Source organism: Arvicanthis niloticus, chromosome X, assembly GCF_011762505.2.
Source record: "Arvicanthis niloticus isolate mArvNil1 chromosome X, mArvNil1.pat.X, whole genome shotgun sequence".
NCBI lineage: Eukaryota > Metazoa > Chordata > Mammalia > Rodentia > Muridae > Arvicanthis > Arvicanthis niloticus.
The window spans coordinates 124294485-124366573 of record NC_047679.1 but is presented as its reverse complement, the minus strand read 5'-3'; positions in this window follow the sequence as shown (position 1 = coordinate 124366573).

Genomic DNA, 72089 nt, shown 5'->3' with positions numbered 1-72089 from the left:
AGGATTGGTAATGATCTTTTCCAAATCTGTTGGTTGCCGTTTTTGTCTTGTTGACAGTGTCCTTTGCCTTACAGAAGCTTTGCAATTTGATGAGGTCCCATTTGTCAATTCTTGATCTTAGAGCATAAGCCATTGGTGTTCTGTTCAGGAACTTTTCCCCTGTGCCTAGGTATTCGAGGGTCTTCCCCACCTTCTCTTCTATTAGTTTCAGTGTATCTGGCTTTATGTGAAGGTCCTTTATCCACTTGGAGTTGAGCTTTGTATAAGGGGATAAGAATGGATTAATTTGCATTCTTCTACATGTTGACCTCCAGTTGAGCCAGCACCACTTGTTGAAAATGCTGTCCTTTTTCCACTGGATGGTTTTAGAACACACATGGTATTTACTCACTGATAAGTGGAGATTAGCCCAAAAGCTTGAAACAACAAAGATTCAACTACCAGATGACATGAAGCTCATGAAGAAGAAAGAACAAGTGAGGATGCCTAGGTCTTTCTTAGAAGGAGTAACTAAATACCCAAGGGAGCAAATATGGAGACAAAGTGTGGGACAGAATTTGAAGGAGAGGTTGTATGGAGACCATTCCACTTGGGTATTCATTCCATGTGCAGTCACCAAAAATAGATGCTGATATGGATGTCCGGAAGGGAAAGCTGACAGCAGCCTGATAAGGCTGTCTCCTTAGAGGTCCCCCAGAGTCTGACATACCCAGAGGCAGATACTCGCAGCTAACCATTAATCTGATCAAAGGTTCCCAATGGAGAAGTTAGAGAGTAAACCGAAGGATCCAAAAGGGTTGGTGGCCCCATGAGGAGAGCAACAATACCAACCAGCCAGAGCTCCCCAGGGTCTAAACCACCAGCCTAGGAGCACATATGGGGAGACACATGACTCCAGCTGTATATGTAGGGGAGGATGGCCTTGTTGGGCATAGGTGGGAGATGAGGTCTTTGGTACCTTGAAGGCTGAGCACTGAGTGGGGGGGGGAATCTGAGGGTGGGGAGAAGGATTGGGGGGTAGGTGGGTAAACACCCTCATAGAAGCAGGAGGAGGGGGGATGGTATAAGGGGTTCCTGGGTGGTGGGGGGAATGCAGTAAGGGGATAAAATTTGAAATGTAAATATTATATCCAATAAAAGAGGGGAAAAAAAAAAAAGAAAATCGGTTAGAACCAACATCCTTAATAAAATGTCAGCCCTCTTTAAAAAAAACCATCTTGATACTAAAATTTGTTTTGAGAATTGTATATTGCAGAATGATCAGCCTTGGTGTATTTACCCAACAAGCAAGCTGGGCAGACCTGCTCAAACCTCTGAGGTCCGAGAATTCTATCTGGAGGCAGTGAAGAAACAGCATCAGAGGCTTATCAATTTGCTCTTCCCCTGATTCCTCTTCTAATATCTCAACGCCCATAATCAGCTTGAAGAAACTAATGAAGTGTCAGCGCCCCTATTTCCTGGGCTTGGGGACTAAGGTGGTAAATGTTGGACTGTCTTTCTAGGGAAAAGTAGTGGTTTTGTGGGAATAGAGAGGATTAGCTAGGGTTTATTGCATAGCCATAACCTATTAGTAGAAATCTGTATAATTATTATCAAGATGAAGATATAAATTCTTAAACGGCACCAATTTACTTTGATTATAAATTTTAAGGTTTTCATTGGTATGAGCTTCTTATTGATATAAAAGTGAGATGAATATTGTTACTCTCATAGGCATTGTACCAGTATAACACATTTAGGAATACAAGGCTTAGACCCAGTCCTTCTTTAACTTTTTTTTAACTGATTGGAGATGGTCAGCCTGTGAGTTAAGGGACTATAGAAAATTCATGGCTTGGAGTTTATTGTTAGGGTGTTTTCTATGTTTTATTTATAAATAACTGAGTGGAGTTAACAGACAACAGTCCAGATTACCTTACATGGATAGTTGGTTTTCAAAACATCAGAAATCCACAGAATTGACATGACAAACATTTCTGTATTTCTGACGGGGTTGAAAACTTACAGTCTCATAGCCAATCCTGGCTATTTACCTTGAGAGAAAAGATTTGAGTGGATGGTTTTCAGCTGACATTCATTCTAAAGCCAAGAAAAAAGCCAGGTTCAGAACTAAGTGTTTTAGTTAGGAGAGATGACAGAGGTTCTGGTTAGTCAACAAAATGATGGACTGGGTATGAGGACTATCTTGTACCTCACGGGTACAAATTGGCATAATTATACTCTAATTGTATTTTGAGAGAAAAGTTTCATTTTAACAGGAAGGGTGATATGTAGGAGGAGCTAAGGTGGGAGGAGTACTGAGAGGAAGAGAAGGAGTAAGAAGAGGAGGAGAAGAAGGAGAGGAGAAGCTAGGTGATGAAAGAGAGAAAGAGGGGAGAGACAGGGAGGCAGATGTTCATGCATCTCCACCAGTCAAAGATCGTTGGTATATCTTGGTTGGGTAGTGGGTTACACCTCTGATCGAGCAATACCAAACTTATAAAGCCTTTGATTAACATTTTAAAAAAATGTATAAGTGCACAAAGGAAAAGGGGGCATGGGATAGGGGTTTTTCTAAGGGGGGAATGGGGCAAGGGGATGGCATCTGAAGTGTAAATAAAATATCCAATAAAATTGGAAAAAAAAAAGAAGACACTATCTCTATCAGATATGCCACCTATTATACTAACCTGGGATTATGTGGAGTCGAAACTGAGAGTTGAAATCAGAATTCCATATACGAATTACCATAACTATACCCTACAAAATTCTTAGCTACCTTACCTGACACTGGGATCCAGGATCACATAGAGCCCAGTTCTCTACTAGTTAGAGATTTCTGTAATCCAGTCCCTTCCCCACCTACTGGTTATACAACCTACCATAAAAGCCAGATACAATGAGGAGGTCTACATGGAACTGCAATGTAGTTCTAAGACTGTAAAAACAAACATCCTTCATCTGGTCCACTACCTGACATGTTAGGGTAACAGCAAAGATCCAAAAACACAACAAAGGTGAGACCATATATCCACACCAAGAAATGCCACAAACGACATAGTTCCTTACAGATCTTGGAAGAAAAATTCTCAACTTCCTATGGAAAAACAAAAGACCCAGGATAGCTAAAACAATCCTGCATAATAAAAGATCTGGTAGATGTATCACCATCTCTAATTTCAATCTGTACTACAGAACTATAGTAATAAAAAACTGCATGGCATTGGTATAAAAACATACAGATATAATAATCAATGGAATTGAATTGAAGACCAAAACATAAAGTCACTCAACTATGCATACCTGATTTCTGATAAAGAAGCCAGAAGTACACACTGAGAAAACAACAACAATGTCTTCAACAAAGAGTGCTGGTCCAACTATATGCTGGTATACAGAAGAATCCAAATAGACCCATGATTATCACTCTGCACAAAACTGAAGTCCCAGTAGATGAAAGACTTCAAGATAAAATCAGATATACTGAACCTGATAGAAGAGAGAAATGGGGAATAACTTTAAACTCATTGGCACAGGAGACAACTACCTGAATAGAACACCAATAGTGCAGGCACTAAGGTAAACAATTAATTAAATGGGACCTCATGTAGCTCTCTTTGGTTTCATTGTGGGTTCTTTGTCCTTCCATCCTTCTCCAACTTTTTTTCTCACTTTTTGCTGTTTTATTCTTTTTTTCATTTTTTATTGGATATTTTATTTACACTTCAGATGCCATCCCCTTTCCCCTTCTCCAACTTTTTTATTCTGCCCTTCCAACCCTCTAACACTAGGTAGGAGAGAAAAATGATAGAAGGGAGAGGAGAGAAATATCTGAAAAAGTCAAGGGTCCTAAAGTGGGCAACATTATTGGTAGACTATATCCTGCTTATTAGGGGCATTGAGTTCCTTGCAGTAAGTTTAATTTTCACCTTCAATATATCTTATTTCTTCTTGTTTCTTCTTTGCCAATGAATACCTACCAAACTGTGACCAACAAAAGTCAACAACAGCCAACAACAGCCAACAACAGCCAACAACAGCCAACAACAGCCAACAACAGCCAACAACAGCCAACAACAGCCAACAACAGCCAACAACAGCCAACAACAGCCAACAACAGCCAACAACAACCACAACAACCAACAATCCACCATGAAAAATCAACAACTCATCCCATGTCTTAAGATCTTGGCATTTATATAGCCTCTGAGAAGTCCCAAGAAGTCCAAATGTCACACAATTGCAGAAACAATCTACAGCTGGCAAAATCATGCCTCAGCTAGAGCATGAAGCAAATCATTGTCAGCTGCTATGGACAATCTGAAGCAGCCCACTGCCCCACACTTGAGATTAAAATGAAAATCTATTCTTATAATATTTCTTTGTTTTTAAGGAAGTCAAAACTCCAAAATTGTTACTGCAACCTGAGGAAACTGAAAAGCTTCTGTAAGGCAAAGGACATATAGTCACTTGATCTTTGACAAAGGAGCTAAAACTGTCCAGTGGAAAAAGGACAGCATTTTCAACAAATGGTGCTGGTTCAACTGGATGTCAGCATGTAGAAGAATGCAAATCAATCCATTCTTATGTCCTTATACAAAACTCAAGTCCAAGTGGATAAAGGACCTTCACATAAAACCAGATACACAGAATCTAATAGAAGAGAAGGTGAGGAAGACCCTCAAATACCTAGGCACAGGGGAAAAGTTCCTGAACAAAACACAAATGGCTTATGCTCTAAGATCAAGAATTGACAAATGGTACCTCATAAAATTGCAAAGCTTCTGTAAGGCAAAGGATAGTGTCAATAAGACAAAATGGCAACCAACAGATTAGGAAAAGATCTTTACCAATTCTACATCCGATAGAGGGCTAATATCCAATATATGCAAAGACCTCAAGAAATTATATGCCAGACAACCAAATAACCCTATTATAAATGGGGTACAGAACTAAACAAAGAATTCTCAACTGAGGAAACTTGAATGGCCAAGAAGCACCTAAAGAAATATTCAATATCCCTAGTCATCAGGGAAATGCAAATCAATACAATGCTGAGATTCCACCTTACACCAGTCAGAATCAAAAACTAAGATCAAAAACTCAGATGATAGCAGATGCTGGCAAGGATGTGACAAAGAGGAACACTCTTCCATTGTTGGTAGGATTGCAAGCTGGTACAACCACTCTGGAAATCAGTATGGCAGTTCCTCAGAAAATTGGTCATAGTATATTAACTGAGGACCCAGTTATACCACTTCTGGGCATATACCCAGAAATTGCTCCAACATATAACAAGGACATCATATGCTCCACTATGTTCATAGCAGCCTTATTTATAATAGCCATAAGCTGGAAAGAACCCAGATGTCCTTCAACAGAGGAATGGATATAGAAAACGTGCTACATTTACACAATGGAGTATTACTCAGCTATTAAAAACAATGACTTCATGAAATTCTTAGGCAAATGGATGGAACTAGAAAATATCCTGAGTGAGGTTACTCGATCACAAAAGAACACACATGGTATGCACTCACTGATAACTGGATGTTAGCCCAAAAGCTTGAAATAGCCAAGATTCAACTCACAGGCCACATGAAGCTCATGAAGAAAGAAGATCAAAGTGTGGGTGCTTTGGCCTTTCTTAGAAGGAGTAACAAAATATTCATAGGAGCAAATATGGAGACAAAGAGTGGGATAGAAACTGAAGGAGGGGCCATCCAGAGACTGCTCCACCTGGGTATCCATCCCATGTGTAGTCACCAAAGGTAGACACTGATGTGGATGCCAGGAAGTACATGCTGACAGAAGCCTGATATGGCTGTCTCCTTAGAGGTCTGCCAGAGCCTGAAATATACAGAGTCGGATGCTCACAGCTAACCATTGAACTGATCATGGGGTTGCCAATGGAGAAGTGAGAGAGAAGACTGAAGAAGCTGAAAGGGTTTGCAGCCCCATGGTGAGAGCAACAATACCAACCAACCAGAGCTCCCAGGGTCTAAACCACCAGCCTAGGAGCATATAGGGAGGGACCCATGGCCCCAACTGTATATGTAGGGGATGACGACATTGTTGGGCATAGATTGGTGAGGAAGTTCTTGGTCCATTGAAGTCTGGATGGCCCAGTATGGGGGAAATCGTGGGTGGGGAGGTGGGAGTAAGAGGTTGGGTGGGGGCATATCCTAATAGAAGCATGAGGAGGGGCAATCGGATAGGAGGTTCCTGGGTTGGGGGGAAATGGGGAAAGTGGAGTACATCTAAAATGTAAATAAAATATCCAATAATTTTTTTTTAAAAAGCAGCAGCCTACAAAATGGAAAAGGATCCACATCTAATAAAAGACTAATATCCAACATAAATACAGAACTCAATAAACTAGATACCCCCAAAATGACTAATACAATTTTTAAAATGGGATATCAATATAAACAAAAAAATTCTCAGTAGAGGAATCTCAAATGGCTGAGAAACATTGAAATAAATGTTTTCCATCCTTAGCCATCATAGAACTGTGAATTAAATGACTTTGAGATTCCATTTTATATCTGTCAGAATAACTAAAATTAATAAATAATAATAAAGGTGAGAGTTCATGTTGGTGAGGTGGCGGATCAAGAACACTTCTCAATTCCTGCTGGGAATGCAAACTTGTACAGCCACAACTGAATTCAATACAGTGGTTTCTCAAAACAGTGGGTATTCATCTTCCTCAAGACCCAGCTATACCACTCTTGGGCATATAACCAAAGGGTACTCCATCCTACCACAAAGACACTTACTCAATTATGTTCATAATGGCTTTATTCATAATAGCCAGAAAATGAAAACAATGTAGATGTCCTCCTACTGAAAAACAGATAAACAAGATGTGGAGCATTTATTATTCTGCTTTTCAAAAAAAAAAAAAAAAACCAAAAAGACATAATAAAAATTGCAGGCAAATTGATGAGACTAGAAAAACTCATCCTGACTGAAGTAACTCAGACTTATAAAGACAAATATGACATGTATTTACTTATAAGTGGGTATTAGCCACTAAGTAAATGATAATTAACAATCCATAGACCCATAGAGATTACATAAATGGAGATGCATTAATGAAAAGGAGAAATAAAATAGAATTTGTTGGTAGACTAGGGATATGTGGGGTTAGAAGCAAGAGGGATATGGGGGAGATGGGGCAGAGGAAGACACAGGGAGAGACAGCTTGAATTAGGGGGAATTTAGGAAGTGGTGTAGAAACCTAGCCCAGTGGAAAGTTTCTGGAATCTATGGTGGTGACCCTAGGTAGGATACTTATTAATGAAGGATATGGAATCTGAATTGTTGCCAGGCAAAGCTTACAGTGGCAGGGCTAGGTTCCCTGTTGAGTTGTTTACTGAAGGGGTCCCATGGGGATCCCTAAACAAGCTAGGCTGGTGCTAGGACAAAGGGTTGTTCTCTCCAAATGGACAGCAGAGCCCAATGCCTAGAACAACATCCATACAATCATTGAACATTGAGAAGTTAAGCTAGGGTCTACATGAAGCTTTCACCCCATATTCTAGTCTCTTCTTTGTGGGAAGGTTAAAATTAGAGAAATATGGACAATAACCCAACCCCAAAACCTTTGACCTACACTCTGTTCTGCTTGCAAAATATGCTAGGCCAATGGTGGAACAGAACTTGGGGAAGTAGCCAATCAATTTCTAATTTTACTTAAGGCCTACTTAATGAGAAGGAATCCATACCAGACACTACTTAGGTAACTAAGAACCAGAAACTTGATAGTCAGAGACCTAGGATAAAACCAAACACAACTGCTTTTTAAAAAAATATCAATAAAATTATCTCTAATGATATTCTGCTATACTCAAAGATCAGTGAGTTACCGAGTCATCATCAGAGAGCTTCTCCTAGCATCAGTTATGAACAGACGCAGATACCAACAACCAGACGATATATACTATAGGTAAACTAGAGGTCTCCATGAAATCCCTCCACTCAGAGATCAGATAATCCTGAAGAAAAGGAGGTAGAAAGATTGTAAGAATCAGAGGGGATGGAGGACACCAGAAAAACAAGGACCTCTGAATCAACTAAAAACAGCATATGTGAACTGACAAAGACTGAAGCAGCAAGAACGGGGCTTACATAGTTCTATACCAGGTCCTCAGCATATATAACTGTTGGCATAGTAATTTTAGGTCACCTTACAGTAAGAATAAATGAGTGTCTGACTATTATGCCTGCTCTTGGGACTCTTTTCCTTCTGTTCAGTTGCTTTGTTCAACTTTGATATATTTGTTGTTTTTATTTTGTTATATTTTATTTAGTTATGTTTTGTTGCTATCTCTTAGAAGACTGTTCTTTTATAATAAGAGGATGCAGATGGGAGGGGAGGTGGGGAGTAATTGGAAGAAGAAAGAGGAGGGGATATTATAATCAGAATATATGTTATGAGAAAAAGACTCTATTTTCAATTTAAATAAAAACATAAAAAACTTCCCCAATGGACTATCAGTAGGGATTCTACAGTTGCTAGTAAGTGGTCTAATTTCTTTATGTAGGCACTTAGTGCTATGAACTTTTCTTTTAGCACTACTTTCATTTTGTCCTGTAAATTTAGGTATTTTGTACCTTCATTTTCATTGAATTCTAAAAGTCTTTATTTTCCCTATTTCTTCCCTGACCAAGTGATCGTGGAGTAGAGAGTTGTTCACTTTCCATGAGTATGTGATATTTCCAGTGTTTTTGTTGTTGTTGAAGTCCAGCTTTAATCTGTGGAGTTCTAATAAGATACAAGGCTTCATTCCAATTTTCTCATATTAGTTGATGTTTGCTTTGTGACTGATTATATGGTCAATTTGAGAGAAGGATCCATGAGGTGCTGAAAAAGAAGGTATATTCTTTTGTGTTTGGGTGAAATGTTCTGTAGAGACCTGTTAGGCACATTTGACTCATAACTTCTGTTAGTTTCTTTATTTCTTTGTTTAGTTTCTATCTCGATAACCTGTCTAACAGTGAGAGTGGGGTGTTAAAGTCTCCTACTATTAATGTGTGGAATTCAATATGTGGATAAGCTTTAGTAATGATTCTTTTATGATTGTGTGTGCACTTGTGTTTGGGGGCATAAATGTTTCCCAAGCAAAAGTAGTCCAGGGCTAGATGATTTTAGGGCAGAATTCTACCAGACTTTCAAAGAAGAGCTAATACCAATACTACTCAAACTATTCTACAATACAGAAACAAAAGGAACAGTGCCAAACTTCTATGGAGCCATAGTTACTCTGAAAGTTAAACCACACAAATAGCCAATAAAGAAAGAAAATTTCAAAAAAAAGTAAAAAGCAAAAAGAAGAGAAAAAAATAGAATTTTAGACCAATTTCTCTTATGAACATTGATGCAAAAATACTCAATAAAATACTCACAAACTGAATCCAAAAATATGTTAAAAGCATTATCTGCCATGATTAAATACGCTTCATCCCAGAGATGCAAGAATAATTCAATATATGAAAATCCATCAACATACTCAACATATAAATAAACTGAAAAAAAAAAAAACCCACACGATCATCGCATTAGATACTAAAAAGGCCTTTGACAAATCCAAAACCCCCTTCATGTTAAAAGTCTTAGAGAGATCGGAGATTCAAAGTACATACCTAAGCACAACAAAGGCAATAAACAGCAAGCCAATAGGCAATATCAAATTAAATGGAGAGAAAATTAATGCAATTCTGTTGGTCCCTTGTTCTGGAGGGTGTCCCACGACGATCTCCCAGCTGTCTCTCAGTGCTGAGCCAGTCCAGGACCCAAGCTGGGCTGATAAGAAGCCGGCTAGCTGGCAAGGAGGCAGCTTGGTGTCCCAGGCAGGTTCCTTTTTGTGACAGAAACTCTTGGACACCGGGATGATTCTTGAGCAATTTACTTCCCCTAAATATAACCCTTATATAGAGTTTTGTGGTGAGTTAGGGTCTGGCAGCAGATAATGCCTATTGGCTTGGTCTGAGAGCTTGGAGATACCTTATCTGCATGTGGGAGAGCCTGAGGCACTGTCCCTCGTGACTGATGGCCATAGACCTCTCTGTGGGAGTGGTTGTTGGAAGGCTGAAGCTAAATGAAAAGAACCAGGGCCCGGGAGCAATGCTGAACACCTGTCTTCCAATTAAGGTTGCAGGGTTCGAAACTCATGCTCAACCAAGCACCCAGCTGCTTCTCACAGCCCACCACCCCACACAATTCCACTAAAGTCAGGAACAAAACAAGGCTGTTTGTTCACTCTCTCCCTATCTATTCAACATAGTACTTGAAGTTCTAGCTAGAGCAATAAGATAACAGAAGGAGATCAAGGGGGATACAAATGGAATAGAAGTCAAAGTATAGCTATTTGGATATGATACAATAGTATACATAAGTGACCTCCAAAATTCTACTAGAGAACTCCTACATCTGACAAGAAAAGAAATGTAGAAAAAAGGAAAAATGATGAAAAATGCTACTATAGATATAAGAAAAAAGGAACAACCATTTCCTGCTGGCAGAATTGTAAACAGTTGCAGCCACAATAGGAACAAGTATGGAACTTTCTCAAAAATTTGAAAGTAGATGTACTTCAAGATCTACTATCCAGCTGTAGTACTCTTAGGCATACACCCACAGGAATGTGTCTTTTCACAGTGATACTTGATCCTGCATGTTCATTGCTGCTCTACTCACAACAGCCAGGAAATGGAAATCACCAAGATGTCCATCAACTTGTAAATGATAAGGAAAATATGGTACATTTGCAAAACTGAATATTATTCAGCCATTAAGAAGCACTAAATTATAACATTTGGAGATAAATGGATGTACCTGGAAAAACCCACCCTGAGTGAGGTAACCCAAACTCAGGAAGACATACATCATGTTTTCTCTCATGTGTGGATATTAGATCAGAAGCTTGAGATATATGAGCTTAATTTAAAATACCCATAGAAGTTAGAAAACTAGTAAGATACCATGGGGTATAAAGGTATTTTTCAAAGAAGGGGAAGTAGACTTTAGTTCTACAAAGAGCATAAGGAGAAAATGGAACAGCAACATTAAATGAAGTAAGGGATGGGACGGCAGAGTACAGTAGGGACTAAGAAGAGGGACAACTAACACTAAAGACTAATTGGAAAAGCCATATGGAAACCTATGACTGTAGAAGCAACCTAAATTTACACACACACACACACACACAAAGGTTTTAAATGAAGTTAGCCCATAGTGGTGAGACAATATTCCATCCAATCAAAATACATTACACACTAAAGTTCCCAGTACCACAAATGGGTTACCTTTTATTGATTTCTTGGTAATTGAGGTCTGATAACCCCCAAAACAATATAAGCTGCTGCTCATGCTATTGGCTACCATATATATATATATATATATATATATATATATATATATATATATATATAATAGATATCATATATATCATATATTATATATAATTATATATATTGAAGAATACATATGAAGATAGATAGATATATATATATGAAGATAGATATATATGAAGAGAGAGAGAGAGAGAGAGAGAGAGAGAGAGAGAGAGAGAAAGGAAGAACACAAATACCAAGTTGAATGGTGGATAGATGGTAGAAAATATCTTAAAAGATTGGGAGAGTAGTATAAATTTGATTAAAATATGGTGTTTAGAAGTCTCAAAGAATTAATAAAAGCATATAAAAAGAAGGTACCTCAATCCTACCTTTTCTTTTAAATGAAACAGAGATGGTCACAAAGGTGTCGCGTTTTATTCATACAACCCCCTGAAATTCACACGTGTTCAGAGTTGTAAGGGCATGGCATATTATTCCTTTAAATCACCTAATACATGATAGCTTTTGTACATAAAGATTGATGAAGGATTTTCCTTTTTAGCATAATCATTAAATCAGCAGCTTATCCAATCATCTGATGCAGAATGTAACAAGTTCCTGATATTGTGTTCCCTTTGAGAAAAAAGAGTTTTTTCTTCACTCTCTTAGTCACCTTATTTGACTGCATCAAAGATTTTACTGCATCAGTCTTCTTAAATATCTTGCTAGTATGTAGGAAATTGAAACAATAAACCACAACTTGTTTGTAGTGGTGTTAACATTATTAAGTACTCAACTAGCTGACAAGAGTCCCATTTTCCCATTAAACTGCAATCACAGCTTCATGCATATTTAGCTCTTTGGCACTTTTCTTATTTTTCTCCCTGATGACTAGTTTGAAAAGTTGACCTCAAATTCACTACAATTCACTTCACTTTGCACACAATCAAAGTTATGACATATCAGCTTAGCAAATTGCCATTGTCTTTTTATTACTAGTGTTTAAATACAACTCAACTGCCCGTTCTCTGTAAGGACATACATAGCAATTTTTCCTCTATATTACCAGTTAATGGAACTGGACCTTGAAATTGTTCTACTGAATTATAAAAGATGGAGTTTTATGGCTAGACATTTATAAATTCTATATTATTATTATTATTATTATTAAAGAGATGTGAGTCAGCTGTATTTTCATTTGATTGAGTAGTTTGTCTCACTGAGTGGTTTGAATGACTCCCAGAATTCAGGTTTTGAAAACTTAATTCGCTGGGCGGTGGTGGTGCATGCCTTTAATCCCAGCACTTGGGAGGCAGAGGCAGGTGGATTTCTGAGTTCGAGGCTAGCCTGGTCTACAGAGTGAGTTCCAGGACAGCCAGGGCTACACAGAGAAACCCTGTCTCAAAAAAAAAGAAAACTTAATTCTATTACAATAGTGTTGTTTAAATAGGCCCAAATGAGACGTGTTTAGATAATAAAAGTAGAAAAGTTATAGATTAATGCTTATATAAAAAGTGCTCATGTAAATGGGTTTACCCTATTAATTTTGCTCTTCCATTTTGTGCCTTCTGTTAGCAAAGCAAAGAAGGACAGACAAGATGTTTATTTCTTGATATTGGACATTCTAGCCTCCAAAATTGTGAGCTAATCAATTTCTATGTTACTAAATTTGATCACAATAACATAGAAATTCTAAGAGAATCCACATATAAAATTGTTCTATCTTGAAAGTAAAGTTATCTTTCTGCCTACTGTTATGTTTACAGAAAATACTATGGATTTTATGTTAGGACACTTCTGCAATGGACAGTTTGGGTATGACTGCCATTTTGTATAATAGAAGGCAAAAACAATTGCCTATAACTTCTGTGTCTAGTATACTGGATTAATTAAAAAACCTCAAGACTTGTCAGTTGTATTTTAAAATCCCATTTCATAATCTTTCTCTAAAACATAAATTTCCTAGTAGACTCCTCATTTCTTCTAACAGAGCTACTGTGTTATTCTGTTATGCTTTTAATTGTTGTTTCCTGTATTTTCAAGTCCCCAAAACCTATGTAAGGTATCTTTTTCTCTGTAATAATTTCTTTACTGTAGTTCCAGTATACCCAAGAGAGCCCTGATCTTCATTACTTTATTTAAAAGCAGCTATACTGTTTTCCCAGGTTCTAGTTTGTCATATTAACAACAGTCAGAGTTAGTTTCTTAAGACACTGTTGTAGTCTAAGCTAGCTGAGAACTGAGTTAATTTAAGCTGGCAGTGACAAGGAATGGAGGGGCAGACTCTTGTTTTATTGAGCTTATATTGTATAGCAGAGAATCTAACTACATGTATACATCACTTCTCAAAGTTAATATTGCCTACACTAGCTAGTATAGGATACTATAAGAACTTTTCATGTGGTAGTACTTTTCATTTTGTAGCCCTAAATTACCTCTTTCTTTTCTTCTACCATCTCATAAGAAGTCTGTGTATTAGCATTATTCATTTAATAACTAAACATATAAATGCTCCTTGTCATTAAGCCACATTCAGAGCATAGAACCATTGATATTCAGAAATTATCATGAAAATAGCTTACATGGCTCAGTGGGTAAAAGTGCTTGCCTCAGACTATTGATAACCTGAGCTCAATTCTCAAAAATCTATGGAGAAAGACATAACTCACTCCTGAAACTTTCCTCTGACCTCCACACATGTTCTGTGCTATATTCTCATGCTTATGCACACAAAACATGCACAATAATGATAAATATAATGATAAGTACATTTAAACAAACAAAAATAATTCAGTCTAAAATTTTTCAGTGATAAAATCTAAATTGAAATGGTCTCATCAAGAGTGCTTTCTACATTCCATTGTATAGTTTAAATGAACCTTTTCTATGATGTAGTTTGTTTCTGTACTCATTATAATGTGCAATAATTATATGTAGTATCGAGTAGACTACTATTAGCACCTAGGAACCAAAGTATCTTTCTGTTCTTGCTTCCCAGAAGCTAGCACAGTGTCTAAAACATAAGAGCTTCTCAATTACTGAGTGACTGAGTTGAAAGAAGAATATTGAAACAATTTTCTCCAGGCAAAATTAAAGCTCTCTCCAGAATGATGGAGTTTAAATCAAATAATGAAAACTATCCACTTACATGAAAGTTAAAACAGCTTCATCAGACACTTAGTTGGTACTGAAGTATCAGATATTATGTGACTAGTCAAGTGAAGTTTTGTTGGTAAGACAGTGTAATAGTGGACTAGGACTTGAAAATGATCATCCTCTTATAGAAATGTCAATATGAATACTTCATCCATGCATAATAAAAATATCTTTACTAGATAAAGAAACCAAGGGAAAGATTATAGTACCTGGTTATATAATAATAATAATAATAATAATAATAATAATAATAATAATAATAATAATTCATTATATACATTTTGATTTAATGAATAATAATAATCATTTTTAATATTATTATATAATAGATGCTTAACAACCCACATGTCCCATGACAGAAGAATGGATACAGAAAATGTGGTTCATATACACAATGTAATATACTCAACTATTAAGAATGACAACATCCTGAGTTTTGCAGGCAAATTGAAGGTACTAGAAAATATCATACTGAGTGAGAGAACTCAGACCTAAAATACATGCATGGTATGTACTCACTAATAAGTAGATATTAGCCAAAAAATAATACAAAATCCCCAATATACAGTCCACAGAACTCAAAAAAGTCAACAAGCAGAAGGGCCCAAGTGAGGACACCTCAGTCCCAATTGGGAGGGAGAAGAGAGCAATCACAAGTGGGAAGGGAGAGAGAGACCTGGGATGGAAAGTGAACTGTGGGTCGGGGTAGGGGCGAGGAGGATAACCTGATCTGATATTGGATGAGGGAAAAGGACTGAAGCCCTGAAGACCAGCAGAAAGAATGGAAACAAGCAACCTTGGAAGGTAGAAGGTTGGAGGGACCCTCCAGAATGCACCAGAGACCTGGGAGGTGAGAGACTCTCAGGACTCAAAGGGAGGGACCTTAGATGAAATGCCTGACAGTAGGGAGAGGGTGTAGAGCCCACCTCCAGCAGAAAGACAGGGCATCAAGTAAAGGATGAGGCTGACACCCAACAGTCAAAACTCTGACCCATAATTGTTTCTGTCTGAAAACACTAGAGAGATGGAAATAGAGAAGAGCTTGAGGAAAAGAAGGTCCGGCAACAAGCCCACAGTGGGATCTAGCTTAAGGGTAGATTCCGAAGGCCTGATACTATTACTGAGGCTATGGAAAGCTCACAAAAAAGGACCTAGCATGTCTGCCCTCTGAAAGACCCAACAAGCAGCTGAAAGAGTCAGATGCAGATACTTACACTCAACCAATGGACAGAAGCTGCTGACCCCTGTGGTTGAATTAAGGAAAGGCTGGAAGAAGCTGAGGAGGGTGACTCTATAGGAGGACTAGCAGTCTCAACTGACCTGGGCCCCAGAGATCTCTCAGATACTGGAATACCAACCAAGCAGCATATACCAGCTGATATGGGGCCCCCAACACATATACAGCAGAGGACTGCAGGGTCTGGACTCAGTCAGAGAAGATAGATCTAACCCTAAGGAGACTGGAGGATCCAGGGAGTTTAAAGGTCTAGTTGGGTGGGTGGTGGGTGGTGGGTGGTGGGGAGGAGGTATGGGATGTGGAATCGTTGGAGGGTGAACGAGGGGGGATAAAATCTGGAGTGTAAAATAGTAAATAAATAAAAGAAAAAAGAAACCACTTTGTTTTACTATTTTCATCACTTTTACAAGCTCTGACAGCATACCATATAAGCAAATACTATTTTCATAAGAGAAAGCAATGGAAGTAAGCAGAAAACTTGTGTTGAACCACAACATTGCTCCTGCTACAATGAAGTTTACTGCTGAGATATCTATGATCCCATAATCCAAAAATGAATCTGTAGAGTGAACCTCTAGATATACCTTGGCCTCAGGTAGAACCACACATTTCCTGCCTAAAGTCTCCATTGAAAATTAAATCTCTGGCCCACATCACTACCAGGCAAATGTGAACAGATTCTAGAAGTTCTTCAATAACAGCCAGGCTTGGTGGCTCTAGTCTTCAGATATATCCCTCCAGTCATGCATGTTTTGTGTCTTTTCTAATATCTTAGTCTATCACATCACTAGGTCAGAAGTGTGACAGTACCTCATCAGCTACAGTATCCTTTGGCTTCTGTATGCCCAGAAAAAGCCAATCTGAAAAGAAAAAGAAACCTGAAAATATATACCCAATTCAAGTGAACTTTTATTAAGAATGAATATGACATCACCAACATGAAAAAAGGGTATCCATGACTTACCTTAAAGAAATAGTAATATATGAATCCCCTCATCCCAAGGCCAAGGCATCATCATTGAAGAGAGGATGGAAAGATTGTAAGAGAAGTAGTAGGTGTCTGCATCAAAACAGTATTTGTAAGATATAACATGACTGTTACATATGTTAACACATACCAACTATAACTACATGCATAAGACCGGCACAAGATCAGGCCAGTCAAAATCCCAGCATGCAGAAACAGGGGAGAAGCTAAAAAGTACTACCCTACCTGAAGAGTTCTTGGTGATTGACAGGTGCTCGGGGTGAGATGGTCAGTTTTTGTCAGGGATACAGCCATTGAGAGGTTACTCTATATCCATGCACAGACAGAAAACATTAAGCAAACTCAATTGACTTTAAAAAACACCATATTAATTCAGTAGGAAAAATGATGACTGCAATATAAACAGAATTGTTGGAGAGATAATGGGAGTTGGATTTGATTAAAATCGACTACCTTCTTAATGAAATTCTCAAAAAATAAAATATATTTAAGGGTTTACATGTATAAATATAAAAATAAAATTTAATTTATTCAAAAAAATTAAAAATGAACAATCTTTGAAGATGTTGTCTATAATTGGAACCATAAGTTTATAAGGTAAAAATTACCATATATATATATTAGATTAGATATTAAGTATAGTCAATAAAATGGTAATACTGACAGTAGTAAATGTATAATTCAGGTGACAGAAATGAGATTTACTGAGCTATATGGTGAATTCAAGACCAACCTGTGATTCTTACTTACTTTTCTATTGCTTTGAAGGGACATCGTGGCCAAGGCAACTTATTAGGGATTATAGTTCCAGAAGTTGAGTCCATGATTACCATGGCATGAAGTATGGCAACAGGCAGGAAGTCATGGCATGGGATGTAAGCTCAGAGCTTACATCTAATCTATAAGAACAAAGCAGATACGGCATAGGGATTTGAAACTTCCTTCAATAAAGCCACGTCTTCTAATCATTTTTAAACTGTTCTACCAAGTGGGGACCAGTCATTCAAATGATGAGCCAATGGAAGCCATTTTCATTAAACTACAACACTGAGTATCTCAGTGAGACTTTTCTTTAAATTAAAAATGTATAAGGTACAGAAGCAAGAGGGATAGAAAAGGATGTGATGGGAAAGGAGAAGCAATGGGGTGGGGGAAGAAATAAAGCAAAAGGAAACACGTGTGAAAATCCCATATGGAAACCTGTAACTTTGTAAAATAATAGAGCATACATAAAATGGTGGATATGAACTATCTGATAGTATCTTCTATTTTGTTTCATTGGTTCCCATGTCTATTTTTTGTTCCAGTACCATTTTACTTTTATTAACATAGCTTTGAAAAATAATCAAAATGGCTATTTAAGAAAGCTTAGCAAGAAAAATTTAGAAAAATAGTTCAGCTATAATAATGGATTTCACAGATTGAAATAATAAAACAAGTTGAAATCTAGTCTATAAAGTATACAATGAAAAAATGCAATAGAGAATATCAACAGTAGAAGAGATCTGGCAAAAAAATCTATAACTTGAAGGCAAGTTGTTAGAAAATACAATATGAGAAAAGAATAAAGAAGAAAAGTAAATTATTAGGTTCTATTCAGAAAGTCCTTCCGAACAGTTATGTCCTGTAGGGCATTGCCTGTTTCCTTCTATCTGTTTCAGTGTTTCAGGTTTCACATTGAGGTCTTTGATACATTTAGGATTACTTTTTGTTTGCAAGACAATGGGTACAGGTCTAATTTCTTCTTTTTAAACATGTGAATATCTAGTTTCCCCATTACTATTTGTATAAGATGCTGCATTTTCTCCAGTTTACTTTTTTTTGCCTCTAGTTTGTTATGTGTACTCAAGTTTGGCTCTTCTATTTTGTTTCATTGGTCCATGTGTCTATTTTTTGTGCCAGTACAATATTGTTTTTATTACTATAGCTCTGCACTGTATCTTGATATCTGGAATAGTAATTTCTTCAATATTATTCATTTTACTCAAGATTGATTTAGCCATATTCTGTTTTCTGTGTTTCCAAATGGATTTTCAAACAGTTTTTCTTTATTGTGAAAAAATGAAGTGGGAATTTTGATTGGAATTGCCTTGAATTTACCAAGGAATTAAGACAAGCAATTGGCAAGTGAGACTTCATAAAATTAAAAATCTTCTGTACAGCCGAATAAACAATCAACTTAGTGAAAAGGAACCCCACAGAGTGAGAAAGAGACTTTGCCAGCTACAATTGTGACAAAAAATAATATCTGAAATATAAAAAAATCTCAACATACAGGAATCAAAAAACAAATGTTCTACTACAAAATAAACTAGGGACCTGAACAGAGTTCTTAAAATAAAAAAAAAAAATCTCAAAAGACTCTCCATCATACTACAGAAGACACTTGCTCATTGATGTTTGTTGCTGCTCTAGTCATAATAGCCATAAACTAGAGATAGCCAATTTTCATCAACAGATAAAATATATTTTCATCAACAGATTAATGAATAATGAAAGCATAGTACATTTACAAAGGTGGATAGTGTTCAGTTGTTAAGATAAATTTAATGATGAAATTTCAGGTAATGAATGGAACTAGAAACATTCATCCATACCAGGTACTCAGGACCAAGAAGAATAAATATTGCCTGTTTGACTTCATCTGTGGATATAAGATTTGAATCTTCAGATATTTGTGTTTCATTTGAAATACCCATAGAGGTCAAAAAGTGGTAAGTGTCCATGGAGGTCTTTCAAGGGAGAGGCTAGAACACAGTGGCAAAAAGGCTTAAATAGGAGTGATGGAACAAATGTATTACATTGGGGTCTAATAGGGAAGAGCACAGTAGAGGAGAAACTATAGGGAGGTATACACAACAATAAGGACCTTTCAAAAATTCATATACAAACCTACTAATATTCTAATATATGTTAAAGATTTAAAATGGAGTTACCCTATAATATGATGGCCATGCCCCTACTGGACAAAATGGCCTAACAAAAGCCCAGTACCTTAAATGCATTACATCTTCTTGTCAAGAGAAGCCTTATAGACTGCCAAACATGACAGGTTACTTCCAATACTGTTGCTTACTATCAAGAACTTGATGATAAGATCCTATTGCTGAAGATACCACATAGTACAGTCATTGAATATGGGGATATCAAGCTGTTACTGACACAGAGGTTTCATCCATACTAGCTACCTTTCATAGTGCTGGAAAGGACCGTGTGTTATTACTGGAGGAAAAAATGTAATCATTAGTCTTCACCAATTGTGAGCTATGCAAGCTGCAATAATGACCTGCCTGGCAAGATATACCCATTCATGCAAGAGCAGTACAAATATCATGGAAGTTATTAGCCATTTCTTGATTGGATTTAGGTCTGGCTTCACAAGCTGAAACTCACATCTGGCATTATTCTAGGAGAAAGAACTCTTGAGTAGACAGGTCATGGTCCCTAAGGGAAATCCTATTACTATTATCCTGCTAAATGGACATAGTATTAAACTGACTCCTAAAGTACTATTATTATACCTATAGACTAGTACAAGTGCAGAAAAAGAAGAAGATGTGGGCATCTATAACAAATGGGCATCTATAATACACTTCTTCCTGCCATCACTCAGGGACCATCATGTAAGAGGGGTGGAATAACTGTGGACAGATACAAGGAAACAATATTTTCAGGATACAGAAAGACAACTGTATATGTGAATTTACTGCACATGTAACAGCATGCATTAGACTTGTGCAAGATCAAGGCAATTGAATCCAAGCATGGAAAAAGGAGGTGGACACAAAGTTACACAGCAAGCCAAGTAGATGTTGATATTTGATAACTGCTGGGGGCTAGGGGTTTTGAAGAATGTAGCCTCTGGCAATCATTTTGCAGTGGAATGTCACATATAATTATATATGTGTAGCATGAATTAGACGTACTGAATTAAAACAATAGTGGACACAACTGGGTGAATAGGGAAAGGTAGAAGATCTTGGAGATTTTGGAGAGAAGGTGCATACCATCAAAACACATTCTGTATTTCTTTCAGTTAAATTTTTTAAACCTAAGAAACCTATGGGATTTACAGGGTAGCTTCAAAGCAACAATTCTGGCAACTTTAGGGATTAAGGAAAATTTGGCTTAAGGTAAGAGATAGAAAATGTATTAAGTAGTACAGCATGGTGAGATACACTTTTAATCTTTGTTATAGGGAAGGAAAGGCAGGAAAATCATATATTAGATGCTTGCCTGGGATCTGAAGCAAAAGCAAGTCTCAAAAGACAAAAGCAATCATATAAAAGGCTTATTTAGATAAATGTAAAGGAAACTTTACAGATTTATGAAAAGACATTAATTATCTAGGTACATTTTAGTCAAGTCTCTAGTTGTATTGAACTAAAATAGAATGAGCACAAAATATATTCTAATGAAATTGCCAAAAATAAAGACAAATAAGCCAAGCTTAGTGGCACATGTCTATAATCTTAGCAACCAGAGTAAGTGTTGCCATGGCCACAAAATTAAGTCAAGGCCAGTCTGACCTAAACTTAGTGATATTTTGTCAAAAAATTAAAAAGTAAAAAGTAGAACTGGTGATGTAGGCCAGTGATACAGTACTTGCCTAAGACACTGAACACCATGATTTCAATACCTGGTACTGCAAGATGGATGGATGGATAGATAGATAGATAGATAGATAGATAGATAGATAGATAGATGACAATAGTATCAATGACAATTTAAAAAACACTAAAACTACCAAACAAAAGAGGAAGCAACAATATAGAGATGTCCTGATATAGCCAAACACAGACTTCTTAACAGAAACCTTATAGATCAGAAAAGAATGGGATCACATATCTCATATGCAGATAGAAAAAGAAACTGTTAAGGAGAAAAGTGGACCCATCAAAGCTGTCATTCAGAAATAAAAGAGAATTAAAGATATTAATAGAGAAACAAAACTTTAGGGTGACCACTGCCATGAGATTCGTCATAAAAATGCTAAAGGAATGACAGCTTCTAGATGGAGAAAGGCATGCTATTGATGAATACAAAAACATCTACAACACAAAGTCGACTGGACAAACACCAGTTCGCAAACACTGTAATACTAAAATAACTGTGTATAAATCATGCATGTTATTAGCATGAAGGCTAAAATACTAATAAACAAAAGCTTCAATAATTTATTAAAGAACGTGTAATGAAAGGATATAATTGCAACATCAAAATTCAAGGTGGTACGGAATAAAGAAAAAAACTGTCAGAATTTTTGTGATTAGTTAATTTTCACTTAATTGAATATACGTCGATTCAATTGTCTAAAGACAGAATGGCTCCTCTTTCATCAATGAAGCCAGATAATTCAGGCAGAAAATCAATAAAGACACATTAGACATAACTATTCTTGATCAAGTGGACCTATCAGACATCTACAGAACATTGCTCCTAAGAGAAACAAAACACACGCTGTTCTCCACTGCACACAGGAGATTCTCTAGGAAGGAACAAATGGTCTCTCAGGAAACAAACTTTAACAAATTTGACAAGACTAAAATCTTATTAACCATCTTTTTTGACCAAAGTGATATACAATTGAAAATCAATAACAAGAACTTTCAAAATGCACATATATGTACAAAGCACACAATACTACTCAGGAATCAATAAAAAGTTATAAGGCAATTTTAAGTTTCTGAAGACAAATTAAAATATAATACAGTACATCAAAGCCTATAGTTTATAGAAATGAGTTCTAAGAAGAAACTATTACACTGATTTCATGAAGGAAGAAAAAGATATTCTTGCAAAAACCTTAAGGGAGTGAAAAACTACCATATCCTAAATGTAAAAGAAAAGGAAACCATCATGACTATCAGGTCAGAAGCAAGTAAGAAGACAGGAAAAGAATAGAGGTAAAAAATGAGAGTTCAGTTTTGAAAAGCCAAAATTCAAAAACATTTAGCTAAATTAAGATTTGAAAAAGTTTAAATTAATTAAATTATAAATAGGAAAATCAAACTTAAATAATAATACAAAGATTTATGAGAGAATATTATGAAAAATTATACTTTAAAAAATGTATAACCTAGATAAAACTGAATTTCTCCTTTATTTTTCTGTCAAAATCTTTCTAATTAAGCCATGTCAGCCGATCACTGTGAGTCTTCCTGTCTTAGCCTCTTGAGTGCTAGGATCTAATTCTACAGATATTTCACACACTTGAACTAATGAGCCTGAATGTTGAAGAAAAACAGGATCTTAATATGTCAATAATGAGTTAGATTAAATAAGTAACAAAAAGTGTGTCTTCAAAGTCAAATACCTAATGGCTTCCCTGATAAGGTCTATCAAACAGTGAAAGAAGAAATAGCAATGGGTCTTTCAAACTCTTCCAAAAATGAAAGAAATACTACTTCTAATTAGATTTTATATGACCAACATCTCCTTGACACTAAAGTGAGACAAATTGTGAAAACAGACATATAAGATCTCAACTAATATTCCTTATGAACATGGAGGTAAAAACAATCAACAGTATAGTAGCAAATTGACTGTAAAAGCACATTGAAAATATTCTTCACAGGCCAGTGAGATGAGGCCAGTGACATAGGGCCAGTGACTGGTCACTTGCCACCAAGCCTGACCACATGAGCTTGTTCTCCTGAACCCACATGGTGGAAAGAAAGAATCAGCTCTTCAAGGTTGCCCTCTGGCTTTCACAAATGAGCTGTGGCGCACTCACACATGTACACACACACACACACACACACACACACACACACACACACACACTATTATTATTATTCTTTAATCTTCTTTTACAGTCTAGTTGTTACCCACCTCCTGGTCACCCTCAGTTCCTCATCCCATTCTTCCTCTCTCCCTCCCATCTCCAAGAGGATCAAGAGGATTTTTTTCCAACTCCTCCCCCCCCACTCCCTGGGGCCTCAAGTCTCTCCAGGGTTAAGTGCATCATCTTTCACTGAGGCCAGACCAGGCAGTCCTCTGCTGTATATGTGTCAGGAGCCTCATATCAGCTAGTGTGTGCTGCCTGGTTGGTGGCTAAGTGTCTGAGAGATCTCGAGGGTCTAGGTTAGTTGAGACTGCTGGTCTTCCTCTGGGGTTGCCCTCCTCCTTAGCTTCTTCCAACTATTCCCTAATTCAAACACAGGGGTTCCCAGCTTCTGTCCATTGGTTGGGTGTAAATATTTGCATCTGACTCTTTCAGCTGTTTGTTAGGCCTCTCAGAAGGCCGTCATGCTAGGCTCCTGTTTGTAAGTACACATAGCATCAGTAATAGTGTCAAGTCTTGGGGTCTCCCCTTGAGCTGGATTTCAAGTTGGGCCTGTCACTGGAACTCCTTTCCCTCAGGCTATTCTCCATTTTTGTCCCTGCAGTTCTTTAAAAAGGGGACAATTCTGGGTCAGAACACCATTTGTTTTTTTGGTGGTTGTTTTGTTTTTATTAAAAAATAAGGATCACATGGCTCCAGATACATATATAGCAGAGGATGGTCTTATCTGTCATCAATGGGAGGGGAGGCCCTTGGTCCTGTGGAGGCTTGATGCCCCAGCAAGGAGGATGCTAGAGGGGTGAGGCAGGAGTGGATGTGTGGGTGGAGGAGCACCCTCATAGATGCACAGGGGATGGGGGATGGGGTGGGGGATTGCAAAGTAGAGACTGGAAAGGGGAGCAACATTTGAAATGTAAATACATAAAATAACCAATAAAAAATAAAAATAAAGATCAATTGTCGTAAGTTAGAGTTGCCCTCGGAAATACAAGGATAATATGAAATATGGAAAAGAAAAAGTGTAATATATTGCATTAAGATTACAAATACAAAAGCCATATTACCATTTCAATATGATGAAATTCAATATCCATTCATCATTAAAAAATCAGCAAATTTTGTATAGAAGAAATATACTTCACCACAATAAAGGCCACATGTAACTTATCTACTGGTAAGATGATGCCAGATAAAAGAGGCAGATAGCTGTTTCTTAACGAACCAAAATAAATGAGGATAACTACAATACCCATTTTTAATGAATATATCACTGAAAGTCCAACACATACTGGGCAGGAAGGAATGAAATCTATTCAAATTATAAAATACATTAAAGTATACTTATTTAGACACACTAGGATCTTACAGAAAGCTCTAAAGATTCCAAAACAGAAGTGATCATTTTTTTGAACTTGAAAAATACACAATGAATGTATAACAAATAATGCAATAAACTTGTATAACAGTATTGAACACTGACTTATACAAAATAAAACAAAGAAAAAGCAATGACACTTAAAATTTTTGTAAAATGATATGGTTTAAAATAAATTATGGTGCACCATATGGTGTGATATCTGTAAATATACCCTAACAGAATAAGATGCTGAGTAGATGGTGATGCTGCACTTCTTGGATGTCCTAGCCACCAAAAGTACTATGAACAACATAACCTGGAGAAAGGAGAGAGCTCAGTTGTCCTTCCATCCCATACACTAAATCATTCAAGGGATTCTGCATAGCTCTTTAGAATTGTCTATTCAGATGAAAACCATTCAGCTGCTTTCACATAGCTCTAATAGAGAAGGCCACTTGGTGAAAATTGAGGTATTATGTCAAGAGCAACAAAGAACTAAAGTTCTGTTAATAGTCAAACGAGCCATATTAGAAAGGAATCCGTTAACCCTTTTAAAGTCTTAGATGAACAAGCTAACATTTTTAGTATAACCTCAGAGACTGATGATCTAAACCCACCCTTCTAAGCCTTAAACTATAAAATAATTTGTTTGCTTAAACCATTACATTTTGAGACTTTTAAAATATAATTATAGATCAATAATGCAACAGAACTTTCTAAAATAAATAAAAATTATCCAGGGATAAAAAATTATCTATATACTGGGAGCTAAAAAATATTGATAGAAATTTAAAAAGACACAAACAGATGTCTTTGTTTATGGGTTAAAATGTAATATTTAAATGTCCAAACTACCTAAAATGTTCTAACAAATTTCACACAATCCACATTAAAATTCCAATTACATTAGTCTCAGGAAAGGGTAATGGTAAAACTCACAAAACATGCTGAATTATAAAAATCAATCTTGAGAAGAAAGACCAAAGATAGAGGTATATCACCTGATTTCAAAATATACCACAAAGCTTCATGGCTGCTGGCTACCCCTGATACTGTCAGAAGACAACTATATAGGCTACTGGGAGAGAATTGCCATAAACAGTCTTATTCAGCTATGGATTATCTGTGTACCAATACTGACTGCCCAGGCACAATGTTCCTCTTTGTGTGTAAAAGTGGCAAGTCTGTTATGGAGGTAGCCAACTGCTTCCCACCTGAAGAGGTGTCAAGAATAAATAGGGAAATTATTCCCTCTTTAATAAATGCTGGTAAGTGTGGAAAAATGAAATTAGTGAACTATTTCACACAATATACAAAATTCCACAGAAGGGAATTTACATCTGATATATAAAATCCACTCAAAGCTCATGGCCCTATTAAGGAAGTTACTACTGATGTTTAGCTAAATATATTTGACATGCCTATCAAATTACCATCTAAATGACTATGTATTCACCCAAAGAATAACACTGCTGTTAGCTTTGGTGAGAAAAGCTTATCTTTGTAATGGTTAAAGGTAACTGTAGAGACTCAATATTGGTCAAAGTACACAAAATAATTTGACTGTTAAATACACAGACATGAATGTGGCATCTATATCACATATACTCTAAGGCTCGGGGAACATTATGAAAGAAAGGGCAGAAGAAATATTGAGGTGTCCACTTTATGGAACACTAATTTCTAGGTGTGACATGGCTTTTATTTTCTTGAATTCATGACTGTTGTAATTACCTGTGGAAGAGCTACATAATATTGGTCTTGTCAACACTTTTTCATGGCACTTGGGGTGTCTTATGGTGCCTTCACTTTTGCTGAGCATTTAAAGAAAGATAACTAAAATCCATTGGATAACAGAGAGAGAGAGAGAGAGAGAGAGAGAGAGAGAGAGAGAGAGAGAGAGAGAGAGAAAGGGAGTCATTAAGAAGAGGGACTAATATTAGTCTCTATGTTTAGAGACTAATGAAAAAGAATAGGCAACCCAGAAATAAATCCTCGTACATCTAACTGCTTTTTGATAAATAAGGAAGCAATTCCCTCTTTAACAAGTGTTGTTAAGTATAGACGAATGAAATTAGTGAACTGTCTCATACAATATACAAAAAGACCTCTAACTGGGGAAGAAAAGTAAACAATGCATAAGGGGAGGAGCAAAGTGAGGGGAATACAAAGGTGCATAAGAGTAGGCATCAAAATGCTGCAATAAAATCCATTTTTCAGCATTAATGTATGCGGACTTAAATATGAAAAATGTGCAAATGACCTGAATGGATATTTACCAAAAGAAGCTTGGCAAATAGCTACTAGAAATCTAAATGTGCTCAATATTGCTTATAATCATTAAAATTCAAATTAAACCCACAGCAAGATACTGTCTCATAACTGGTAAAATAAGCACTACCAAAACCACAATAAAAAAAGAAGCCATTGCTGATGGTTGGTGGGAATGCAAGTCATTGTAGTCACTTTAGAAAAAACTGGGCAGTTTTTTCACATGTTGAAAATAAAACTACCACATTATTCACAAATTCTTTTATTAGCTGTATACCAGAAGATAAATCAATACATCAAAGATACATCTGAACTTGCATGGTCATTGCACCATTTTTCATAACAGCCAAAAATGGAAACAACATGAGCAGCTATAAGTGGATGAATGGAAAAAGTATTATATATATATATATATATATATATATATATATATATATAATTAAATAATATCCAAACATAAAAAAATTTGTGGCAGTGGAAAGAATCCATAGGATATCATGGTAATTAAAATATGCCAAACACAGAAAGAAACAAAAAATGCCATGTGGTCTAATTTTTAATGTGAAACCTAAAAGATGATATCCTACAAACAGAGAACAAAATGGTGCTAGCAGGGGTTTGTGATATTAGGAGTAAGGTTAGAAAATTCCACTAAAAGAATGCAAAATTTCAACTAGACACAAGAAATAAGTTTTAAAAACTTGTCATACAACCTGGAAACTATAATAATATACTGTATTCTTGAAAAACACTAGGAAATGGGTGAAGGGTTGTCACTATTAAAAAGATACATAGATGAGGTAAATATATGTTTCTTGATCAGATAGTCATTACATCAAACTTCAAATCATGGCTTACATAGTAAATAGAATTTTATGTGTTCACTTCTAAAAGTTAAAATAATCAGACTGTTTATGTTTTTCTTTAGAAGATGCTATCTGTAAATGCATTTAATATTTATTTTTATATCTATACCAGCATATATTCACATACATAGCTGAAAAGGTGCCTTAATAATCCAACTATTTGCCACTTCAAATAATAGTTCTTTTTAAAAGAACTTGGAAGATACTTTTCAAAAGAAAAGAATATGAACAAAACCATAAGCTATGTAAAATCCCGAAGGGAGTCCCAAGTTTGCAGCCAGGTGCTATTACCAGCCACTATATGTCATTTGAATACAGTGTTTAAGGAGGAAACCATAACCCATAGGGATCAAGTGAAAGAATTTGCAATTCATCATCTGTATTTTGAAGTCTGGAACTGTAGTCTGTCCAACCCCATTAAATGTTTCCTCTATCATAAGCTCACAGGCAACCCAGCTCATTAGAAATATATATAACATCTGATTTTTAAATAGATGAATTAAATATCTCCTGATTATGACATACTTAGTTTTATAAGAAATATTCTACCATTTCTGAGTTAACAAGATAAAGATTTTCTTACTTATTCTAGGAGTTTGAACATGATATTAAGGTTTTCATTAAAATGAATAAAACAGTAGCCATGTGAATAACAACTCTTCTTTCTAGGCAGCAGAACTAAGTTGCATCATTTTTTCCACCAAAGAAAAACCATCATGACCTACATTATATTATTTCTACTTCTTTTAAAAATAATACGTGCTCTTACATAGTCTGAGATTTTACTGAGCCTATATAACTTTTGTGATAAAAAAAATACAGAATTATTTTCATTGGGCACATGGCTATGTATATATGGGCAGTAATAACTGATCAGGAGGTTAATAATAATAAAATAATAAAAAGAAGATATGAAGTTAGGAGAAATATTGAGTAGCAAGATACTAGGAAGAAATGGAGAGAAGTAGCAATGGATGGATATGATCAATATACTATTTAAAATATTGAAAGAAAAAATATTATTGAAATATAAAAACGTATTCACTAGAATGAACAAATATAAATTAATTAAACTAAACAAAATCAAATTATAATGTAATGTTTTATTGTACTGCTAACAAAACTGATAAAAGGTGCTAAATTCACAAAATAGACAGCATAAAAAACTCCAGAAAAAGATGAGAAAATACAAATAAATGGAGAAAATACAAATGTGTGGACACAATAAATTAATTTTAGCTATACATTCTTGTATCCAAAAACAAGAATAAATTTACAGTACTGCAATTTACTAGGAAGCAAATTGATTAGAAAACATTTATTGATATGCCAGAGAAGATGTACCCATTAAATTTCAGCAATGTGGACACTTAAACAAAATCTAAATAAGACCAATTGACATTCCAATGTAGGTGAGGATGTTGCGCGCGCCTCTCGAGTCCCCTTCGCCCGCGAAAAAAGACACAAGAGACAGTATTCGGGTAGTTACTACAAATGAGGCTTTACTCTGTATCAGCAAACGTGGAAGACGCGGAAGGGCTGAAGACAGGAAGAGGCACCACTTAAATACACCCTAGAGTGACTTATTCACTTCTGATTGGCTGTTTACTCATTACCCAATATTACACCTCGGGATTGGCCAGTGACTTTGGCGGGCTTTCTGCCTTTGCAGCTGCGCAGTTACTTGTTTACTACTGGGAAGACACGATGCCAGCGCCATCTTGGAATGGCGCATACTGACTGCGGCTCCCAACATGAGGAAAATCTCTTGGGGCTCCATTACTATATAAAAAGCTGTATGCAATTAATACCTGCAGAGAAAGAGAGAGAGGGAAAGAGATAGAGAAAGAAAGAGAGAGAAATACTTTTCCTTGGTTAGCTAATATGATGTGGCCATACCTGAATGTTAATATACACAAACAACATTAAATGGACTTAGCAAATTGTATTTATTTATTTATTCACATATATAATAATTAAATAAAGAGACTGAATTTCAGAAATAGTAAGATGGCTTGTTGGAAGTGAGAGCATTTAGGAAGACAAGAGGGAAAAAATAAATGATATTATCACATTTTAATTAAATAAAAAATATCTTAACCAAGCACTTAAAACAAAAAAATAACCATTTATAAGTCAAGTCATAACATACAGTCTAACTACCAACAACAGACATTACACATGAAGTATATATACCAAATGGATAAGAAAGACCAATAAAGGTCTGGGCCAGAACACTGAGCAGATCTTGGGTGGCAGCTCTGCCCCCAACATCCAAGAAACCAGAGGAAGCAGGGATCCCAGGCGCTCGAACTCAGGCAGTATCTTAGGTAAGCAGACAGCAGGGCCCGCCCTAAACATGGAGTAACTGGGAACCAAAAGGACCCAGGAAGTCACTCCTGGCACGGAACACTGCTTCCTTCCGGTCTGGGCCAAAACACTGAGCAGATCTTGGGTGGCAGCTCTGCCCCCAACATCCAAGAACCCAGAGGAAGCAGGGATCCCAGGCACTGGAACTCAGGCAGTATCCTAGGTAAGCAGACAGCAGGGCCCGCCCTAAACAGGGAGTAACTGGGAACCAAAAGGACCCAGGAAGTCACTCCTGGCCCGGAACACTGGTTCCTTCCTGTCTGGGCCAGAACACTGAGCAGATCTTGGGTGGCAGCTCTGCCCCCAACATCCAAGAACCCAGAGGAAGCAGGGATCCCAGGCGCTCTAACTTGGACAGTGTCTTAGAAACTAGTTCTCAGATCTGAGGCCTAGATCAGACCTCTGCCAGGTCTGCTGTTGTGTGGACCCCGGATTCCACCTGAGACATACTGGAAGGTCCACTCAATCCAGATCCACAGAGGAACAAATGAACTCAGAGCTTCAGACAACATATCCTGAGATATTCTAGAGGAGACACTGCACCCAGAACAGCAGACACCTAGCTGGACTACTACCTTGGAGGCACCATATCCTGAGGCATCCTAGAGGTACCACTGTAATCAGTGCAGCTGGAAAAGATCACAGAGACATCTGGACCCCTAGGAGATCAGACACAAGCTAGATAACTAGAAAGACAGGCTTCAGTCAGAGACAGCAAGTACAGGCAGCACTAGAGTTAACCAGATGGCAAAAGGCAAGAGCAAGAATGTAAGCAACAGAAACCAAAGTTACATGGCATCATCAGAACCCAGCTCCCCCATCAGAGCAAGCCCTGAACACCACATCACACCAGAAAAGCAGGAATCAGAATTAAGATCACTTCTCATGATGATGATAGAGGGCTTTAAGAAAGACATAAATAACACTCTCAAAGAACTTAAGGAGAGCACTGGTAGACAGATAGAAACCCTTAAAGAGGAAATACAAAAATCCCTTAAGGAATTTCAAGAAAATGCAACCAAACGGGAAAAGGAATTAAACAGAACCATGCAGGATCTAAAAATGGAAGTAGAAACAATAAAGAAATCACAAAGGGACAATACCCTGGAGATAGAAAACCTAAAAAAAAAGATCAGGAGTCATAGACACAAGTATCACCAACAGAATACAAGAGATGGAAGAGAGAATCTCATGTGCAGAAGATACCATGGAAAACATTGACACAACTGTCAAAGAAAATGCAAAATACAAAAAGCTACTAACCCAAAATATACAAGAAATCCAAGACACAATGAGAAGGCCAAACCTAAGGATAATAGGTATAGATGAGGGGGAAGACTCCCAACTAAAAGGACCAGTAAATATCCTCAACAAAATTATAGAGGAAAACTTCCCTAACCTAAAGAAAGAGATGTCCATAAATATACAAGAAGCTTACAGAACTCCAAATAGTTTAGACCAGAAAAGAAATACTTCCTGCCATATAATAGTCAAAACATCAAATGTACAAAACAAAGAAAAAATACTAAAAGCAGTAAGGGGAAAAGGCAAAGTAACATATAAAGGCAGACCTATAAAAATTACACCAGACTTCTCACCAGAGACCATAAAAGCCAGAAGATCCTGGACCGATATCATACAGACCCTTAGAGAACACAAATGCCAGCCCAGACTATTATACCCAGCAAAACTGTCAATCATTATTGATGGAGAAACCAAAATATTCCATGACAAATCCAAATTTACACAGTATCTCAACACAAATCCAGCACTTCAAAGAATAATTGGTGGAAAACTCCAACACAAGGAGGGAAACTACAACCTAGAAAAAGCAAGAAAGTAATCTTCCAAAAACCCCAAAAGAAGATAGTTACACAAACATATCTCCACGGATGTTAGCCCAAAAGCTTGGATTAGCAAAGACTCAACCCACAGACCACATGAAGCTCATGAAGAAGGATGACCAAGAGGTGATGCCTCAGTTCTACTTAGAACAAGAAATAAAAATGCTCAAGGGAGCAAATAGGGAAACAAAACATGGAACAGAAACTGAAGGAGGGGCCTTCAGGAGACCTTTCCACCTGGGTATTCACCCCATGTACAGCCACCTAATCTAAACACTATTGTGGATGGCTGGAAGTGCATAATGTGAGGAACATGATATAGCTGTCTCCTTAGAGGTCAGCCAAAGACTGAAACACTGAGAGGACAATGTTCACAATTAACCACTGATATGATCAGGGGTTTCCCAATGGAGAACTTAGTGAGAGGACTGACGGAGCAGAAAGGGTTATTGACCCCAGGTGGAAAGCAACAATACCAAACAACCAGAGCCCCCCAGGGTCTAAACCACCAGCCTGGGAACACATAGGGAGGGACCCAAGACTCCAGAGGTATATGTAGGGGAGGATGGCCCTGTCGGACATAGGTGGGAGAGGAGTTTCTTGGTCCCATAAAAAAATGAATGAAAAATGAATGAATGAACACACAGTGGGGGGGGGGGAGATGTGAGGGCGAGGAGGGGATAGTGAGGGGGGTAGGTGTGGTCACTGCCTCATAGAAGCATGAGGAGGGGGATGGGATAGGTTTCTGGGTGGTGGGAGGAAGTAGGCTAAGGGGATAAAATCTGAAACGTAAATACTACAACCAATTTTAACAAGCGGGGGAAAAAAAAGTCTTCAGAACCAACATCTTTAAAAAAAAATGTCAGCCCCCTGGGGGTGGGAATTTTTTTTCTTGATATTAAAACTTGTTCTGAGAATTGTATATTGCAGAATACACAGCCTTGGTGTATCTACTCATCAAGCATACTGAGCAGACTTGCCCAAACCTCTGATGTCCTGGAATTCCATCTGGATTCAGTGAAGACACAGCATCAGAGGCTTATCAACTTACTCTCCCCCCCACCCCTCTTCTAAAATCTCAACGACCTTAATCAGCTTGAAGAAGTTAAAGAAGAGTCAGAGCCCCTATTCCCTGGGCTTGGGGACTAATGTGGTTAATAATGGTCTGTCTTTCTAGGGACAAGTAGTGGTTTTGTTGGAACAGGGGGGATTAGCCAGGACTTACTGCATAGCCATAACCTACTGGTAGAAATCTGTATAATTATTATCAAGATGAAGTTATAATTTCTTAAATGGTACAAAATTTACTTTGATCTCAAATTTAAGGTTTTCATTGGTACGAGCCTCTTATTAATATAAAAATGAGATGAATATTGATACACTCATGGGCATTGTGCCTGTATAACACATTTAGGAATACAATGCCTAGACCCAGCCCTTTTTTAACTTTTTTAACTGATTTGGGACGGTTAACCTATGAGTTAAGGGACTATAGCAAATTCATATTTTTGAGTTTATTGTTAGGGTGTTTTCCATATTTTACTTAGAAATAGCTGAAAGGAGTTAACAGAAAACAGTCCAGGTTACCTTACATGGATAGTTGGTTTTCAAAACATCAGAAGTCCATAGAACTGATGCTACAAATATTTATATATTAATGTTCATATTGATTAGAGACCTGTCTGCTCCTGACAGCTTCCTGTCGTGGATTCTAAGAAGAAATTGAGCATCCTTGGAGTTACTCCAGTTGTGTGGTAACAGCCACTAGGCAAGAATTGCCTCTCTCCATCTACAGACAAATTACTGTCCAGAAAAGGACACACATGCAGAATAGTCGACTGATTATATCTGCCTAGACAGAGTAATCAGTCCTTAATAATCCTGCATCACCAAGGTCTGTCAGATGATTCTGGGCCAGAAGGCTGAAGATTTGATGCTCCAACGTTCGGTAGTATAGGGGCTTTTCAGGTGTTCAGAGGTCTCTATAAATTGGCTAAGTTTTAGAAGCTATGCTTTGTGCTTCCCACAATTATAGTTAACTGAGTCATTCTGGATTTCTGACAGGGTTGAAAACTTATAGCTATTTACCTTGAGAGAAAAGATTTGAGTGGATGGTCGTCAGCTGACATTCATCCTAAAGCCAGGTTCAGAACTAAATGTTTTAGTTAGGATAGATGACAGAGGTGCTGGTTAGTCAACAAAAGGATGGACTGGGTATTAGGACTATCTTGTACCTCACTGGTACAAATTGGCATAATTATGCTCTAATTGTATTTTGAGAGAAAAGTTTCATTTTAACAGGAAGGGTGATGTGTAGAAGGAGCTAAGGTAGGAGGAGTACTGAGAGGAAGAAAAGGAGTAAGAAGAGGAGGAGAAGAAGGATAGGAGAAGCTAGGTGATGAAAGAGAGAAAGAGGGGGGAGACAGGGAGGCAGATATTCATGTATCTCCACCAGTCAAAGATAGTTGTTATATCTAGGTTGGTCGGTGGGTTACACCTCTGATTGAACAATTCCAAACTTATAACGCTTATGATTAACATTATTTTAAAAAAATGTATAAATGCAAAAAGGAAAAGGGGGCATGGGATAGGGGTTTTCTAAGGGGGGGGGAATGGGGAAAGGGGATGGCATCTGAAGTGTAAATAAAATATCTAATAATAAAAAAGAAAGACCAATAAAAATTATAGTAGAAGCAATGTCTGCAGAAAAATCATCAGACACTGAATACTATAAAGATTCACTGTGTTTCACCTTACGAATAAAATTATAAAACATCAATATACATACAGATGTGACCAGGTAAATTATGACTTAGGCGTTCATATTGGAGCTGTGAGAAGGTTCAGTAAGTAAAGGTTCTTGCTATGAAATCTAGTTCAATTCCAGGGTCCTACATGGCCAAAGGAAGACCTACCTCCTCTCCATTGTTTTCTAACTTTCGTGAGTGTACCAATGTCTGGGTGGTTCCCACCACTAGGACATAAACACACTCAAAAATGAAACAAAATAATTAAAATATATTACTATTCATATCAAAGAAGGAGACAGAAACTCAATTGAAGTCATCTGTAATTTGCTCTTTTCAAATAAAATTAGCAGTATTAGTCACTACCAAAACTTTGTTGAGGCATGGTCTCCAGTACAACAATATTTAAAGATAATAGAGTATTTGGGATCATTATGAATCAACCTTCATGAAGAGATTAGTGTTTTTCTTCTAGGAATGTATTTATTATGTCAGGGAATGGGTCACTTTTTCCACTTGTCTGCACATACCATGTTTCTTTCAACAATGCACACAACAGCATGAAAATCACAGAAGAGACTGAGAAAATAATAGCAGCATGATCATGGACCCTCAGAGTAGTGAGCCAAAACAAACCTCTTTCCAGTACGTATTTTACAGCCTTGGATATTCTATTACAGCAACACAAAACAGACAAAGTCAACCAACAAAAGACAAAGAAGCAATCCCTTCAAGGGTTTGACAAAGACTAGTAGTAAACTATAAATTTCTACTTGGTAAAGTTGGTGGGGTTTTTTTTTTTTCTTCATCATGTATGTATGTATGTATGTATGTATGTATGTATGTATGTATGTATTTTAGACTCCAGATTTTATTCCCCTCCTGGTCCACCCTCCAACTGTTCCACCTCCCATACCTCCTCCCTGCCCCCTGTCTCTATGAGGATGTCCCCACCCCACACCCCACACCCCACCAGACCTCTAAACTTCCTGGACCCTCCAGTCTCTTGAGGGTTAGGTGCATCTTCTCTGACTGAATTCAGACCTGGCAGTCTTCTGCTGTATATGTGTTGGAGGCCTCATATCATCTGGTGTGTATGCTACCTGGTTGGTTGTCCAGTGTCTGAGAGGTCTCTGGGGTCCAGGTTAATTGAGACTGCTGGTCCAACTACAGGGTTGCCCTCCTCCTCAGCTTCTTCCAGCTTTCCCATAATTCAACCACAGGTGTTAGTAGCTTCTGTTCATTGGTTGGGTCCAAATATCCACATCTGACTCAGCTGCTTGCTGTTTCTTTTGGAGAACAGTCATGATAGATCCCTTTTTGTAAGCATTCCATACCCTCAGTAATAGTATCAGGCCTTGGAACCTCCCCCTGAGCTGGATCCCACTTTGGGCCTGTTGCTGGACCTTCTTTTCCTCAGGCTCCTCTCCGTTTCCATCCCTGCAGTTCTTTCAGACAGGAACAATTATGGGTCAGAGTTTTGACTGTGGGATGGCCACCCTCTCCCTCACTTGATGCCCTGTCTTTCTGCAGGAGGTGAGCTCTACAAGTTCCCTCTCCCTACTGTCAGACATTTCATCTAAGGTCCCTCCCTTTGAGTCCTGAGAGTCTCTCACCTCCCATGTCTCTGGTGCATTCTGGAGGGTCCCCCCAACCTCCTACCTTCGAAGATTGCCTGTTTCCATTCTTTCTGCTGGCCCTCAGGGCTTCAGTCCTTTTCCCTCATCCAATACCAGATCAGGTTCCCCTCTCTCCCCATCTAAAGTTGGTTTTGATATATAAAAACAACAGAAACATTACCTGAAAGACCTTAAAGATGGCAGATAGTTTCCCTCTAAGAGATAGTGCTGATTACTAAACATAAAGATAAGTAAACAGGGCAGGAGATGGGTTTTTAAAAGGTGGGGTAGCTTTGACAATGAAGAAAATTTCCTTCAAGGATATTTAAAGGCACAAGATGATCATAGTTTTGTAAATTTCAGATATTTATATAACAAATTGGATACATAATTAAGCTAATTAACAGGATTTGCAAGAAAAAATAAAAAACTAAAGAAATGGTTTTATTACAAGTAAAACAACATTGTAAAAGGTATGTTATTTGAAACTCTAGATAGTTATGAATGTTATGAAAACTCTAGTCAGAGGCCAGGCATGTTTTTTTCTCTGACACCATGACCTAATATGGTGATTGGCATGAAACAGGTACTTTCTAGAGATTTATGGAATGAATAAAGAGCACCACAAATACTTTGACCAATTGTGTTATCACTGGAATGAATATATTTTTACAGATATTAGTTTGAATTCTAATGCTCATTTAGAGAGACAAAATTTCTAGTATGTTAAATTTGAAAAAATACATATATAGGCACCATTAAAATAGCTTAGCAAAACACACTCATATTCTTTATATCCTTCTTAATTTAAGAGTGATAAGGGTGATATGAGAGGGTATGGAGGAAGGAAAGGAAGGGGGAAACAATGCAGTTGTGTTTTAATTTAAAAATTAAAGAGAAAAAGAAATCAGGTTTTCTTTTATTACATAGTAACATTTTGAAGTTGGTAATTTTAAAATCAATGCACCATATGTCATGTATTAGACATGACAGGAAATAATAATCAAATTTGCTCTGTTTAATTAATTTACTGAGTTTGTGAATATATTCTTAGCCCAAATGCCAATCATTATTTAATTAGGACCTCCTGCTTTATGAAATGCCAACTTAAACCCAAGAATATTGGGATGCACTTGCCTTTATTATACATGTCTGACTTGTGATTATCAGATTTACCTACAAAAGGCATGGCTACCATTGGCTCAGGAGCTGTTCTCAACCCAGACCACTTAATCTTTCTTTACTCCATCTTTGGCAAGGATGCAAATTGTCCTGAACCTTTTTAAATATTCAAATTTCATTAACATATATAATAGAATAAACATGGAGTTTCATTCTATTATAGTTCCCTTTGTTCTGTGAAGGTTTATTGAGTAACCCCATATGTTCAAGAAGTAAGAAACCAGCCCTGCCAAGAAATACACATCATTGTGGGTTATTACACAAATGGAACAGCTGTGCTGGGTCAGACAAATCATCTATCTAGTCTGGTACTTGGGGTTATCCAATAATATTCTAGGATATATGTGTTATGCTTCAACTAAAAATTAAAAATTGATAATGAGTTGAATATTGTACTTTAACTGTGATTTTCATGAAAAACATGCTTTCAAAAACAGGCAGAACTGATAATGTATTATAATATATTATATAATATACATAACTGATAATATATATATTTTAGTGTAAACTATGAAGACCTACCAATAAAAAAGGTCTTGAGGCCTCCTGTGATCAGCTCTGTTATCCAAGAACACCATCTGCCATGCAATAATGAGAAGATGGGGGATTTCCTTTGTTGCCTTAAGGCAACTTAAGTCCCCTAATAGTTAAGAACACCAGCATATCTTTTCAAGAGTAGTCATTTGTCTTGCAGGGAGATTCCACATACATACATACATACATACATACATACATACATACATACATGTATATGTACAAATATATAGTACTGACCTTCTAAGACTCCTAATTTTTTTGTCTTCTCTCAGCCACACTTAGTGAAGATAGCAGTACAGACTGTGAACCTTTCTATATAACTCTTTTCTCATATTGCTTATTATGTTTGCATATTGTTATGGAGCTTTCCTCTTTTAGTATTTATTGTCTGGCACTTAGTATCTATACATGAAATATGTGATAGGCACAGTGTAAATTTAGTTCCTTTCTTGGAAAAGGTGGCCTGGTGGATGGGGGCACATCCTCATAGAAGCAGGAGGAGGAGGGATGGGATAGGGGTTTCCTGAGTGGGGGGGGGAAATGGGGAAAGGGGATCACATCTGAAATGTAAATCAAATTTCCCATAAAAATTTCTTCCAAGAAAGAATTAAGAATTACAAGAAAGTCTAGTGATTAAACTCAATCTTAAAGCCCAAAATTTTTGGTCTTTTTAGCTTCTGACTTTAAGTACAAAAACCAAAGACAGAATGGAAGGGAGGAGAAGGCTAGAGGAGAATACACACTGGGATCAAATATTTCCCAAGGCTAATTAGCAAGTTAAAAAATCAAATGTGGAATGCATACAAGACTGCAAAAGAAGTCAAGTGAGAAGGGAAAATGCAAGTAGACATGTGCAGCATATAGTTGTAGAAGAGGAATTGCTACTGCCATTGAAAAAGTGAAAGAGGCTCTGAGAAAATTAATGAAGTGAAAACTAAATTAGTTAATGAAGTAAGCACCACAAAATTAATGAAGCAAGGCCTAGAAGAGCACAGATTCAGAAAGTAACTCTTCACACACAAATTTGCAGCTTAGCCTTTGCATATTTTGAAAACTTGGCCACCGAAGACAGAAATGAGTAATATACTGTCAATGACATTTCCTTTCTAATAATATCAATAAGGACATACCAGCAGATTTTTAAGCCATAGCTCTATTTTCATCCTGCTGCAAAGGTTAGTAGGAAATTGAATTGGACCAGACAGCATAGTAATGAAAGGCGAGTAGGTGAGGAAAAATACCCATTTAGACAATGATCACTGTGCTTCAAAGGCTTGCTTTAAATCACTCACTCCATCTGCAAAACTTTAGACATGGGTGCCTTGGCCATTGTCAAGGTTATGAAGAGAAACTAAAAATGACAATTGAGCAGTAGATTGAACAGCCCTTTCAATTGTGTTCCCATTGCCTATCCACACTTAAGCTATTGATGAGTGTTCCTTCTTCCTGGTCTTTGCTTCACCTCTCTTTGGAGGTTCTTTGATCTTTTCTACCAAGAATTCTTGTCAATCATTGAGAGCTTTCTACTATGGTGCTTTATTTAAGCAATACACATTTACATATGTGAAAGTCACATGACCTTCCCATTATAAACATTAGGGACCCACTTAAATTCTACTTTTTTTTCATAAGATTTTCTCTATCAAAATTCATAAAAATTTACAGAGAAGTTACTGGAAAGTACCTGTGTGCTCCCAACCTCATAAAAAGTTTTCCTACTACACTTAATTAAGGTCAAATTTCTTACTTTTTTTCTATAATGCTGCCCCCTTTCTGTACCATGATCCTGCATTCGGTGATCATATTTCCTGGGGTTTTTCTTGGCTCTGACAATTTCTTAAGTTTTTATTTTTTTTAATGAATGTGATAGATCTGACAAGAATTTGTCAAGTATTTTATAGGATACATATCACTTTTGATTTGTCTTGTATTATTTTTATGAGTAGATTGGGGTTGTGGCTTTCAAGACAAATACCACAGGGTATAAACATGGGTAATTACTGCTCATGTTGAACTTGGATCACTTGGCTGATGTAATGTTTCCAGTTTCTGCACTGGAAAGCCAGAGTGTTATTTCTTCTTTCTCCTCTATAACCCTTAGAAAAAGATCATTATTTCTGGTCCAGAATGAAGTAATGGCATGCTATACCTCCTTGACAGCAGAGCTTCTAGAGAATTGCCATTCATAGAATTAGTCTTTTCTTCCCTTGTTGTGTTAGATATTAAAAGAAGGGCGCTGAATGGGCCAACTATCTATGTGGTGGCAGTTCTGCTTAGCTCAGGCCACCATGCGCCTAGGCCTGAAGCCAAGCACTCTGCAGCTAGAAGCGGCCAGCCAGAAACACTGGCCCTGGCACCCTCAAGACACCAGTGTGGGAGATGTTTCTGCCAGTCTTCCATGCTGTCTCCACACAGTAGGCTGAGCCTTAGACCAACCATCCCACCATCCACTAAGTACCCAGTAAGAATTAGACTCTAATGCTTAATGATTAACCAAAGGCTTTATATGTTTGATAATGCTCAATAAACAAGATGCTCACACAATTAGAGGTATTTCCCAATTAACTAACCTAGATATAAGTTGTTACCCAGGACTGCTCCTGATACAAGCATGGTTCTCCATCCTCCTACATCTCTGCTCCTCCTTGCTCCTCTTCTTCCTCCTCTTCCTCCTATTCCTCTCCTTACTCCTCCTATTCCTCTCCTTACTCCTCCCACCTTAGTTCCTCCCAACTTGTGGGGAAAATTTCCTGCTACATTCCCAATTTACTATTTTACTATCTAAGAATTTCCATGTATTAACATGGATTTCTGAACATTAAGTTTATCCTTTATTTCCTTTGCATAGTTGTCAAATTGTCCTAACTTTAGGCAAGTCTGGCTAGTTTATTTGGGTTTTTATTTTGTACTTTGAATATATTCATTATAGTATTTTAAGAATACTACATTACTTTCTAGCACTAAAATATGTTTCAAGCTTATGTGAATCTCCTACACAACTCCAAATATCAACCATTCATTCACAGGGTCTATAAATAGGGTTGTGGAAACTATTTTTGAACACTAGAAATGTTCATTGTTACTGGGGAATCATTGTTTCTAGGCCCTCTTAGCAAAGAGGACTTATGTCTATAGTAACCAAGCATGTTTGCACATTTATAAATAAGTTTTGTTCATTACTATCTATAGCTACATTAAGTTCAACAATTCATGTCATATTGGTTCTTTACTCTTTCCCAAGCATGCCAAGCAAACTTCTTTCTCGGAACTGTTGTACTTCCTGTTTCCCTTTCTTAGGATACCCTTCCACATGAGCCTCTTGCCTCATTTTCTTACACCCTGTACATCTTTTCTCATATGTCATCTTCTCTGCAAGGCTAATTTTCTAGAACTTTGTATCAGTGCTGTAACATTTTTAGAGTACACCTATAACTCCTTCTGGTGCATGCAGAAGTGTTGAACATATCAGAAGCTAAGATAACTCAGAAACTGCAGGTCTGAGGTCTTATGTCTATCTTTCTCATCTCAGGAAAAATTAATGGGTTTCCTTTCAATCGTCTGTTTCTGATACTAAATTCAGTGAATAAAAAGCAGTGCCAATTCTCTCATTCAAGATGCATTCATTCAGAAGAAGAGGTAACCAAAGTCATAAGAACTTGCTTTCTGGTGTAAAACAGTAATTTTTACTCTGAATAAGAAAACAAGAGGTTAATGACTATTCTTCACCGAAGAAATGGCAAATGCTTGGCCAGTCTAGCATATAGCTGATCAGAGCCAATGATGACTTTGGAAATGTGATTGGTTCCTTCATTGTTGGAAAGCAAACAAACAGCCAGAGAAAATCCTAGTTCTTTACCACCATTACCACTAGTTTTTCCCAGCCTACCCATTCACTTAGCTATCATCCCATGGATTCTAATTCACCTCTGCCAGTTTCTTTCTTCCTTGTCTTTAGGACTGGATCTCATTTTTCCTCATTTAATGTCCTATTTTTTCCATCCTTTGGTATACTGAGCTTAACCTCCCTCCTTGATTTCCCTTGCTCCAGATACTGTGAAGAAGGTACATCGTCCCACCAACTTCATCCCAAGAGAGACCCACACACACAGCTACAACCAGGCTAGTATTTTCAGTTCTGCCAGAAAACATGCACAGTATAAAAAAGAATTCTTTTTACATAGCAATAACGCATTTAGATTAGGAACATACCACAAGATCGGGGCTAAAAGGAAACGTTAGGAATAATTTTATGGGAAATAAATCAGAAGAGCTTATGTCAGTGAGGATTTGTTGTTTTGTCTCTCTGATCCTCCGAATCTTATCTCCCAGTTTCCAGGTTAGTACATATTTTTTAAATGGGAGACATTTGTTTCTCTAATGAAGACAAGCAGCATGGTAACTACAGTAATCCATAAAATTAACAATGAAAAGGCAAGAAATGGCTTCAAACCTGTTGACTAAAAAAACTAAATCTAAATTCATTCTAAAAGTAAATAATACCATTTGCCAGACTCTTCATACCAATATTGTTATCTGTAAGTGGTTAAGATCCTGTGAGTCTTAATTGCACTGACAATGTCATTTGCAACGTGATAAAAGATGAAAACCAAAAAAACAAACAAACAAAAAAAACTGAGGCTGTGAGAAATTTGCAGCTGTAAGCTCAGACCCCAGACTTCCTGAGCTTTCATGAAATAATTTTCATTTTACTGAAAATGAACACCAACTTACAGTTGATACCATACACACCAATAAAGGAATAGGACAAAAGAAAACACAGTTCATGAAAGATACACCTAACTTCAAACAAATGAGATAAATATTTTTATATAAATATAAACAAAAAACTCAAGCCAGCAGAGATCAGGATTTCTAGAGTTTTCTTACAGCTTTTCAGTTGTGTTTCGAAAACATGAAATTCATGTCCCCTTTTGTAAACTCTAGAGTCATAAATTAACTTTATTTTTCTGTTATGAAGGCGGCTTCTTTAAAGTGTCCTTGAGGAAATCCACAGCTCAAAGAAATCTGTCAGATTGGCAGAGCCTCTTGATGAAGCTGGTGGCAAGCACAGTCACTGCTGCCCCTGTGCTTGTGTTCAGCCTGCATGTCACGTTGTTCAGTCTCCCCCACTTCCTCACTGGACAAAAAGATCAATCATTTCAACACCCACAGGTGAGAGACTTGTTTAACTAAAAAGGTTGGTGTAAGATTAGTTATTTGTAAAGTTACATAACAGGCAACCAATTGAAACTAACTAGTTTGGTAAGTTGGGAGAAAAAAGGAACTTACATCACTGAGACAAACATCCTAGAATTTTCAACGCTTATTCACAAATGACAGTATTTTCTGTTAAAGCTGCTTTCTGAGCACCACTAACAGAAAGAATCAACTCCTCACTTCACCTACTCTGAAAGAATAAAAGACTCTGTTGACACAGCTCATCTTAAAACCTGTGGTTTATGGGCCTTGGATATACCTAAACCAGGCCCTCTAGCAAAGGGGCAGGAATCACTGTGAATGGATAAACAAACCATTCCCTAAAGTAAATTCTAATTCTTTCACCTAAAAATTTAGGCTTTACAATCTTCAGAAATATGAAATAAGGTGATGGAACATTAAGCCAAAATAAATGCTGTAAGTGCCAAGGAACTAAAGAAACAACCCCTGAAAATTTCCAAAACAAATTAGCAGCACATGAGTAGGCAGAGTATAAAGCAGAAAACAGTGATAAATATTGCCCCGACCATATCTTTCCTGTTATTTCCTGTAATCATCACAGAAATTCATTCTTATCATTCAAATTTTCATTAATTCATCTATTTATTTTTAAGAAAATAAAATCATAGAATACCTACTATGTGCAGGCAATGTTAAACAGGTACTAGAAAGATGATGGAAGTAAGATAAACATTTTCTTTATTTTCATGCAGTCTATCTCTGGTAATTGGCAATAAGCATGAAAAACATAGATGAAATTGTACAGATACAAGTATTATAAATAAAGTGGAAATAGACTGATGACATGGGAAGGGTACAGGCACTCCTTTCTGATGGATCAATAGGTCTGAGGACTAAGTCTGAGTACAGGCCTCATGGAATGAAGGAGTCAGTCAGGCAAATAGAAGTTTGCAGATATATAAAAAAATAATACTCTGAGAAGAGGGGATATCCAGGGAAATGTAAGGTTTTCACAAATGCAAGCTTATGTTCAGAGGGGCTGGAACTTATCAAGCCTGGTGAATGTAACAGATAAAGTCAGAGAAACTGGCAGGAACTGACTGGTAGAGATCTCATAAGTTCTGGATAAGAATGCAGAGTGTAGATTGTATCCCAAGCACAAGGACATAAAACGATTTGCATTTTAGAAGAATTTTTTACTTAGCCAAAGAGATTAGTGGCAGATAAGGATGGGTATAAGGAGATGAGAATAAAAAAGCAATAAAGAGAGGACCAGATACTGGCCAGGGCCTTACTAGTAAAAGAGAGACATAAACAAAGTTTGGCTCAGCTTTCATGACCTCGTGAGATTTGCTACTGGATTCACTGAGTAGAGATTGAAAGAAAGGGGTCAAGAGCTTGCATAGGAACTGATTAGACAGTGGTGCCAGGTTTCTGAAATGGGGAGCAGTAAAAGAAGACGATTAGAAGTCTATTATGATTATCTAATAGTAGTGCAATAAAATGTTTTAATTTTGTTTATAGATAAGAGGACTATGTCAGAAGGCCATGCACCCAGAGTACCCATGCTGTCCTGGCTAGTTTCCCAGGCTATGGAATGTCCCATGGTCAAGTAGCAAATATCTCCTTCAAGGTTCTCTTCTTCCCCACAACTTCTTTTTTTTTTTTTTTTTTTTTTTTTAGATATTTTATTTACACTTCAGATGCCATCCCCTTTCCCCTGAACAATTCTGAACAATTCCAAACTTATAAAGCCTATGAGTAACATTATTTTCCCCACAACTTCTAAGGAAACAAGCCCCACTGACTTTCTCCTGCTGCCAAGCTCCTTTCTTGACTTCTCATTGCTCCAATGATCCACGGGTCCAAGACCAGACTTCTGGAGTTATTGAAAATTACACCAATGCCCATTGCAATATAAAAAAGGGTAACTTTAATGAAGGATTTTCAAATCTCATGGTGAGTTTGAGTGGCTTGCTTTTACCTCCAGAAAACAACAATAGCAAAAACAAAAACAAACAAAGTCTATGCTCAGCCATGAAAGCTAGAAAGGCATGGGCTCACTTCACATCTTGGTTGATTACCATGGGATTCTAAACATTGTTTAAATGCCTTTTTGTTCTAAGAATTATCATGCAGACTCCTGGATGTTTAAAAAAGCAATTTGTAAAACTGTTATCTTATGGATATTTAAAATAACATTTTATATGTGAGTGTGTGCCATAGTTTAACTGAAGCTGTGACAAGTGGGGTGACAATCTTCTTCCTCCAAAATTCACACTCCATCTAACATAAACAGAGTGATAGGTACAGGAAACCTTTGGTTAAATTTTTGGTTAGGGAAGTCCAAGAGACTCCTAAAATAATATATACGCTATTGCCAATGGAGGCAAGACCCTGTTGCTGAATATAGCACATACTTCAGACACAAGATTTAGAAGAATCAATACAGATTTAACCTGGAAACCACCTCACTGAGGACCAGGTCTTATAGTCTTGGAAAGAGCCATTCAAGCTACCAATAGAGAGAAGCTATTAAAATAGCCCTATTCAGCTGGAACACCAAGGAATCAGCATTGCCAGTATGGAAAGATATTCTGAAAAGTACAATAGTGATTGATATTTATATCTTAGAGGTAAGCAACAATCACTCAATTGAAGATTAAGTCCTATTCAATAAGAATAATCTGTGTCTGGTACTGTAAATTTAGCTAACTACCTTTGAGAGATAAGACCACAGAATCCACAGGATAACCTACTGCAACCAGTTTTCTAAACCAGCATAAGTTCTAATGGTATACTAAATATTTATCCATAGATACATGTAGCTCTTGTGAATCATCAAAGAAACATCTTTTTCAGTAGATTTAATCATTTTTTAAAAAGCCACAACTTGCTATTCCTTGGAAGGTTTGACCAGTAACCAACCAATGCAGATGTAGATGCTTGAAGCCAACCATCAGACTGAGTTCACGGACCCTGGTGGAGAAGCAGGCAGAAGGACTGGGGAAGCAGAGGGGGATTGCAATCTCACAGGAAGAAAAACATGGGCTGGCTAGACCACCCAGTGTTCACAGGGACTAGATCACCAACCAAGGAGTGTACAGGGAGGTGGATCAATGGCTCAAGATAAGCATGTAGCAGAGGATGGCCCTGTCTGACTTCAATGGGAGGTGAGAGTCCCTTGGTCCTGTGGAGGTTTGATGCCCTAGCGTAGGGGGATGCTGGAGCGGTGGGGTGGGAGAGGGTGGCTGGGTGAGGGAGCACCCTCATAGAGGCAAAAAAGAGGGAGCAGAGGGTGATTGTGGGATGGGGAGGGTTATGGAGGGGTGACCTGGAAGTGGGATATCATTTGAGATGTAAACAAATGGAACGATTAATTTTTTTAAAGCTACAACTAGCAATATCTCCAAAAAAGTAGAAATCATGTGACAGTAGGATATCTAACCTCAATATGTCTACAACACAGTCACTACATTTACTGCTCAAGAAATATCTCAGAAAAAGGGGACAGAAATATTGTGAAAGCCAATTAATAGTAATGTTATATCAAAAGACAAGGACACATAGGTTGACTAATGCAAAAAGTAACATAAAGCCCTTTAACAAAAATACAAAAAAGAAAATATCACTGACTAGTCATGATCATACTGTCATTGATTTTTTTTCCTCTGGAATAGATCACTTATTCTGGAGCTTGGAGTTATGAAGCTTGCATTTTGCATTGCAGCAACTAGTTTGTCTTCAATAAAAAACAACACTGTCACTTGGTTCTCTTTGAAGCAAAGGGCAAAGATGTTAATATTGAGTTGTCCTTGGAAGTGAACAGAGAGCCCCAAAAGCCAGTTTAGCATAGACAGAAGACACAGTGTTTTGTGCTTGGCTTTCCTCTACTCAGAAATGCCTCTCTGGCCCAACTGATGTTTTAAAGGCCTCTCTAGAGGGCAGCCTCAACGAGGTCAGGTCAGGAGGTTAGAATATGATGTGGTGAGAGGTCCTGGGGTCAGCTTTGGAGAAAAACAAAACACAGAGAGGAAATAGTTGTTACCCACTACAGAGAGAACTGACATTTACAAACGCATCTGTTCCCAGAGAGTTCAGTGGAAATGGGGTTCAAAGATCATTTGTTGTCTGTAAGCTCTGACAGTCACAGAACATAACTCTGAGCACAGAGCATTCCATTTTGGTGCCATGATTCCCGGATTCATATCTGGAGTTAATCCTTTCCAATAGCAGTAAGTATATAAGATGCTGCTCTTTTCTTAAAACTTCAAGCTTAAGTTTGTTTTCCTCTGGAGCTCCTCAGCACACATCTTGACAGTTACTTTCCACATTTAATATTATCCATTTCTGCCATCAATTCAGGCCTTATCGTTACAGCAGAACACTCAATCACTTAATCACACTCAGTATTATCACTTTACGAGGTAGTTCCCAGAGTATCCTGAAAACAATCTATAAGCTAAATAAAGCTTAACCATACACAGCATGTCAAGTCTCACGCATTCAGTTTCAAAGGGAGCATCAAGGAGGTGAACTTTCTCATGTTCTTTCCCACTGTCAACCCTACGATGTTCCCACAAGTGATGGGACAGTTATTCAGCTACCTTCTGGGAAGTAGTCATGACCATATAAGGCATTGGTTCTCAGCCTTCTTAATGCTGTAACCTTTTAAAACAGGTCCCCCTATTGTGGTGACCCCCAACCATAAAACTATTTTCATTGCTACTTCATATTTGTAACATAAACATCTTTGTAGATAGTTTTCCAAAGCAGTTTCTACCCACAGGTAGAGAGCTGCTGCTATTCTAGAGTAATGGAAGAGTTAGTGAGAAAATGTCAGCATGTCTTATCGAAATAGGCTAAAAGTGAACAAAAGCCCCTAGGAATGTCTGTAGCATATCGATAATGTAAAATAAGTTAAGGGTGAGATCTGGCCTTCTTATTTATAAAACTTCCCAGCATTGGACTTTTATGCTACAAAATAATAAAATAAAAGGGACATGTGGTAATGGGCAAATACATTGTTGGAGCACTGAGCCACTTCTAAAGATGATGTAACTGGGCCAGAGGTCACATTGAGATTTTTCTTTAAGCAAGTAAAGGAAAGAAAGAATGTGGGAAAACAGGGTGCATTTACAATTATATTTATGAATTTCCAGTTTCGGAGGAAATAGTGTTAAACATAGAGAACTTTTGTTCTGTGGAGCTCATGTGAACACAAAGGGTTAGAGTTTTGTAAGACCATGGAAATAGATGGCTTTCCACATAAACAGCAAAGCCACCCAGGGCACTCCCTGGCCTTGCAACAGGGAGGATGACTCTAAGCATGACCTCTGAAGTGGAAACTTCTGAATATGTCAGGTGAAGCAGATTCATGTGGTATTTTGCTGTAGCTGACTCACGTGTTGTTTAGTTAGGGCAAGAGCCACGGGAAGACATGTACTGTTTAAAATAATATAAATCAGACTCAATGGACAATGACGGTGTGCTTACATAGCTGGCTTTCCAATGCTTTGTTGGTCCTTCATATTCATTCTCATTTTCGCTGATCTCCACTTCATTGCGAGAGGTATGGCAGAGAACTCTTGGCAACTTGGCTGGTTCTGATCACTGCCACTGATCTGTGCTGATTTTGAGCAGATGGCTGGCAGTTTCTGCTAGATTGTGCCACTGCTGCTGATTCATGTTTGGTATCCTGACACTACTGAACTGGACTGCTGGTGTTCTGACAGAGATTGGAATAGCACCCCAAAACTCCTTCCAAACAGGTCCACATCCCCTTGTCCTATTTACCATCTTTTCTCCCATACCTTTGGACGGTTCGCTAGAAAGGAGGTCGGAGTGTTTACAAACCCTTATTAAAAGTAGGTTTTAAAAATCTAAGCCCCCAACACGTATACAGTGGAGGACTGCCTGGCCAGGCCTCAGTGAGAGAAGGTACATCTAATCCTCGAGAGACTTGAGGCCCCAGGAAGTGAGGAGGCCTGGTGAGGCGGGGACATCCTCTTGGGGCAGCGGTGGGAGTGGGGGAAATGGAAGTGGGGGTGGGAGAAAGAACTGTGGGATGTGGAACAGTCAGAGGGCAGACCGGGAGGGGGATAAAGACTGGACTGTGAGGGAAAATTAAAGATAAAAAAATCTAAACCTACAGACCCCAGTATCACGGGTGACTACAGGAACCTAATGCAGAAATGAGATAGTTGCTGAAGCTGAGAACATCTCCATGTGACATTTTGTTTCCCATGCTCATTTCCCATGTACAGTTTTTCTTTTTCATGGTGTTTTTGTTTATTCAGTTGAGTCCTGTTCAGAGTTGTGTTCTCCTGGAACCCAGGCTTTCCTGGAACTCCTTATCCTCCTCCTTTGAATTCCTAAGAACTGAGACAGTAGGCAAATACCACCATGTCTCACTCCCACTTGTCATTGTGTACATCGGGTTTCTTGACACCTAAAAGAAATAATTGCCCTTCCTATGAGAGGGTTATGCTACATTTTCATAATTTTAAAAAAGATATTCTCATCTCAAACTTTCTCAGTGTATGCATTTGGTGTGAGAGCTAATTTGGTTCTCCGTGTGACTGGATTTAGAACTGTCTAGATTAGTAAAGCACAATTTCGGGCATACCTGTGATGATATTTCCAGTTAACTGACTACAGGAGATATGATGCAAAGTGTGCCACAACTCAATGGTTTGAGAGGCTGAAATGGAACAAATGTAGAAAATGGTAAAGCAGTCTGACTACTAGCCCTCTCCTTTGTCTTCTGGCCTGCTATGATATGAACTATACTCACACATACAGAAACAAGCACACTACCACTACCATGCTCTCTCTGATTCAAGAGACTGATACCTCTAAAAACATACAATGAAGCACATGCCTCTGCCTCGTTCTAATCAGCTCTCTAGCATGTAGTGATGCTTACTGCCACATTTGATAAAAAGTCTGTTTTTGGATGTGATTAAGCTAAATATCGAAGTTGTGTTATTGGCAGGGGATCAAGAGAGAAGCCTGAAATCCAGAGACACACAAAGAAGACCAGGCTATATAATTGCACAGGTAGACATCAATGTGTCTGCAAACCAAGGTAAAGTATCAGCCACCAGAAGCAAAAAAGGAGAGGAAATATTCTACACTAGAGCCCTCACAGCAAGCATAGCTATAACCATTCTTGATTTTGAACACAATAAAACTGACTGGACTTTTGACACCAGGCCTATGAAAGAATAAGGTTTTGTTATTGAAACCAATCTCTATGATGCTGTCTTAAGTCTGGCACAGGAAGCAAGTGTCAAGGAGTGCCCCTGACTTCATAGATAGTTGACACCAACACAGAAGCTATACTTTAATGTGAGAGGAAGAGAATCTTATGTGAAAAGTGTTTTTATAAAGAGAATATGTATGCTTAGGCAAAGGCTTTTTAAAAAAACATGATAAAAAATGTTGGAAGAAAGGCCAGATTGACAGGAAAAGGGAAATAGAGAAGAAACCCAGAACAGGGCTGCTAGGAAGATGACAAGAACCTCTGGATAGAGAGACATGTCTAAGTCAAGATGCAGAACTGACAGGGAAGAGCTGCCCTCCAGTCCACGCAGGACACCCTGACAAACCTTTTTCTTCAACTTACTTCTTAATCATTGCAGTGCATTTTTTCTTAGCAGCTTTCATTACTAGCTGCGAAACTTTGCTGTGCCCTCGTTTGTAAATATGCAACTCCAATCTTTTTCTCCCTTCACAAAGTGTGCTTTTAAGTAATATGGTTTCACAATTTCATACATACAGATAATGTTTGATCAAGGCCCCCTGCTATTAACCTCTTTTACCACCCTGCCTGAAGCCCCACTCCGACATTCATGTTTGTGCGTGCATGTGAACCCCCAGTGCATGGTTGTCCTTTCTGTGCTCTCTGTGTCATTTCCTTTTCTGATAAGAATACAATCATTCAGTATAAAACATCCTCATAGAAGCAGGAGGAGGAAAAGGGATGGGATAGGATATGAGATTTCTGGAGGGGAGAATGGGGAAAGGGGATAACATCTGAAATGTAAATAAAATATTCAATAAAAATTAATTTTAAAAAGCACACCTTAAACTGAGTAATGTGGTACTTAACTATTTTTGCTCAAACCCTTCTTCCAACTAGGTCATTTTCTAGGGTTCTGTGTAGACTTGAACTTTCAAGGGACATTATTAGATGTAATTCATACAGAATTCATTATCTATAAGCCATATAGATATAGAACATAAAGAATGTTGCTTATACCAAACCATACCATTATCACTAGCTATATCTTCTACATGAAGAAAGAAAGGATTACAATGAGGTTAAGCAAACAACCTGGAGACACACAGGGCATTAGCACCAGTTTCAGCCCTAACAAATTGGTTCTGAAAAGTCATGCTCCTAAAGCATTGGAATAATCTGCTATGAACAACTTCTTTTTTAAAGAGAAAACTATTGTCATTTCTTATGCCTATATTTCATAGGAGATCAAATTCAAGCAATATTACTTACAATTCTACTTCTGTTTAGACAGAACATAATCCTTAACTTGTCAGTTTGTTTGTTTCATTACAAACAGAAGGATGACTCGTGAATTTGTTCAGTGATCTTCCCTGTTACAGATACCAGCTGTATGACTGGAAGTCACTTACTTTCTCTGTATCATTATGTGAATTTTTTCATTGTTAATTATTTATTTATATTCCAGATGTTGCCCACCTTCCAGATCTCCCTTCCATAATTCTCTATCCCATTCTCTCTCCGCTTGACCTCTGAGAGATTGCCCCCTTCTTCCCCCTCCTCACCTTGGGAATCCCCCTTCCAGAAATCAAAGCTCTATAGGAGTAGAGTATAGTAGGCACATCCTCTCCCACTGAGGCCAGACAAAACAGTCATCTGTTACATTTGTGTTAGGGGGTAGGCCCAGCCCAAACCAGGTGGCTTAGTCTCTTGGAGGTCCCAGGAGTCCAGGTTAGTTGACACCATTGATCTTCCTATGGGGTTGTCATCCCCTTCAGCTCATTCAATTCTTCCCCTAACTCTTCCATAATGGTTGTAAACCTCTGTCCAATGGTTAGCTGTATCTGCATTTGTGTCAGTCAGCTGCTGGTAGAGCCTCTCAGAGGACAGCCATGCTAGGCTCCTGCCTGCAACCACAACCATGGCATCAGTAATAGTGTCAGGGTTTGGTGCCCACGCATGGGATGGATCCCAAGTTGGGCTGGTCACTGGATGGCCTTTCCTTCAGTCTCTGCTCCATTGTTGTCCCTACATTTCTGTTAGACAGGAACAAGTCTGGCTAAGAAATTTTAAAGATGGGTTGGCGACCCTGTCTATCTAGGGGCTCTGTCTACTTACTGTCAATTATTTTTAATTGAGCACCTTTTATGTACTTGGCAATGGACTAGGTGTAAGATGTAGATGATGCACAAGCGAAACAAAATCCTTAGTCTTGAATGCTAATGGGGAAATCCAACTAGCCATTAACTAAACAGCTGCCCAGAAAATTTGCTTATAAAAGGATGATGTGTAGGCCTCATGCAATGTGAAAATCCAGGGAAGAAGTCTCTAAAGGGGATCACTGAAATTAAAATCTGAAATTAAAATTAAAATGTAAGAAATGATTCTCAGAGAGAGAAAGTCACCTTGACCAAAGAACATCCAAGAAGCCAGATGGTTGATCAGTTGAAGATGGAGCAAGGATTGAAAGAAAAGAAATCAGTGTATATATATTCAGTCAGGTAATATTTCCTTAGTGTCTGTACTTGTTTTGCATTGCACTCATTTAATCAGCCTAACAAATGGATTTTGGTCAATATTCTTTACCACAGTTTTTCAAATGATGCAAACTGAAATTCTGAAATTCTGAGCACCTTTTGAACATAATGCTGTTGTTCATGGTGGCACTGTTCATACTCAGTTCCTTCCTTGATTCCTTTAAAAAGGACTGTATGGTCACTGTAACTATTAACAGAATCTTCCATGTAAAGATAGAGAAAGAGGGAGTGCTCCATACTTCAGGATTTTGTAGCAGCCTTAAACCTAATATATACATACATATATATATATATATATATATATATATATATATATATATAATGAGTTCATTGAATATATATATAAATATAAATAATATATATTATTTATATTTATATATATATTCAATGAACTCATTTTCCTCCTATATATAATATTTAGTAATTCCAATAAATGTGTCTTAGTGGCTCATGGTAAGTATTTTTCTTTTTTTTCCTTTTGAGTTAAGTAAAAACAGTAAGTTCTCTGGTGATAAGAACACCTACCTGTCTTTAAGAATTCCATTTGTTTTACTTTTCTTCTCAGAAAGCTAGTGACCATGGGACATTAACAAAAGCATAATTTTAGTGAAAATTGTCATATATATATATAGTTAAACATATCTTGTTCCAATATATAGGTTGATTAGCTCTGCTGCCTGAACAAATCTAAGTTCAAATCCTGAAACTAGACTAGTTCTCGTTTGTCAGTTCTATACTATAAATGCTTCTTTAAGCCTAAATAAGTAAAGATATTTTCTGTCAATCCATGGGGATATTCTTATTTGGAGCCTTTGTTATGCTATAAAAAAGTTTGACAACCCTAAGTTTGTCATGCAGTGAGGAAGCTAAACCACGAATGTAGCCATGTAAAAATGTTCTGGTGGCAGTCCTGGTCTGACTCACCCATATTAAGCCAGCAGATATAAAGTAATATTAGATTAGCCACACAAGCTCATATGCCAGATGCATATCAGTAAGTGACATTACTCTATGCCACAAGTAGTAATGAATCTCATGCATTTATATTTCCAAGAAGCTAGGAGACTAATTAAATGGTTACAAATTGTAAGCAACTAAGTTTGAGGTTGCTATGCAGTGACAGTGATTGAAACAAAAAGTCACAACATTGGCATAATTTCACTCAGTCAACATGAGCTTGGGGAGGTCCTTGGGTACACTGTTGCTGAAGAGTAGAAACAGCAACATCAGCAGCAATGAGTTCATAGAAAGGTCTTGCTCCTCACTAGATAATTCTCCTGGTTGTTCGTGTATATGTACTCCTTTACTCCTTTCTATAACCCTGTGACATAGGGGCTCCCATCACCAGGTCAGACAGGAGGAAATTGAGATAAAGAGAGGTAATGTGATCAACTTCCCACAAACATCAGTGGTAAAACAAGTTTTTCTACAAATAATCTTGTCTCATAATCTCTACAACTCACCAAACTATTCAAAACATCACTGGAAAATATGGAATAGAAACCTTACAGAGTGTCTCAAATTGCTAAATCCAGTGGTTTGATGGGAGGAAAGAACTTACAATGGATGTATAGGAGACTTATACTAGTCCTTCTTTTGTCCACCAAATCCATCTGGAAGACTGTTTTCAGATAGATGAGCACACACACACACACACAAACACACACACACACAAAGCTTAGTTGTAGAGAATGTGACTGCAGATAACACAGTATGGGGTGCTCTGCTCCTGGGTCAATATGACTTCAAATAATATTCATCTTTTTCCACATGGCAGTCCCGATATTTGGAAGAAATCCCGATATTTGGAAGAAATTGAAATTTTATTTCAATTATTTCTTTCAATTATTTTGGGGGGCTCTAACCTTCTTCTGGAAGTCCATGACAATTTATACATCACAGAGCTCCCTGACATGGAAAAAGGCCTATGTCAGTAATGTCTAAGTGCTACAAGTGAGAGTAAGAGTTACAACAGCACCTAAAATCTACCAGCATCGTGTGCTTGTCAGGCAAGTCTGATCCACTGCCACTCTTCACAAAAGGAAATAGAAGTTCATGGACATTAACTAAACTGAAAGAGGGCTCACACAGTATCACAAGACAACAAAAAGTTGAAACTCTATCAATGTAACACTAATGCTAACCTACTCTGCTGGGGAAATATTGCAAAATATGATGAAAGACTGATGGTATACAGGCACATGAACTCCTGTACTGTCTTCCTGGGCTAATCAAATCTCCAACCCTTCTTCATTTCATTGTTCCACTTCTGTCTTGTATGAAATAGAAATAATTAAATACTACCACCTTTACTCCAACATTCATATAAAAAAACAAATGTAAAGACAAGTTAACTAAAATGTCTTGAGTAGGAATGTACATGATAGCATATTGATAATTGCCAGGAAACTTGAAACAACTGACATGCATGCAGTGAATGGACAGGTAAAATAATTGAGGTATATCCATACAGTGGAGTATTTATTAACCATAAAAGAATGATGTACTTATACTGTGTATGTGCCTATAAAATACAATTCCTAGTGAAAGAAGATGGATAAAAAGGTCATATATTCTAGTGCTTTGTTGATATAAAATATCCAGAGCAGTTAAATTTGCAGAGAAGAAAAAAACTGCTTAGTGGTTTCTAAGGTCTGGAGGGAGGAAGAATGAAAACTGACCTGTAATGTGATTTCTTGGGGAGGAATGAATTATCCTGAACTGTATTGTGGTAGTTTTTGCTTACACCTAGAAATACACTAAAAACATGGAATTGTGTACAATAAATAGGTGGCTTTAATGGTACATAAATTAAACCTCAAAAAGTGTGTTTTTAAAATAGTGTTTTAGTACAGGAAGTTATTGTTTAGCATAAAAGAGTCAAATACCAAGACCTATGCCTGCCAGTTGGACAGCACTGAATACAAGTTAAATGTCTTTGTTTTAAAAATTATAGCATATCCAGAATAGTCTAGAAATACTGACTTGTGGTTTTGCACCACAAGAAATCATATTCAATTTTCACTCTGATTTTGTTGCATTTCCTGATAGTTTTAACTCCCTTTTACCCTGTCGTTTCTAAAACTAAGTGAGAGGTGCCAAATAGCAGTAAAGAAATAAGAAAAACAAAAACAAAACCAACCCATTATATTGAAAAATACCAAATACAGTGGATAAATATCTCCTCCTCTTGTTTATGTTTCTGGCTTTGATGATTTACCATGGAGATACTTTTGCCTGTGACTTTCCTATGTGCCTCCTCTTTGATGTCCTGCCTCTTTCCCTCAAAAATTCAGCTATGTTTTAAACAGTGTTAACTTTAGAACTGCAAAGAAAGTCATTTACAGGATAGCATCAGTGTGTTGTGAGAACCTATAGCAACAATTTTTCTTAGTACTCGAAATTGAAGTAGTAAAGAATCTCCAAGCCCCAACTGTTGATTGGACAAGACACAGCTGAGGCCTTTGGAATGCGAAGGACAGCTTTGGGACTGTGTCTGTCTGCACATCACTGAGCTTCTACTTCAACCATAGCTGCAAAAGGGAAAGGGAAATGTAAAAGTACCTCAAGGAGCTAGGGAATGAAGCAAATGCTTCCCACCTTTCCCAGAGGTCTCATTTAACTTTAATTATGGAAATTAGACTGTGTTGTTTGCAGCTGTTCTGCAGTTACCATTCCTTGGCCTTGGCTTTATATCTGAGTAGGTACATCCCTCCAACAGTATCAGCATGTCACAGAGGGCAGGGCAGGCTTTCTGACACTTTCTTTATCTTGGAGTTTATAAGCAGAGGCTAATTTAGAGAAGAGTTATGTATTGGTTAGGGTTCTCTAGAGTAACAGAACTTATAGAATGTCTCTCTCCCTCTCTCCCTCTCCCTCTCCCTCTCCCTCTCCCTCTCCCTCTCCCTCTCCCTCTCCCTCTCCCTCTCCCTCTCCCTCTCCCTCTCCCTCTCCCTCTCCCTCTCCCTCTCCCTCTCCCTCTCCCTCTCCCTCTCCCTCTCCCTCTCCCTCTCCCTCTCCCTCTCCCTCCCCCTCCCCCTCCCCCTCCCCCTCCCCCTCCCCCTCCCCCTCCCCCTCCCTCTCCATCTCCCCCCTATTCCATGTGTGTTTGTGGGTGGGTGGGTGGTTTGTGTGTGTTTGTGAACAAGATTTATTAGAATGACTTACAGGCTGCAGTCCAGCTAATACAACAATGGCTAGCTGCAAATAGAAAGTCCAAGAATCCAGTATTCTTCAGTATATGCTAGAATCCTGGAGAACTGGGATCTAATGCTAATAAAGGAATGGACTTGACAGCAAGTTGAGGGCAAAGCAGACAAAGAACAAAAGATTTCTTCTTCCATGTCCTTATATAGGATTCCAGCAGAAGGTATGACCCAGATTAGATTTGGTCTGAAGATCTGAATTTTTAAAGGCATGTCTTCCTAACTCAAAGATTTGGATTAGAAATGGATATTCTTACTACAAATCAAACAAAAATCCCTTGCAGGTGTGACCTCCATTTTTAGGTATTATTCCCAGATGTAATCCATTTGACAACCAGGAAGAGCCATCATAAATCCAGCCCTTGTCAACTTGACACATGGTCATATCTCTCCTTATGCTTTGGTTAATTTTCAAAGAAAATAAGCGTGTCATAAGGATGCCTAAACATCTCAAAAAAAAAACTTTAAAAAAGATGTCTAAACATGAGATAACTATCCCATGTACAATTGCAAATGCATTATATATTTAACCAGGTCACAATTATGCCAACCATAATATAACTAACTCCCCTTTGTATAACTGAAAATGCATTATAAATTTTGATTAGGTGGCAATGTTTCTTCAGGGACATTCTTTTAGTATCTCAGACTTAAATATGGTAACTATTGATATTCTCTTAATTGATGTCACATCACATGATAAAGAAATTGATGAAAGAAAACACAAATATCTGTACAAATGCATTTTTAAAATATAAGAGAAACACTCACGCCTCTTTACAATCCTCTTTTCTGTAATTGTTCATGTGACCTTAGCTGATATTTATAACTACCTTCCTATGCTACTAATTCTGTATTTCCTCCACCCTCAGCAAGCTCCTCAGACAGTCCTGATTATTTCCTGGAGAAATGGTCCATACCTTCATTCCTGAAGTGTCTCTGCCCTGTGTCATCTTGCCTTGATTAAGTTGTAGTTTCCCACTGACTTTAATAACAGGATGTGGTAGCTCCAAGATACGCCTTAAACGATCTCCCACCTTCCAGACATAATCCTTCTTACCTCCATTTTGAAGAGGCTATCCAATTTCCCCGTGGTAATCTGGATCAATCATCCATCCTAACACTGTTATTCCTGTCTTAGTCCATTGATTTAAGGGCATTTATTGAGGTTTGGCAGAATGCTCCTCCCACTCTCAACCCGAAACTTCTGGGCCCACAGAACTTAAGATTGTGGGAACAGGAAGAAAAGATTTTCCTATGGATCACTAGAACTGATAGTGATAGTGAACTATTCACCCCCTTGATTCCTAGATCCATGGATCCTGACTATGGGAGAGATTGTACCATATATTGGATGCTGATTCAAAGCATATACTACCTTCTAGAGATCCCTGCTCCAACCTTCCAAGCTGCTTCCACCTAACTGATGCTCTCAAATCTTCAAAAACTCATTCCATCTTTCTACTCGCTGCTTAGAATGATGGGGAACATCTTAAGACCAATGGATTTCGCTATCGTGGGCTCACTGTCACATTTTGCTGGCTGTGAACTGACTTCCTCACTCAGAGACAATCATATGTGGAATATCATGATAGTGGCTAAGGCATTCTGTAAGTTCTGTAAGTCCATGGATAGTAATTTTGGCAGAAGCATTATATGAAGGAAAGACAACTCTATAACCAGAATAGGTGTCTACTCCAATAAGAAAATAGTGTTTTCCTTTACACAGAGTCCACAGATTAAGTAGCCCAGTGTAGTCAATCTGCCACAAGATCACTGGCCCATAACCCCAGGAAATGGTGCCATATCTAGAGTTCAGTGTTGTTCACTGCTGTTGGCAGATTGAGCACTCAGCAACAGCTGTCATCAAGTCAGCATTAGTGAGTGGACATCTATATTGTTGAGCCCTATGTTGCATAAAACCCATCTCTGTCACCATGTCACCATGTCCACTTTGTCCATAGGCTCATTGGGCAATGATGGGAACAGCTGGGGAAACAGGCCAACTGTCCACATGACAGGTCATTCTATCTATTTGATTATTTAACTCCTCTTCTGGACCTGGTTGGGCCCAATCATGTATATACCACTTCCATTTGATAATAGATTGCTGCTTCGCATATTGTATTTTATGACTTGGTGAGTCAGATAGGACTCAGCTCATGAAGTTCAGATCAGGTTTCCTGGTAACATGGTGGCTCATTTTCAAATATGCAGTTTCCACTAAGGCCCCGTAGCAAGCCAAAAGCAGTGAGGCAGTCATTATATTGTTAGCCTGATAACCCAGATCACAAGTTGTAGCCAATATACAAGTAATTTAAGTATGGGTATTCCAACAAAAGGATCATGATTCTTTGCCCCAAACACTTGCAGCTTAATGTCCAGAAATTTGAATTATTTGAATTTATGAAATGTAGTTCAAAGCAAACAATTGTAGATAGTGCAACACCTATACTGGAGGAAGGAATAGAGAACCCAGTAGTTGAGGTAGTAACATTTTCAGGTGAGGTACATATACAGTAGAAAACTAGGACAAAGAATCTTAAATATCAGGTGGAGGCTACAATCATGCTGTAAAGTGAATGAATGAATGAACTAATAAACAAACAAACAAACAAACAAACAAATGGAAAACCCACCTTAATTGTCTATATGGATAGCTAGGTCTTGTTCTGATACCAAAGAAGTTTTCTTAACAAAGAAGTTTGTTAGAAATTTGTAAAATTTTAGTTTACAGTCTAGGTTGAAAGGCCAGCAAGATGGTTCAATATATAAAGGAGCTTGCTGACAAGTCTGACTCATGAGATTTTACTCGCGTCTGATTTTCAGGTGGTTGGAATAACAAAGAAGAAATATCCAAGGGGAAGGCAGCTTATATTTCTGGTCTGGATAATCTGTGATTGATCCCTGGATCAATAAGGTGGAAAGGGAGAAGCAACTCCTATTCCACAGTAAGTTTCAATATGACAAGTAATGAAGGGGTTGTTAACCATAACTTTGTGTATATAGCATCTCTTTTGCATTCATGAACCATTTCTTCACCTCAGTTTCTTCATCTTCTTCACCTTAGTTGCTTCATACTGAAAGAGTCAATGTTTATAAACCTTGGAGCAATGTTTGCACATGACAACAACTCCATAAATTTAAGTATGGGTACTATCCCAGTGCTTACCACTGCTGAGAATAAGGATAGCATCATTCTCAAACAGTAGGAACTGAAAGGTACTGAGAAGTGAGTGCCTCACATTTGTTCAACAATGGTTAACTTTCAAATGTTCTAAATAATGAAGAAATTTGGCATGCTGGAAGGCAGCTAGATCTCTCTGGTCTAGATTTCCCAGTCTTAATGTCCATGTACAAAGTGTTTGGGTTCAGAGGCTTCTCACAGAGGCCCAGCACTGTCCTATTTGTTATCTGATGGATCATAGCCATAGTTCTAGTCAGAGCAGGGTGTTTCTATAACAAATTGATTTCCCCAAGACTCTGAGTCAACTGGGGAATGGCAGCTCGATGATTCTCTCCAAATGTCTCTACTTACCTTGTAAGTTCTCTAATGCATCTGTCAAGAGAACATAGATTTGGGGATTTGGTAGACACAAAAAGAAGAATCTGACAGAGATAAACATAGTAACTCAGAGATGCCCTCTCCTATACACTTCACTATTTAAAACTCATGGATGAGAAAACATTTTACTCCAATTCCCCTGATTGTGTGTCTGTGTGTTTCTGAGTATGTGTGCACATACATTGTGTGTGTGTGTGTGTGTGTGTGTGTGTGTGTGGTCTTTTGGAGTGAGGATATGGAGGCTGATTATTCTTATGAAATTTCATTATGGTTTAATTATTTTTTTCATGAGATAAGCCCAGAAGGCCTTTGTTTCAAATATTATTTCTAATTATTCATAGCTTATGAATGCAATCACAAATAAGGGTGAGAAGGTAGGTTTATTATTTAATCAACTGCATAAAAATGATGTACTATTCAAATTTAAAAGGAAAGAAAGTCATCTTATAATTAAAGCCCTACTCAGATAATAAGGTCTCTTTGGCTATATCTATTCTCTGGTTGCTAAAACCTTTGAATAGTAAAGCAACAGAATAATGACCCTACATAGGCATGTATAAAGGTCCAATCAAAGGGATCTGTAAGCCCTGGCCCCCAGGAAAGAACTCAGAGGTCAGTTCCAACCACCATTTTTGCAGTGAGACTTCCTGAAACACAGATATTACTTGACCCCTGTGTATATACTCTAAATGATGGAAAGTTCAACATCTGTCAAGGAACCTTTGTTCCTCTGCTGAGTAACTTGATGGATCAGGAAATATCACCTTGTATTAAACTTAATATCTAGAATCAAGTTTATATCTGTAGCTTCATCTTTCTTTTCTTTCATTGTATATTTTCTTAATTCATATTTCAAATGTTATCCCCTTTCCCAGTTTCCCCTCTGGAAACACCTTATCCCATCCTCCCTTCCCCTGCATCTATGAGGGTGCTTCCCCACCTACCTACCCACTCCCTCCTTCCCACCCTGGCATTCCCCTACACTGGGGCAGCGAGCTTCCACAGGATCAAGGGCCTTGCCTCACATTGATGCCTGACAAGGCCATCCTCTGCTACATATGCAGCTGGAGCCATAAATCCCTCCATGTGTACTCTTTGGTTGGTGGCTTAGTCCTTGGGAGCTTTGAGGGGGTTCTGGTTGATTAATATTGTTCTTCCTATGGAGTTGCAAACCCCTTCAGGTCCTTCAGTCCTTTCTCTAACTCCTCCATTGGGGACCCTGTGCTCAGTCCAATGGTTGGCTGTGAGCATCCACCTCTGTATCTGTCAGGTTCTGGCAGAGCCTCTCAGGAGACAACTATATCAGGCTCCTGTCAGTAAGCACTTATTCTGCAGGACTCACACTCAATCCATCTTTCTATGTTATCAAATATGTGAACATAGGGACCTCAAATGCAAAGCTTTACATACAGACAGACAGACAGGCGCACGCACACACACACACACACACACACACACACACACACAAAAGACCTTGCTTTCCTAATCTATGCTAAGCATTTTTGCATCTGTTTCTTATGTGGCATGGTTTCTAGCTCACTTCTGAGGCTTAGAGGGCATCATGGATGAAGGGGCAGAAAGATTTAGTTTGAAAATAGGCAATAGTGTTGTGAAATAGTGGGTTTGTTTTTATATGACAAGGGTGTTATCCATGCACACTCAAATTCAGTGATGTTTACCTATACAAGTCTAGACCCATCAACATCATAGTTGGGAAAAGGCTTATAAGGCCCTGTCCCTCCTGAGAAGCTCCATATAGTTAATGATTGCGTGGGAAAGGGAGTCACTTCTCAGTGGAGAACTACTGGTAAGTTGCCCTTGCTCAAGTAAATAATCCTCCACCCATGCTCATGCAAGCAAACCTAATTAAACTCAGTGAAATCACACAAAAGCAGTCATAGAAGTAGTAGAGGAGATTTACTAGAAAGATGGTATTCAGCAGAAGGAAGAGGATATGAGTAGATAATGGTGGGAGTGGAATATAATCAAAGATTTGTATGGATTTGTGTCCATAAACACGTATAATTTTGAACTCCCATGCCAGGCTTCAGATTTCAATTAGAATCATGGGATCACAACCTACAATTTTATCATATTCAATTCATAAATTTTACTAGAGGTCTCATTATTGTGGCAATGTGAGAGGCCAAGATGTAGGATGTATGTTTAGAAGTACAGCTTTCTAAGATATTACACTCAGCTATTGTCATTTTTATATGGGCAAGATTTAATCTGACCCAACTATTTCAACAAAACACTAAAGGTTCCCCTGTCGCCTCTTCATTCACTTGACGTCTAATATGTCCTCCTATTCCCTGTATAGAAGATTCTGACTATTAACTTTTCTAGTTCCATGAAGTCAGATTTAATACACTGTTCTGAAACTAAGATCTTCTACAAGGGCAAGCAAGATGGCTCAGTTGGTAAAAGCAACCCAGAAGGAATATCAAGGAAGGAGAGGACAGATGTCACAAAGCTGTGGTCTAATCTCTACATCTGTGTCATAGCATGAACACATGTATGCAAATAATAACAATAATAACAACAATAGTAATAATAGTATCCATTAGAATATGCTAAAGAAGTAATTTTTATACCCATCATGATCCTTAAAGAATAAATGTAAATGCATGAATTTCCAAACCATTCTGGATGAACACCTAGAACTGGGCATTTCCTTGTAATTTTGGTTCCCATATTGGATTTTGTGTTTGTAGCCACAGTAGTGCCAATAAGAAATATTTTAAGTATATCGGCCTAATGAGAAAATAACAGAGATCCTCTCTGCTGAAGAGCCAGGACTTAAATCCAGATCTGTGATTATACAGCCTGTGCTTTTTATTTTCTTGGCAGTCTGTTTTCCCAAGCACCATGAAATAATTTGCTTCTTTTGAAGAAATAGTAACATCTTTCATTAGATTGTTGGAATTCAGTGTTTCTCACAGTCTCATTAAATGACAGATTTTCAGAGATCCTGAAATCTTGTAATAACTATTCAGTTTTATACTTGAAATTGTTTTTATAATCCAAAAGAATCACTTTCATCTTGCAGCCACCCTGTAACTAAGTGCTATTATATTGTTTTAGAACCTTTAGTACCAAAACTCTTGTACAAAAATGCAAGAATGCCAAATGCCATCATGGAGGAAAGAGGTTAGTTCCAAGAGGTGATTAGGATGAGCCCACTGAAATGATAGGCGTTCTTCATTCTATTAGCACTGAAAGTGCCACATCTGCATAACAAGCAAATCATCTAATAAGGCAAAAAGATATATGAATCATGTTGCTTAATTACAGAAATTTCAGCAAGTAAAAATAAATTTCTATTTAAATGGCATGATATATTTGCCGTGTAGCAGTTTTTCTTTGAATTTATGGCATAACCTTGGAAGGAAACTTCTTAAGACAATAGATATAAAAGTTAGATTAAAAAACCAGGATTTTAAAACTTTTTTAAATTGAAAATTCATACAATATGTTCTGACTAACTGTGATCTCTGCCATATCCTCCCAGGTCTTCTCCGATTCTCCATCCATCCAACTTCATAAATCCATTCCCTCTCTCTCTTTAGAAAACCAGCAGGCAAAACAAAACCCAGAACTTTTTAAAAAGAAGAATCACAAGAAACATGCACATGCAAAATAACTCTTATAAAAACACAAAATCTGAAATCATAACATAAAAGCAAAAGATGAACAAGATAAACAATGCCCAAAGGAAGCAATATGAAAAAAAACATCCAAACTAGCATTGAGTTCATTTTGTTTTGACCATCTGCTGTTGGGCATGGGCCCTACCCTTAAGTGTAGTTTGTATACACATTGAGAAGCCACTAGAGAAGACTTATTTCTCCTTTGCAAGTGGATGTCCATTGGAGATAGATAGAATCTTGTTTATGGATTGGAAATAGTGCTGACTTCCCTTCTCAGTGCTGGGACCCTGTCTGGCTTCAATCTGTGTAGGTCCTGTGCATGCTGCACAGCTCTGTGAGTTCAATTGTGCATCAGTCCTGTTGTGTCTGGAAGACACCATTTCCTTTGTGTCATCCATTCTCTCTGGCTCTTACAATCTTTCCTCTTACTCCTCATAGCTCTGAGGGTAAGGATTTTATGGAAATATCTTGTTTAAGACTGGGTGTTCCAAAGTTTCACACTCTATGTGCATTTTCCAGCTGTGGGTCTCTGTGTTATTTCCCATCTCTTGCAATAAGAGTTTTCTCTGATGGTAGATGAGCAAGAGATACTTCCCTGTGGGTATAGTCTATCAGAATGTCATTAGAAGTCATTTTATTGTTCTGTTTCTTTAGCAGGATAGTATTTGCTTTCTCCCCTAGACTAACAGACTGTTTAGTTTCATGTTCTTGGCCACCTGAGCAGTGTAAAGCATGGGTTTTATCTCATGGAGTGGTCCTTAGATCCAATAAAATAGTGGTTGCTTATCCCCACAACATTTCTGCCACCATTGTGCCTGCACACCATGCAGGCAGGTCATCACTATAGATCACAGAGTTTGTACCTGGGTTGATAATTACCTTTCTCCTCTGTTAGATGGTAAATTGCCTTCCAGTACCATGGACACTAGACAATAGAGGTGAAGGCTCTAGTTAGGCACCAGTTTGACTTCTCCAATTTCAATAAGATATGCAAGTGTTGTCTTCAGCAATGGGCCCTTAGCATCGATTTTTGGAGAACAACAAAACAGTCTTAACAATATCTTGTTTGGGGGTTCCCATGGGTTGTTTTTGGCCAACAGCTCAATTAGATGCAATTCATTACTGGTTTCACTTGGTGGAAAATGATGTCTCATTAGAATATTATATCCTGGTTACTGGGTGGCAACTTTAGATTTCTTTGATATATGTATATATTTCAAGAAGCTTCTACTGCAGTCAGTTTGCACATAACCCCTAAAATGGTCCCTAGTATTAGTTGTCCCTTCCTGTTTCCTCCCTCCCCTCACTCCCATACCCTCTGCCTCTTTGTTTAACCCTACTGTTCTCTACCCACTGTCTCTCTGTGACTATGTATGTATATATATATGTATATATATATATATATATATATATATATATATATATATATATTTCCCATTCCTTGGGAGATCCACCTATACCCCCTTTCCTTTACTCTATATCTATCCTCTGTGGTTATTCAGATTCTAGCATGCCCATAGAATGTTTAAAAGCTAACGTCTAAATATAAAAGAATATCTGACACTGCCTGGATGGCTAGGAACCAGAAGCTGGATGGCCCAGAGACCCAGGGGAGAACCATCAGTCAATGAATTGATGCCTAATAATATTCTGCTATATTCATAGACTTGTACCTAGCACAGTTGTCATTAGAGAGACTTCCTCCAGCAATTGATGGGAGCAGATGCAGAGACCAACAGCCAAACATTAGGCGGAGCTTGAGAACCCCAAAGAAGAAGAGCAGGAAGGATTGTAGGAGCAAGAGGTGTCAAGGACACCAGGAGAACATGGCCTACAGAATCAACTAAACAGGGCTCACAGGGGCTCACGGAGACTAAAGTAGCACAGAGCCCTGCATATATGTTGTGGTTGTTTAGCTTGGAGTTGTGTGGGACTCCTAAAAGTGAGAGCAGGGTTGTCTCTGACTATTTTGCCTCCTTTGGATCTTTTTCTTCCTAATGGGTTACCTCTTCTATCCTTAATATGAAGAGCAGTACCTAGTTTTATTGCAACTTGTTATGCTGTGTTTGGTTGATATCCCTGGCAGGCCTGATCATTTCTGAAGGGAATCAAGAAGATCAGTGGATCTGGTGGGGGACGAGGTGGGAGAGAGGAAGTAGCTGCTAAGATGTATTATATGAGAGAAAAATAGATTTTTTTAAAAGGAAAAAAGAAACTACAAAGTATAATTTTCCTTTGGGTCTGGGTTACTTCACTCAGGTTGATTTTATCTAGCTCTATTTATTTACCTGTGATTTGTCATTTCAGTTTTTAAACAGGTAAATAATATTGTATAAACATATGATATTTTCATTATCTATTAATCAGTTGATGAACATTAGACTGTTTCCAGTTTCTAGCTATTTTGAATACAGTAGCAACTAATATGGATGGGCAAATGTCTCAATAATAGGGTGTCAAGAATCCTTAGGGTATATGTCCAAAAGTGGAATACCTTGAGGTAAATATATTCCCAGCTCTCAGTGTAGAATTGCTACGCTGGGTTCCATAGTGGCTATACAACTGTAAACTCCCACCAGCAAAGAATGAGAGCTGCCCTTACTCTACATCTTTGCCAGCATGGGCTGTAAATGGTTTTACTAATCTTGGTCATTCTGATGAGTATAAGATGAACTCTCAAAGTAGTTTTGGTTTGCATTTATGGTAGCTAGGGATATTAAACATCTCTTTAAGTCCTTCTCAGCCATTGTGTTTCTCTGTTTACATCTATACCCTATTTTGTAATTGGTATGTCTTTTTGTATCCAGTTTTCTGATTTTTCTTCATATATTAGATAGTATCCCTCTATCAGATGTGTAATTGGAAACAATATTTTCTCATTCTGTAGTCTGCCACTTTGTCCAAATGATGGTACCCTTTTCCATACAGAAGCTTTACAGTTTCATGAGGTCTCATTTATTAATAGTTGCTCTTAGCTTTTATGCTATGAGTGTTTCAACAACAGGATTTGTTAAGATAGGATGTTTATATTCTATCCTACAGGAAAGCTCTTTAAGACAGAAAGTAAACAACTGAAAATAGCTTCAAGAAAGCTCTGAATCTAACGAGATTCACTAGTGCCGTGCCCAACCCGAGTATCCATAAGCTGTGAGAACTGCTAAGAGTCACTCTTAGACAAGCCATTATGCAAGAAGAGTCTCAGACAAGCCTGGGCACCTGAAAGAATCAGAAAGCAGCCAAGCTGCCTGGAAGAGGCACAGACCAGCTGAATTGCTCAGAAAAAAATAAAGACCAGCTGAGCTGTCTGGAAAAGGTTCAAACCTACTGAGCCACCTGGAACGTATACTCTCCAACCTACTGGGCTGCCTACAGGCTGTGCAGTGAGCTCCAAGTTTCCAGCTTTGTGAGCTATCATCCATGCTGGGGACTGGTGGTGATGCAGCTGTCTTTGAGTCATTGGTTCGACATGACAGTGGACTTTAGTGGTATCTGTACTTTGTTCTGTCATCAGTATCATATCTTGTGTGAGTAGATAGTTGTTACATGTATCACCGGGAATAGTGTCACAAAACACTATTGTAGAATAATATTTCTGGCTATTAAATCTATTGTTTTATCACATGACTACTTAAAAGCTGATTCATTGCAAAAAGTAATCATAATAATAAATGTCCAAATTCAAGTGGTGTATTAAGCTATAAAAGGAAAGGAGAAAGAAAAGGGAACTAAAAATTAAATTATAGCAAAAATCTTCTACCATATTTCTATAGATAATCCAGGTCTTTATGTAATTTTTCTCTTAAAGTTCCAATATAGATACTCAAGCAAAAATGTATGCACAATATCTAAGAATAGGGTTGATAATATTTCTCTTGTTAAAATCATAGAAAATTTGTAACTCATTGACACTGGACTGTATAACCCATTCTATGACAAACTCTGTAATATATAAAGATACAGAATTTTCCTTCCTGCTAAGTCCCTAGTAGCTCAGTTATATCAATATTCCCTAAGGTGAAAATGGATCACTATCCCTCTGTTTAATAAGACAACATTCTAATAGAATCACAAGATTGTTCTTCACACACCCCCATTCATATAATTTTCCTGTGTTCAGTGAAAGAAAAATGTAATTAGCAGGAAATACCTGGGTAGGGTGTATATATGTGTATGTAGATGGGTGACCTTATAAGTGTAAGTAGACTTTTGTATGTCAGAAGGACTATGTTTCATTAAGACATGAGTCTAGTTGAGTGCTTTTTCCAAGAAAATGTTAAAAGCTATTATAGGTATATGGAATTCATTTAGTTATAATAACTAACTTTTTCAATTTTAAACTAGATACATATGAAAATAGAAAAGGGCCAATTGGGGAAAGAAAGGGACCCGTAGGAGATGAGGAAGGGCATAATGCACTAGACTGAGGGATAAAGATCAATTACAAACAACGTATAAAATGCCACAATGTCTTTATTTGTTATGCTGATTTTTAATGAATGAACATTAAATTACTACTGAAGATAAAATTAATTTCATATAAGAAACTCAGGAGTATAATATAAAGCTGGTGTGCAAGTCTTTACTTCTTTCCAATGTAGTAATATGCATATGAGTATTGTTTTTCATAAAGCGTTTTCAACTAAAAATTAGGTTGTTGTCTTTAAAGAGTATATATGATGATTACGAGGATAAACGTGATCTGTGTTATCCTTATGTTAGACTTGTATCCCAAGGTGCTTTGTTTTTCCTTTCAGTGTTTCCATAGCTGTATCAGTGAAATGACAACTACTAATAGTTCTTATTCATAAAGCTGTTATGAGAAATAAATGAATAAATACAAATTAAACAATTTGAACTTTGCTTGGCTTGCAATAAGTATGATTAAAGAATTAGCCATTATAAATATGGTCAGGATTATTTACCGATTATTATATGATTATTTCAATTTCAAAGACAGTGCTTGTCCAATTTCATGGACAAGTGCTTCAGTCTATGGTAGGCTACTCAGATGTTCCCCAACTTTTGCACCGATTCACAAATCATTTGGGATAATGGCTCTTTGAGCTAGGAATTCACTTAATCACACTTTCAGTTTTCATTTCTCTATCTTCAATATGTTACTCCCATTCTACTCATAGTAAATTTCAAGATAGTCACTAAGTTTGAACAATATGTTATGTCCCTCCTGCCATACTAGTCAGACTGAACTATACAATTTTTCAAACACCAACATGTTTTCAAACACATATGTCTCTGGAGTTTAATATTTGATGCTCCTTCTAGTTAAGATACTCTGTCTACTCAGACAGTCACGTGGTTCTCCCTATCTCTGTCTTAGGCCTCTGATCTAAATATTAGCGAACATTTCACATCCCATCCCACCTCAAACTGTACTGGCTATTTAAATTGTGTTGTTTCCTATTAATAGAATATCAGCTCCAAAAAAAATTCACTTTGGCTGTTATGCCTAGTCCTCTAGTGTCTGGAACAGTACTTAATCCAGAGCAACAGATAACAGCCATTAAATATTTGTCAACTAAGTAAATATCACTGTGAAGAATGACAGAAGTCCTAAATCTAGCAATTATATCCAAATCAGGTTGTAACAACAGGCTTTTAAAAGTCCTTTGAAATGGATAGTTAAAGCATTAAATTTAGTTTAGCATGACTTACTCTCAGTGAACAGAATTTTATACATAATAAAACAACTCTACCATTTGTAGTACATGGCACATGAAACCCTATTAAACACTACTCTGTTGCATTTGAAGATACTGTCACAGCCTTTGGATCTGTCACCAGAAATCAGCTCTGGCCAAATGGCCTTGAAACATCATTGATCGGCATCTCAGTTCTGCTTCAGCAGGTTCTCACTGGCACCCCAGATAAAATGAAGGTAGAAATTTCCAGGTCTTTGAGCACAGGGTGAAGCAAGGACATATCCCAGAACAGCTTCTATTCAGCCTTCACATTAATGGTGTAATTATTCTTCAAATCAGTAAAGAGTATTCCATTGCCCCCACACACTTCTGAGTTGCTGTTTATAGGCAGGTAATAAGTTTTGATTCAATTTTTATCATTCAGCTTATTTACTCTATAGGCAATATCTGTGTTTTCTGACTATTTTCTGTCATTTAAAACACTTAAGGTAGGTCTAGGACTTAATCTCTCTTGCCAGAGTAGCAACAAATAATATTGGAACTTGTTATTTTATATTGGAGTTCTAAAAAACTTGAAATACTTTCTTATATTTTAATGCAGAAATCCAGAATGAGCAGCAATGAGACTTTCTTTCTTAGAAAATATTTTATAAAATATCATGCCATATTTTTGTTCTGCATGATTCAAGATAATCTAACACCAAAATTCCAAAAGAAATTTTGCCAGTTACTTTTTCTTGCTCAGCTAACACTAAAAATGTCTATCCCTGTGTTTTTTAATATTTTATAACAGCTTGAAACCTTTATATCCTAGAGTTTTAAAAATATTTATTTAATTTTTATCCTCTTATACATTGCCTTAACTCCTTTCTGAAACAGTGTAGTATAAATGCATATTAACCTATTCACTTAAAAAATGTGTGTGTCAGTGTGTGTGTTTGTGTGTTGCATGACATGAATCTCTTATGCAATCATCATTACATATAAAAGTAAATTGATGGTTGGGAGAAGAGAAAACTGGCAATTTGATGGTTATTACATTATCAGTATTAATTGGTAGGTACTAGGTATTCAAATACCTAGATACTTATCCTAACGAAGACCCTTCCTGGCACGCTAAGGTAGTAAAGGCCATCACCACTAAAGCCATAGGAGCCAGACTGCAATTCCTCTGAATCAAAGAGGGTCACTTAATGGATTTTATCCTAAAAGTCTGCAGGACAGTTGATGATTTGGTGATGAAATTGTAAATGGATACACATAGATAAGATTTAAAAAAGAGTACAAATCTTAAAACAATTTAGAAATTAATTTTTAAAAAAACACTCATACTTAGAACCATATTTTTAGTCACTTGCAAGAACAAATCCAGTTATTTCAAATGTACATTTGTGGGAACATAAAAGAATATCCAAAGGATCTGTTATTTTCTACTGAAAATTAGTTATCATAATGATTTCAGACCTAGCCTCACAATAAAAAATAAATTTTAAAAGTTATTTGTGTAATTGTTTCTAGTCTATTCTCTCATCCTTTGACAGGATCCAAGTAGGAATTTTTCTATTGATTCAATTGATTTGTTATGTGTATAATGCATAAATGGTAATAAAAGGACTCGGGATACAAGAGAAATTAACATGGTGTTGCTATCTCCTCCTCTGCTTCAGGAACTGTCTCTTTCTACCTCCCCTTCATCTATCCAGTCAAAGCATTTGGATTATAAATTAGAAATGTCTCTTTAGTCACTCTTCCCTACTTTCTT